General features: G+C 43.9%; 6 protein-coding genes across 6 annotated transcripts; all 6 read left to right on the forward strand.

Moving 5' to 3' along the window:
• The first annotated feature begins 385 nt into the window (after positions 1-385).
• LOC140465531 (interferon alpha-F-like) lies at positions 386-4686 on the forward strand. The gene is made up of 4 exons (XM_072561069.1): positions 386-535; positions 693-782; positions 4240-4479; positions 4588-4686. Exons 1-4 carry the CDS (start codon positions 404-406, stop codon positions 4684-4686), a joined length of 561 nt encoding a protein of 186 aa, XP_072417170.1. The 5' UTR covers positions 386-403.
• Positions 4687-14306: 9620 nt separating this feature from the next.
• Positions 14307-19687, forward strand: LOC140465590 (interferon alpha-F-like). The gene is made up of 4 exons (XM_072561130.1): positions 14307-14614; positions 14772-14861; positions 18818-19057; positions 19166-19687. The coding sequence occupies exons 1-4, from the start codon at positions 14483-14485 to the stop codon at positions 19262-19264; spliced, it is 561 nt and encodes a 186-aa protein (XP_072417231.1). The 5' UTR covers positions 14307-14482; the 3' UTR covers positions 19265-19687.
• Positions 19688-29216: 9529 nt separating this feature from the next.
• Positions 29217-33284, forward strand: LOC140465591 (interferon alpha-B-like). The gene is made up of 4 exons (XM_072561131.1): positions 29217-29386; positions 29544-29633; positions 32747-32986; positions 33095-33284. The coding sequence occupies exons 1-4, from the start codon at positions 29255-29257 to the stop codon at positions 33191-33193; spliced, it is 561 nt and encodes a 186-aa protein (XP_072417232.1). The 5' UTR covers positions 29217-29254; the 3' UTR covers positions 33194-33284.
• Positions 33285-42821: 9537 nt separating this feature from the next.
• LOC140465592 (interferon alpha-F-like) lies at positions 42822-49767 on the forward strand. Its single transcript, XM_072561132.1, has 4 exons — positions 42822-42960; positions 43118-43207; positions 49202-49441; positions 49550-49767. The coding sequence occupies exons 1-4, from the start codon at positions 42829-42831 to the stop codon at positions 49646-49648; spliced, it is 561 nt and encodes a 186-aa protein (XP_072417233.1). The 5' UTR covers positions 42822-42828; the 3' UTR covers positions 49649-49767.
• Positions 49768-54640: 4873 nt separating this feature from the next.
• LOC140465593 (interferon alpha-F-like) lies at positions 54641-63689 on the forward strand. Its single transcript, XM_072561133.1, has 4 exons — positions 54641-55607; positions 57644-57733; positions 62783-63022; positions 63133-63689. The coding sequence occupies exons 1-4, from the start codon at positions 55476-55478 to the stop codon at positions 63229-63231; spliced, it is 561 nt and encodes a 186-aa protein (XP_072417234.1). The 5' UTR covers positions 54641-55475; the 3' UTR covers positions 63232-63689.
• A 2952-nt stretch (positions 63690-66641) lies between these two features.
• On the forward strand, positions 66642-68540 carry LOC140465594 (interferon alpha-A-like). The gene is made up of 4 exons (XM_072561134.1): positions 66642-67423; positions 67560-67649; positions 68091-68330; positions 68442-68540. Exons 1-4 carry the CDS (start codon positions 67292-67294, stop codon positions 68538-68540), a joined length of 561 nt encoding a protein of 186 aa, XP_072417235.1. The 5' UTR covers positions 66642-67291.
• Positions 68541-70689: the final 2149 nt, after the last annotated feature.

The following is a 70689-nucleotide window of genomic DNA, read 5'->3' on the forward strand; positions in this document are numbered from 1 at the left end:
GCCTCGAGCTCTGGCTGTGATTTTCTGTCCGGGATCTTGCACTCGCTGCTTCAGGAATCTCCAACTTTCAGGTTCCTTCCCTCAGACAGGGAGCACACAGGCTGTTTCTTGCTCTCCTACAGCTCGTTCAAAACTCCCGCAACCAGATTTCACTTTCCGAATGTCATGGCCACACCTCGCCAGTCCCTCCGCCGATATACACCGGCAGCTCAGGCAGTGGGAGCTCACAGCACCGTCCAGCCTCTCTCACACATAGAGGACTCGACACTTAAGGAGATCGCTTCGGCTTCACAAGCAGCTGCATTGTGACTCCTGGAGGTTGACTCAGTCAGAAAGGAACCTGTTCAGGAGTTACTTGAGATCAATTCCTTCCGCTCAGGGTTTCCCTCTGGCTCGGTGCAGCATGGCTCTGGCGAGGATTTGGAGATTTTGGACGGTGCTGGTGTTGTTGTCCGGGACCCTGAGTCTGGGCTGTGAGAGGCTGCACTTACAGCAAGTTCTCAACACAGAGACTCTGAGCAAACTGCATGAAATGGTGAGTTTCAGCTGATCGGAATCTCACTGGGTCTGCTCCCGGCTCAGTGTCAGATCAGGGAGAAATAGCTTTTAATTTTGTGTCGTTCCCGCTCAGTGATTCTCCAGGATCTCAGTTTCTGGGAGTGAATGTAACCGGGACTGTTCTCTCCTCTCAGGGCGGTCCCTTTCCCGGACACTGTTTAAGGCAGAGGTTCTCCCTGAAAACCAAGCCCTTGGACCTGGTGAAACTTTCGGATGGAGTGGGGGTGAGTTAAAACTCGATTCATTTTATTCAGACTGTGATTTTACAGAAAGTATGTGTGAGATTAACGGCACGATCAGAGAGTTCACATCAGAAAATTGAACCGCAGCGATTTCTCCCACTGTGAAAATATTTACGTCACTCACAAACTGTATCCCTACAGGTTTCACACTTAAAATCTCCTAACGTCTACTTCACCCCTTGATTTTAGGTCAAACCCTCTACCGAGCTCATCCATCAAACCATTTCCCAGCTCATCCGAAAAACCATCCCTATCCACATTCCCATCAATCCATCTTGTTTTCTTCATCCCACACTTGACGCTTGCTGGTTTGATCTCCTTTTTCACAGGTTAGATCATAGAACAATACAGCACAGGAACGGGCCCTTCGGCCCAATATGTTGTGCTGAACATGAAGCCAACTTTGATCCCATCTGCACACCCTTGGTCCATAACCCTCCATTCCTTGCATATTAATGTGCTTATCTAAAAGTCTCTTAAACGCCCCTATTGTATCTGCCTTCACTACCTCACCTCACAGCATGTCCCAGACTCCTACCACTCCCTGTGTAAAAACTTACCCGCACGCCTCCTTTTGAAGTTTGAGCTTAAATGCAGCGTTTTAGGTTTAGATGTTTCAACTCTGGGAGAAAAAAGTGTGACTGTCAACTCTATTTATGCATCTCATTATTTTATAGACTTCTATCACGTCTCTCGTCAGCCTCCACCGCTCCAGAGAGAACAACCCGAGTTTTTCCAATCTCTCCTTTTTGCTAATTCAGGCAGAATCCTGGGAAACTTGTTCTGCACCCTCTCCAATGCCTCCACGTTCTTCCTGTAATGTGGCGACCAGAATTCAATGCAATAGTCTACCTGTGGCTTAACCAAAGCTGCAACTTGACATCCTGATTCTTCTACTCAATTCGTTGACCAATAAAGGCAAGCATGCCATACACCTTCTTTACCACCCCTCTACTTGCACGGCCACTTTCAGGGTGCAACAGACTTGAGCCCCAAGATTCTGCTGTACATCAATTCTGTTCAAGGTCCTGCCAATAACTGAGTACTTTTCCGTAACATTTGATCTCCCAAAGTGCAGCACCTCACACTAACGTGGATGAAAGTCCTTCTGCCATTTCCCTGCCCATATTTGTAACTGATGTATATTATGCTCTATCATTTGACAACTTTCTATCCACAACTCGATCAATCTTTGCATCATCTGCAAACTTACTACCCCAGGCATCTACATGTTCATCCAAGTCATTTACATATGTCACAAACCGCATAGGTCCCAGTATGGATCCTGGCAGAATACCATTAGTCACAGACCTCCAGCATGAAATACATGTTCCACACGACCCTCTGCTTTCTGTGGACAAGCCAATTCTGAATCCATGTGGCCAAGTCATCATGGATCCCATGCATCTTAATCTTCTGGAAGAGCCTACCATGAGGCCCCTTGTCTAAAGCCTTATTGAAATCCATGTAGACAACATCCACTGCTCTACCCTCATCCATCACATTGTCAACTTCTCATAAAATAAACCATGTTAGTAAGACATGTCCTGCCCTGTACAACGCCCCTACTTCAGCCACAGTTTCCCAAATGCCCGTTCGTCCTATCCCTAAGCAATCTCTCCAATATCTTCCCAACCACCGATGTGAGACTCGCCGATCTACAGATTCCTGGAATGTCCCTATTTTTCTTATTGAACACAGGAGCAACATTACCTACTCACTGGTCCACCAGACCCTCTCAAGTGGCTATCCCCCTGGTTATCCAAGGTACCCTTACCTTGCCATCCTTTCTCCTTACTGGAACACACTGGTGCTGAAATCTCATCAGCGGGTCTTTAAACAACTCCCACATGTCAAATGTGGACCTGCCTGCTGCCGCCTTACTCAACCAACACTCCCTAGCACCTGCCTAATCCTGACATAGTTTGCCCTCTCCCAGTTTTGTTCTTTGCTGCAAGGTCCAGATTTAAACCATATTCACAGCTATCTTAAAACTGTTGGTTTTTCAATTATTTTCAAAACAGTGACAGTTGGTGGCTGTTGGTAGGGGGTGAAGGTGTGAGGGAGGGAGGGTATGTTGCAGTAGAATAACCCTATCACAGTCATTGCACATATCTTATTTCTCATCTCTGCCTGTATTGTCTCTGTTTTTCACGCTCACATTCCACAGAGTTCTTGTAAGTTTCTCAAGTTATCTAAATCGAAGGCACTATAAAAATTTCACTTCCACTATCTTCTTACTCCCATTGTGATCATAAATGCAGGTGGTACAGCCCATCAGTGTGTCCAGTTCATGCCATATCTATACTCTATTTGAGTTTTCCTTGTTTGCTTTTCCCATTGTCATGACTTGTCCCATCCACTTAAATAATTTGACTTGTTTCCCCTTAAGTGCATCTACAATCTTCACCACAGCACTGGCCACTGAATTGTGAATTGGCACATAACCTTGAGCTGACGCAGAAGGACATTCAGCAGGGCTGTCACTGAGAGTCATTTTCGCCTCCTTAAAATTCAACTGTCGCACTCAACAAACAATCCCCTTCCTGCTACCTGAATCACTGCATCTGGGCTTCTGTTCCCAGGTGACACTACATATTTCTCACTGTCTCTGATCTTTCTATGTCATGTCCAAGTCCAAAATAACCAACATCCTTTGCCATCCTTGCCATGCCATGGCTTTTTTCTGGCTCATTGAAGTTCGATTTTTGCAGTATTTAATTTTATTCTTTGCAACAGCAACTTGAGATGAATTCAGTACAGAACAGTCAAAATTCATGTTCCATCTTCTGTGAATAAGTAAAAGACCACCTCCTTATCTGTGTATTCTCTTCTCAATTTTTCATCAACCTCCCTCTTTCACATGATGTTTGATACCTTTGTTTTCTAAATAATGTAAATGCAAATTAGTTTCATTCTTCAGCCATGCCCTCTATACTGCAGAGAAAATTATGCATTTTGCTTCTTAAACACCCAGTTTTCCTTGTACAAACAATTTTCAAAAATATCGTTGCCTTCCTTCTTGTGTTTTGTACCAATCAATCTCCAAACATTTTGCATACCCTCATTTATTTGCGAGTTCTCCCATCTGATTGAGCCTGTTTCCTTGTATGAAGAACTGAATGTTAATTCTTCAGAATCAATCCTGTTTAACTGTGATTTCTCCAATTCTAAGTTACTGAAACCTCCAACTCCTTTTCGACTGCCTCCCATGTCCTTGTGTCGAATCCATGGATTTAAAGACTCGCATTGCTTATTTTTCATTGATCTGATCAGGTTTGATTTGTATGTACTTTTCCTAGAGCCCTTTTAACATACTAAAACTAAGCATCAGTAATTTGACATTTAATTATTATTTGCTTATTGTAATATTTAATCTAACATGAGCCCAAATGAATGAGACTAAAGTCTTCATCCTAATCTTGTGTATTTTGCTCAGACTCTGGACAGGATTGAGATTATCCATCAAACCCTGCACCACATCAACAAGATCTACAGCATGAATCTGGGTTCAGTACCATGGGCCTGGGACAAGGTGGAAAACTTTCGTCTTCTCCTGGAGCAACAGCTGAGAGAGTTGCAAGACTGTCTGAGGAAACCTGGATCTGACCACAAGTTGAAGAAAAATGCTGCGATTCAACATTACTTCAGGAAACTGGAAAAGTTTCTCAAACACAAGGTATGACAATTCAGAACTAATTGTGTAATTCCTGGCAAGCAATACATTTTTCAACACTTAAGTTGACTTATTCCCTAATGCATTTACTTGAATATTTTACCTTTTCAGAAATTCAGTGAATGTTCCTGGGAAATCATCCGCGCTGAGACCAGAGCCCGTTTACAACAGTTAATTTTCATTATGGCACAAGTCAGCAAAAGATACTGAAAAGAACATTTACTGCACACCAGACCAATGCATATTTATTTCAATGACTTTCCATTGAAACTATTTATTTCTGCTTGGAAGAAATGTTGTGTCACAAACGTACAATGAGAATGTTAGTCGGACTATTTATTCTAATTCACTGTTATTTGTTGTTGTGATATTTTCTTTTGATGCAATGTTAAAGATTCACTGTGTGTGCGGTTTGTTTTGGAATGTCAGACTGTCAAAGATATGTACTTGCACTGCAGCGAAGTCTCAACCATATTGACCTTGGCACTTATGAATTCGTATTTGCTAATCTTGGAAACCATGTCAGTTATTTTCATTTGTGTACATTTATTGGAATGCTGTCTTAATTTATTGAAATGCTACTGTTTCATAGGAAGTGTTATTTAACTTAAAGATGTTAATTTAATACTATTTATTATACCTTGGGAAGTACTCTATTTTTTCAACTGTGAAAATTTATACTGAATAACAGTTTAATGATATAAATAAAATTGTTTTTATAATATGACACATTTCCATGAATTGGCATTTATTTTTGATTTCTGTCATTTAACCTTCTGACACTGAGTATAAATGCAGTGGGTATTTCTGTCTGAAGCCTGTTGCTCCTAGTCCTCCTCATCTCCAACATCAATTTTGCTATATCAAATTGTCCTTACTCCTCTGAGCCACAAATCCATTTTAAACTACACTATCCCATGGTCATCTGGAAGCCTCTATCCCTCCCTTTCCCTCAGACTCCATTCCCTCCCCAAAACCACCTCCCATTGCATATTGACTATTCCTCCTTACCTACCACTCTCTGATGCTGAACACACTGTACACAGCAATAGTCACAGTTTTATATCATTGTGTCCCCACCTTAATGAATTTCAAGCATTACATGCCGTTGAACTCTTCCCCTGTTGCCGTCATCTCCTTGGAGAAGAGTCCTCTCTCCATACCACAGATCCTTTAGCCCACCTCCAACACTGCCCCACTGCCTGGGCCTCTCTCTCAGGCCTTCTACCAGCAATCCATCTGTTCTTTGAGAAGTATTGACATGACATCAGTTGCGTCAGTTTCTCTGACCCCTCACCCATTCCAACCTATCTTCCCAGGAACATAGTACACTCCATGCTCACAAATCCAACCCTTGCACTAAATATTAAGGGTTGTGCTTTTGCATACTGACCTCGAATTTGCAGAGGCTGAAGACCAGCTCTGAGATGCTTCATTCTATCTCGTCCTGAAACATGATCCCACCATGCAACATCGGACCATTGTGTCAACTATGGTTAGCAATGTTATTTCAGCTGGCAATCTACTCCCCTGTCACTGCCTCCAAAAAACTGTTCATATCCCAACTCCACAAAGCCCACATCTACCTCCTTCCCAAATTTCACAAACAGATCCAGATTATGGGATCTTGCAGCTTCATTTTACCATGGACATGTGATCCCTTTACGTGTCCATCTGCCACCAGGATGGTCTCAGAACTCTCCACTTCTTTCTGGAAAAAAGCACTGAACTGTCCACCCTCGTCCACCTGGCCAAGCTTGTCCGCACTCTGAAGAACTTCTCTCTTCCACTCTTTCACTTTCTTCAGGTCAAAGGGATGGCCATGGAGACCCATATGGGCCCCAGTTATTCCGGCCTCTTTGTACAGCATGTGGAAAATTCCTTGTTCCAATCCTAATCTGGTCCCCACCCACGACTCTTTCTCCAGTATTTTGATGATATCATTAGTGCTACTTCCTTCTCTGGTCACGAATTGGAACAGTTTATTGATTTTGCTTCCAATTTCCGTGCCACTCTCACTTTCATCTGGTCCATTTCTTGACTCCTGTTTTCCCTTCCTTAACATCTCTGCTTCCACTTCTGGGAAAGGCTGGCCACCCATATCTACTACACTTCTGCTGACTATACGTCGTTGCACTTATGCTGACTATACATCCTCTGAAACCCTGCTTCCTGTAAAGAATCTATTCCACCCTTCCGTTTCCTCCATCGCTTTCACATCTATTCTCATGATGGTAACATTGACAAGGGAGCCCCCAAACCGTTCACCTTCTTCATCAATCAAGGATTCCCCAACAACGTTGTTGATAGGGCACTCAAACAGGTCTGACCCATCTCCCATACTTTGGTCCTCTCCCCCTCTCTTCCCTCCCACTACAGAATAGGATTGTCTTTAACCTTACCTACCATCCCACCAGCATCCAAATCCAGACGATCATTAGCCAACATTTCCAGCATACTCAGTAAGATGTCACCATCAGACACATATTTTCCCCTCTACTCCCTTGTCAGCCTACTGTGGCCTCCATTCCCTCAAGAACACCTCAAGCGCCTCTTTCTTCACTCCCAACACTGTGCCCTCCATAACCCCATGGTACCTACCCCTGCAACTGCAGAAGGTGTAACAACTGCCCATTTGACTCCTCCCTCCTCAGTATTCAAGGACCCAAGGATGCCTTCCAAGTAAAGCAGCACTTTAACTGCATTTCACACAATCTAGTCTACTGCATTCACTACTCACAATGTGCTCTACTCTACACAGGAGAAACAAAGTCTAGACTGGGTGACTGCTTCACAGAACATCTGTTTTCTGACTACAAAAAAGACCCTGAGCTTCCAGTTGCCTGCCATTTTCACACACCATCCTTTTCCCTGGCTAATTTGATAGTGGGCATGAAGTGGAAAATCTGGTGGCAGTCACGGTGAAATGGAATGTGTGACTGAGGTGAAGTGAGAATGGTGATGACAAGAGCAACAGCAACCCAGTATAGATAGGGAAAGCAGACAAATAGTGTCATAGAGATGTACAGCGCTGAAACAGACCCTTCACTCCAACTTATCCTTGCTGCACAGATATCCTAAATTAACCTCATCCCATTTGCAAGCCCTTGGCCCATATCCCTCAAAACCCTTACTACTCATGTACTCAATCAGTTGCCTTTTAATTGTACCAGCATCCATCACTTCCTTCGGCAGCTCATTTCATACATGCACCACGCTTTGCATGAAAAAGTCGCCCCTTTGGTCCCTTTTAAATCTTACCCGTCTCGCTCTAAACCTATGCCCGTTAGTTTTGCAATCCTTCGCTCTTGCTATTTCCCATATTCATGTCCCTCATGATTTCCTTAACTTCGGTGAGGTCATCCCCCTCAGCCTCCAATTTTCCAGGGAAAGTAGCCCCATCCTTTTCAGCTTCTTCCTGTAGCTCAAACCCTCCAATTAAGGTGACATCCTTGCAAGTCTTTTCTGAACCCTTTCAAGTTTCACAACATCCTTCTGATAGGAGGGAGACCAGAATTGAGCGCAATATTCCAAAAGTCGGTTAACCAATGTCCTGTACAACTGCAACATGACCTCCTGAATGCACTGACCAATAAAGGAAGGCATGCCAAAAATCTCCTCCACTATCCTATCTACCTGCGACTCCACTTTCAGGAACTATGAACCTGCATTCCTAGGTCACTTGGGTCAGCAACACTCCCCAGGACATTACCATTAAGTGTATAAATCCTGCCCTGATTTACCTTTCCAAAATGCAGCACCTCATATTTATCTAAATTAAAATCCATCTGCCACTCCTCAGCCCATTGTCCCATCTGATCATGATCCTGTTGTACTCTGAGGAAACATTCTCACTGTCGAGTACACCTCCAATTTTGGTGTCATCTGCAAACTTGCTCATTATACCTCATGTGTTCACATCCAAATGATATATAGCAGAATACCCAGCACCGATCCTTGTTGCACACTACTGGACACAGGTCTCTAATTCGAAAAGCAACATTCGACCACCTTCTGAATCCTTCCTTTGAGCCAGTTTTGTGTCCAAATGGCTAGTTCTTTCTATATTCCATGTGGTCTAACCTTGCTCACCAGTCTACCATGGGGAACCTTGTTCAACACCTTACTGAAGTCCATATAGATCATGTCCATTATTCTGCCCTCATCAATCCTCTCTGTTACTTCTTCAAAAAACTCAGTCAAGTTGGTGACAAATGATTTCCAATGCAGAAAGCCATGCTGACTATCTCTAATCAGTCCTTGCCTTCCCAAATATATGTAAATCCAATCCCTCAGGATTCCCTCCAACAACTTGCCAATCACCAATATCAACGCTCTGTAGTTCCCTGGCTTTTCCTTACCATCTTCCTGAAATAGTGGCACCACGTTAGCCAACCTCCAGTCTTCTGACATTTCACGTACGGCTATCAGTGATAGAAATATCGCAGCAAGGGGCCCAGAAATCATTTCTCTAGCTTCCCACAGAGGGTACACCTGATCGGGTCCTGAGAATTTATCCACCTTGGTGCATTTTAAGACATCCAACACTTCCTCCTTTGTAATCTGGACATTTTTCAAGATTTCACCATCTAATTCCCCATTTTCTATATCTTCCATGTCCTTCAAAGTGCACACTGCTGCCAAATAATCATTTAGTATCTCCCACATCTCCTATGGCTCCACACGTAGGCTGCCTTGCTGATCTTTGAGGGGTCCTATCCTTTTCCTAATTAACCATTTATCCTTAATGTATTTATAAAGTCCCTTTGGATTCTCATTAACAGTATGTGCCAAAGCGATCTCAGGTCCCCTTAATGCCCTCCTGAATTTCCTCTTATATATACTCCTACTGCCTTTATAGTCTTCTGAGGATTCACTTGCTCTCTGCTGTCTATACCTGACAGTTGATTTCTTCTTTTTCTTAACCAAAACTTCAATTTATCTGGGCACTCAGCATTCCCTACACCTACCAGCCTTGCCTTTCACCCTAACAGGAACATTCTGTTTCTGGACTCTTGTTGTCTCATTTCTGAAGGCTCCCAATTTTCCAGCTGTCCCTTTACCTGCAAACATCTGCCGCAATCAACCTTGAAAGGTTTTGCCTCTTAATGTCAAAATTGCCCTTCCTCCAGTTTGCAACTTCAACTTTTAGTTCCAGTCTATCCTTTTCCTTTACTATTTTAAATCTAATTGAATTATGGTTGCTGACCCTAAAGTGCTCACCCAGTGACTCCTCAGTCACTTGACCTGAGCTATTTCCCATGAGTAGGTCAAAATTTGCACCTTCTCTGTTCGATACAGAATATGGCAGTCTCAATGTATGTTTTGGAATGTTAAAATCATCGACCATTACCACCTTATTATTCTTACAAATTACTGAGAACAAAGACATCCGATTTGCTTGTAGATCAAAAATCTCTCCATCTTAGACTTGAATATATTCAATGCCACCACCATTGTATGGAGTAGAGATGTTTCGAGATTAACAATTCTCTGACCACAGAATAAATATCCTCATTTCCATCTTAGGTTGAGAATGTTCATCTTCAACAGTGCCCTTAGTTATCGTTACCACAAAGTCAAAAATATCTTCATCCCATTTGTACACTCAGGTATCCTCAGGTCTTTAATTGTTTCAGTAAGTTCACCAGCTTTTTCTGCAAAACTGCTATAACTGGAGGCCCAGCCTATGAAAGCTTTTCTCATCAGACAACATCTTCGTTTCGGGAATCAACCGACTGAAGCTGCCCTGAACTGTATCTGATGATGGCATATCTTATTTAAGTAATGAGCCCAAACATTATTTCATCAGCACACAGTGTCTGGTTGCACGAATATACTATGCAGTGGTCACAATTCATCCTTGTTTCTTCACCTTCCTCCTTGTAACAAGGCACGGGTGTGTCATTGGCTGGGCTTGCATTTGTGGCTTGTCCCTAGTTGCCATTGAGAAAGTGGTGGAGTGTTGTATTCTTGAACTGATGCAGTCCATGTGCTATAAGTTGACCCACAATGCTGTATTTAAGAGGAAACTCCACGATTTTGACCTAATGACACGAAACGAATGGTGATTCATTTCCAAGATAGGATGGCTTGTGGCTTGGTGAGGAACTTACTCCTGCCAGTATTCCCATATAGCTACTCTCGTCACTTTTGTTAATGACAGTGTTTTTGGGTTTAGAAAATGCTGTCTTGGGGGCTTTGTTGCATTTCTGCAATGAATCTTGTAGGTATTAGACATTGATTCCACAGACTGGCCGTGGTGAAGGGAGTTTTATTTTGTGGATGTGGTGACAATTCTTCTCAGCAATATGGACACCCTCGCATTTTCCCCATTATAATCCAATTACATAATTTTACCCACTGCCTGAACTGACTGATTGCTCTTTGGATGATTTGTATGTCCCACTCACAAATTGTTTTTTTCATCTTCCTTTTTGAAATCCGCAATTTGGTGAGCCCATTCAATCAAACCATTAACAGAGATGGTGAGTATGTAAGAGCCCACCAATGATCCTTTGACGTTCCACGAAGAGACCCACAATCAATGTCATAAATCCAGGTTTCCTTCTCTTTATTGTATTCCATTTGGTGGAAGCTTTCATCACAAATTGCTGAACAAATTTCCTGCATTTGAAGTATCCAGTTTTCAGTGGTTTGTTTTGGTTGGTACCCGATAAGTGCTTTGCTCTTGAACGGTGTTACCGTTAATAAAAGTAGATTTTTTAAAAAAAATTAAAAAACACAGCAATCTGATCGGACAGATAAAACTGTTCTACCTCAGGATTCAGGCATTGCCTTTACAAAAGTTTGGGGGCCTTCGAGGGTGAGACAGAAACTCGCCTTGAGAGTTTGGGTGTGAGGACAGCAACATGCATTTCTGAAAGTGTTTGTAAGGTCCTTTTGTAATTGTCAAAGTACAGTCGCTATGCTCCAACGCAACGTAAAATGGTCGAGTATATTTAAAAAGCGATGATGAACAACTTAAATCCATGAATGATTTTTTTCAGGTGAACTTATTTTCAGTTCCGATTACAAACAGCAACAGTTAATTATATAAATGAAAGTTTCAAAGCATTTAAAATATAACACCCGCTCTGAAAGTGCGGATGGAGTTCCAGCTAAAAGTGACTTGGAGGCATTTCCTGTCTCACCGGGATATCCCGGGATATCACTAACACTTTCCCAGATATTCCTCACCCTGCCCCCTCTCAGTCTGACCCGCTCTGTTTACAAACTCCCCTCCCTTCCGGAAATGACAAAACGCGTCACTTTCCCTGAGACACTTTCACTTTGGAGCAAATTGACACGAGGTTCATTTCCAGAGAGAATCAGACATGGACACTATCCCGGGAGAGAGAGCAGACAGAAACGATGAAAGGGAAGGGAACGGGATCACTTTCGGAGTCGGATTCGGACCAGATCCTGATGATTTCACTCCGACTCTGAAAATGGTTCCAGAATCCCAGCGGGAAATGAGAACCTTCCTCCAGTAAGGGAGCGGATTGTGATCCAGGTGAATGTGAGCGGAGACAGGGAGCAGCAGCCGGTGAGCCAGGCCTGTGAGCCGGGCTCCCTGTCATCTCCAACCCGGGATGTGGGAACGGGACAAGCGCGATGTGAACACACCGGGACACGGGGGATTCCCGCAGTCGGGGGTCTCTATAATCCGGATTAGGACATCCAGCCCCCAATACACAGCCTGACTCCCCCTGCCCCAAGTACAGACCCTCCCTCTACACCAGCTCAGTGCCCGATGATCTGAACACACTCAACATTCCGCTGCAAACCGAGCGCTGCTTGCGATTTTCCAGCCGGGATTTCCCAGCCGCTGCTTCCGGACTCTCCAGCTTTTCGATTCCTTACCTCAGAAAGAAACCGCACCAACTCTTGATCTCCCCGCAGCTCCTGCAAACTCCCTGGAAGCGGTTTTCACTTTTCGAATGTAATGTGCCCCATTCAAGCCGCCAGCTTGGCAGTGCCAGTGAGAGCAGCCAGCAGAGCCCAGGCTCACACTCACAGCACTCGGCAACACAGGCGCCCGCTCCCGGATCCCGATCCGCTCCGATTGCACATTGACCGCTTTCTCAGCTTCCACCTCGGTGCTACCTTCTGGCTCGGTGCAGCATGGCTCTGGGGAGGATTTGGAGATTTTGGACGGTGCTGGTGTTGTTGTCCGGGACCCTGAGTCTGGGCTGTGAGAGGCTGCACTTACAGCAAGTTCTCAACACAGAGACTCTGAGCAAACTGTATGAAATGGTGAGTTTCAGTTGATCCACATTGAGAGGCAAACGGTTTTGACTTGTCTCGTCAATGAATCATAAATTATTGACTTACAGAGGCAAACAATATAAGAATGCTGAAATAGTCGCTTCAATTGTGCAGGGATCTGGTGAGGCCACATCTGGAATAGTATGTACAGTTAGTCATCTGATTGGAGGAAGGTTGCAATGTATTTTAAGTAAACTGCCATGAGATATTACAAAGAGGATTTCCCAGAGTAATGCCTGAAATTGTTTCAGAAGGAAACGTTGGTCAAGGCTCGGCCTGTGTCTGCTGGAGCTTAGAAGGGGAGGAGGGGACTTGACTGAATTGAGTGAGGGGTTTGACTGTGTCCCGGGACAGGGGTGTACGTTCGGGCCGAGAACGGGAATGGGGTGTGAAGGTCGCTTTGTTCAGTTTGGGGATCTGGGGTCGGGAGTAGGACATTGGGGGCGACCCGGATGGACGCACGAGGAGCAGCACCAGAGCCGAGACCTCACTCCCTGTCTTTGGTCTTGACAGGTGAGAGGGGAAGATGATTTTTCATGGTTTCCCAGTGTCTGGCACAAGGGCTCCATGTTTAAATGTAAGATCAGGTGCATTCCAAACTGGTGAACGATTATGGTTTGGTTATGCATCAAAAGTTAATCTCGGGGTCAAATATAATCCCCAGAAACAAATGGTCAAGGGTTGGCATCACAGGTTGTCAATGAGAGGGGAAAGGGTGCGGTTCATTGGAGTGAGTGACAGGGAAACATTTTCCTGCGTCTGGGAACAAAAGGATTTGCTGCAGGCTTCTCCATGTGCAGTTAACAAAAATGTTGGTTGTGAGAGATGAATATGCAGAATGGTAACGTAGAGCTAATGGAGGTTTAAGGGAATCCTACTGAGCGAAAGTCGTGTGCCTTCACAATCCATGGAATCTGAGGCTGTATAATGTATGCTGTTCCCCTGGGGGCAGCATGTAGATGTGGAAGGGCCCATTGTCAGGCCATTAGGGACACCTGAGAGTGAGAGTGGGTGAGCAGGTTGGGGAGTAATAAGATATGATAAACAATATCCTCCGGCTGCATAGAGGGACACCAGAATGGGAACAAGGGATTGCACTCCCAGCAACTTGGTATGTAAAGCAGAGAGACCTTGAATGACGAAGTTGCCGTCCATTCTGTCAAATATTGCAGAGAAAGCGAGAAAGAGAACAAATGTTTCCTCATATTTCCACCAAGATTGAGTCTTGTTTGTGCTTTTATTTAAAGAATAACCTATTGCTCGAATCAAGAAACAATCCGTTTTCCAATATTATCAGTAACGTTTGGAGATAACGGCTGATCTTTGAGCGCGCCTCGAGTTCTGGCTGTGATTTTCTGTCCGGGATCTTCCTCTCGCTGCTTCAGGAATCTCCACCTTTCAGATTCCTTCCCTCAGACAGGGAGCACACAGGCTGTTTCTTGCTCTCCTACAGCTCGTTCAAAACTTCCGCAACCAGATTTCACTTTCCGAATGTCATGGCCACACCTCGCCAGTCCCTCCGCCGATATACACCGGCAGCTCAGGCAGTGGGAGCTCACAGCACCGTCCAGCCTCTCTCACACATAGAGGACTCGACACTTAAGGAGATCGCTTCGGCTTCACAAGCGGCTGCATTGTGACTCCTGGAGGTTGACTCAGTGAGAAAGGAACCCGGTTTAGGAGTTACTCGAGATCAATTCCTTCCGCTCAGGGTTTCCCTCTGGCTCGGTGCAGCATGGCTCTGGCGAGGATTTGGAGATTTTGGACGGTGCTGGTGTTGTTGTCCGGGACCCTGAGTCTGGGCTGTGAGAGGCTGCACTTACAGCAAGTTCTCAACACAGAGACTCTGAGCAAACTGCATGAAATGGTGAGTTTCAGCTGATCGGAATCTCACTGGGTCTGCTCCCGGCTCAGTGTCAGATCAGGGAGAAATAGCTTTTAATTTTGTGTCGTTCCCGCTCAGTGATTCTCCAGGATCTCAGTTTCTGGGAGTGAATGTAACCGGGACTGTTCTCTCCCCTCAGGGCGGTCCCTTTCCCGGACACTGTTTCAGGCAGAGGTTCTCCCTGAAAACCAAGCCCTTGGACCTGGTGAAACTTTCGGATGGAGTGGGGGTGAGTTAAAACTCGATTCATTTTATTCAGACTGTGATTTTACAGAAAGTATGTGTGAGATTAACGGCACGATCAGAGAGTTCACATCAGAAAATTGAACCGCAGCGATTTCTCCCACTGTGAAAATCTTTGCCTCACTCACAAACTGTATCCCTACAGGTTTCACACTTAAAATCTCCTGACGTCTACTTCACCCCTTGATTTTAGGTCAAACCCTCGACCGAGCTCATCCATCAAACCATTTCCCCAGCTCATCCGAAAAACCATCCCTATCCACATTCCCATCAAACCATCTTGTTGTCTTCATCCCACGCTTGCCGCTTATTGGCTTGATTTCCTTTTTCACAGGTTAGATCATCGAACAATACAGCACAGGAACGGCCCTTCGGCCCAACATGTTTTGCTGAACATGAAGCCAACTTTGATCCCATCTGCACACCCTTGGTCCATAACCCTCCATTCCTTGCATATTAATGTGCTTATCTAAAAGTCTTTTAAACGCCCCTATTGTATCTGCCTTCACTACCTCACCTCACAGCATGTCCCAGACTCCTACCACTCCCTGTGTAAAAACTTATCCGAACGCCTCCTTTTGAATTTTGAGCTTAAATGCAGCCTTTTGGGTTTAGATGTTTCAACTCTGGGAGAAAAAATGTGACTGTCAACCCTATTTATGCATCTCATTATTTTATAGACTTCTATCACGTCTCTCGTCAGCCTCCACCGCTCCAGAGACAACGACGCAAGTTTTATTTCCAATCTCTCCTTTTTGCTAATTCAGGCAGCATCATGAGAAACTTCTTCTGCACCCTCTCCACCTGCCTACACACTCTCCCCATAATGTGGCAACCAGAATTCAATGCAACAGTCTACCTTTGGCCTAACCAATACTGCAACTTGAGATTCTGACTCTTCTACACAGTTCGCTGACCAATAAAGGCAAGCATGCCATACACCTTCTTTACCACCCCATCTACTTGCACGGCCACTTTCAGGGTGCAACAGACTTGAGCCCCAAGATTCTGCTGTACATCAATTCTGTTCAAGGTCCTGCCAATAACTGAGTACTTTTCCTTAACGTTTGATCTCCCAAAGTGCAGCACCTCACACTAACGTGGATTAAAGACCTTCTGCCATTTCTCTGCCCATATTTGTAGCTGATGTATATTATGCTATATCATTTGATAACCTTCTATCCACAACACTATCAATCTTTGCATCGTCTGTAAACTGACTACCCCAGCCATCTATTTGTTCATCCAAGTCATTTACATATTTCACAAACAGCATAGGTCCCACTATGGATCCTGGCAGAATACCATTAGTCACAGACCTCCAGCATGAAATACATGTTCCACACGACCCTCTGTCTTCCATGGGCAAGCCAATTCTAAATCCATGTGGCCAAGTCATCATGGATCCCATGCATCTTAATCTTCTGGAAGAGCCTACCATGAGGCCCCTTGTCTAAAGCCTTATTGAAATCCATGTGAACAACATCCACTGCTCTACCCTCATCCATCACCTTGGTCATCTTCTCATAAAATAAACCAACTCAGTAAAACATGACCTGCCCTGTACTAAGCCGTGCTGACTGCTCCTACTTTAGCCACACTTTCCCAAATGCCCATTAATCCTATCCCTAAGCAATCTCTCCAATTTCTTCCCAACCACCAATGTGAGACTCGCCGATCTACAGATTCCTGGATTGTATCTATTTTCCTTCTTGAACACAGGAACAACATTACCTACTCACTGGTCCACCAGACCCTCTCAAGTGGCTAACAAGGATGCAAAGATCATGGTCAGTTCCCAGTAATCTCCTCTCTTAGATCTCTCAATAACCTGGCGTAGGTACTACCGGGTCCTGGGGATTTTCTCACTTTTATGCTCTCCCAACAACCCAATATCACTCCTTTGTTGATCTCAAAGTGCGATAGCATATTAGCATGGGCTCTACAAATCTAACTAACCTCCATATCCTTCTCCTGGGTGAATATGTATGCAAAGACCTCATTTAGGATCTCACCCACATCCTCCGCTACTGAGCCCAAGTTCCCTCCTTCATCCTTCAATGGTCCTCCCTTCTCACCATTAATCCTATTGTTTTCGATGTATTTGTAGAATGCTTCAGGATTTTCTTTAATCCTATTTGCCAAGGTCGTCTTATGGCTCCTGCTTGCTCTCCCAATTCACTGCTTGTGTTCATTTCCTCTTTCCCTTATATTCCTCATGGGCTCTGTTTGATTTTGGCTTCCTCAAACACATATATGGTTCTTTTCTTTGTTTGGATAAATTTACAATCTCCCTGGTTATCCAAGGTACCCTTACCTTGCCATCCTTCCTCCTTACTGGAACACACTGGTCCTGAAATCTCATCAGCGAGTCCTTAAACAGTTCACACATGTCAAATGTGGACTTGCCTGCTGCAGCCCTTCTCAACCAACACTCCCTAGCACCTGCCTAGTACTGACATAGTTCGCCCTCTCCCAATTTTGTACCTTACCCTAAGGTCCAGATTTAAACGATATTCACAGCTATCTTAAAACTGTTGGTTTTTCAACAATTTTCAAAACATTTGGTGGCTATTGGTAGGGGGTGAAGGTGTGAGGGAGGGAGATATGTTGCAGTAGTATAACCCTATCACAGTCATTGCAAATATCTTATTTCTCAGCTCTGCCACTATTGTCTCAGTTTTTCACTCTCACATTCCACGGAGTTCTTGTAAGTTTCTCAAGTTATCTAATTCGAACGCACTATAAAAATTTCACTTCCACGATCTTCTTACTCCCATTGCTATCATAAACGCAGCTGGTACAGCCCATCAGTGTGTCCAGTTCATGCCATGTCTATACTCTATTTGAGTTTTCCTTGTTTGCTTTTCGCATTGTCACTACTTGTCCCATCCACTGAAATAATTTGACTTGTTTCCCCTTAAGTGCATCTACAATCTTCACCACAGCACTGGCCACTGAATTGTGAATTGGCACATTACCAGTGAGCTGACGCAGAAGGACGTTCAGCAGGGCTGTTACTGAGATTCATTTTCACCTCCTTAAAATTCAACTCTCGCACTCAACAAACAATCCCCTTCCTGATACCTGAATCACTGCATCTGGGCTTCTGTTCCCAGGTCACACTACGTATTTCTCACTGTCTTTGATCTTTCTATGTCATGTCCAAGTCCAAAATAACCAACATCCTTTGTCATCCTGGAAATGGGATTCTTTACCATGCCATGGCTTTTTTCTGGCTCCTTGAAGTTCGATTTTGCACTATTTAATTTTATTCTTTAAACAGCAACTTGTGATAAATTCAGTACAGACCAGTCAAAATTCATTTTCCATCTTATGTGAATATCTGTTCATTCTCTTCTCAATTTTTCATCAACCTCCCTCTTTCACATGATGTTTGATACTTTTGTTTTCTAAATAATGTAAATGCAATTTACAATTTCATTCTTCAGCCATGCCCTCTATACTGCAGGGAAAATTATGCAATTTGCTTCTTTAACACCCAGTTTTCCTTGTACAAACAATTTTCAAAAATATCGTTCCCTTCCCTTCCAATCAATCTCCAAACATTTTGCGTATCCTCATTTATTTTGCTAGTTCTCCCATCTGATTGAGCCTGTTTCAATGTATGAAGAACTGAATGTTAATTCTTCAGAATCAATCCTGTTTAACTGTGATTTCTCCAATTCTAAGTTACTGAAACCTCCAACTCCTTTTCCTCTGCCTCCCATGTCCTTGTATCGAATCCATGGATTTAAAGAATCGCATTGCTTATTTTTCATTGATCTGATCATATTTGATTTGTATGTATTTTAACATACTAAAACTAAGCATCTGTAATTTAACATTTAATTATTATTTGCTTATTGTTATATTTAATCGAACATGAGCCCAAATGAACGGGACTAAAGTCTTCATCCTAATCTTGTGTATTTTGCTCAGACTCTGGACAGGATTGAGATTATCCATCAAACCCTGCACCACATCAACAAGATCTACAGCATGAATCTGGGTTCAGTACCATGGGCCTGGGACAAGGTGGAAAACTTTCGTCTTCTCCTGGAGCAACAGCTGAGAGAGTTGCAAGACTGTCTGAGGAAACCAGGATCTGACCACAAGTTGAAGAGAAATGCTGCCATTCAACATTACTTCAGGAAACTGAAAAAGTTTCTCAAACACAAGGTATGACAATTCAGAACTAATTGTGTAATTCCTGGCAGACAATACATTTTTCAACACTTAAGTTGACATATTCCCAAATGCATTTACTTGAATATTTTACCTTTTCAGAAATTCAGTGACTGTTCCTTGGAAATCGTCCGTGCTGAGACCAGAGCCCGTTTACAACAGTTACTTTTCATTATGGCACAAGTCAGCAAAATAAACTGAAAAGAACATATTTACTACACACCAGAACAATGAATATTTATTTCAATGACTTTCTATTGAAACTATTTAATTCTGCTTGGAAGAAATGTTGTGTCACAAACGTACAATGAGAATGTTAGTTGGACTATTTATTCTAATTCACTGTTATTTATTGTTGTGATATTTTCTTTTGATGCAATGTTAAAGATTCACTGTGTGCGCGGTCTGTTTTGGAATGTCAGACTGTCAAAGACATGTACTTGCACTGCACAGAAGCCTCAACCATATTGACCTTGGCACTTATGAATTCGTATTTGCCAATCTTGGAAACCATGTCAGTTATTTCCATTTGTGTACATTTATTGGCATGATGTCTTAATTTATTGAAATGCTACTGTTTCATAGGAAGTGTTATTTAACTTAAAGATGCTAATTTAATACTATTTATTATACATTGGGAAGCACACTATTTTTTCAACTGTGAAATTTTATACTGAATAACAGTTTAATGATATAAATAAAATTATTTTAATAATTTTACACATTTTCATGAATCGGCATTTATTTTTGATTTCCATGATTTAATCTTCTGACACTGAGTATAAATGCAGTGGGTATTTCTGTCTGAAGCCTGTTACTCCTAGTCCTCCTCATCTCCAACATCAATTTTGCTATATCAAATTGTCCTTCCTCCTCAGATTCACAAATCCATTTTAAACTACACTATCCCATGGTCATCTGGAAGCCTCTATCCCTCCCTTTCCCTCAGACTCCATTCCCTCCCCAAACCCACCTCCCATTGCATATTCACTATTCCTCCTTACCTACCACTCTCCGATGCTGAACACACTGTACTCAGCAATAGTCACAGTTTTATATCATTGTGTCCCCACCTTAATGAATTTCAAGCATTACATGCCATTGAACTCTTCCCCTGTCACCATCGTCTCTTTGGAGAAGAGTCCTCTCTCCATACCAGAGATCCTTTAGCCCACCTCCAACACTGCCCCTCTGCCTGGGCCTCTCTCTCAGGCCTTCTACCAGCAATCGATCTGTTCTTTGAGAAGTATTGACATGACATCAGTTGCCTTAGTTTCTCTGACCCCTCACCCATTCCACCCTATCTTCCCAGGCACATAGTACACTCCATGCTCACAAATCCAACCATGACACGAACTAATAAGGGGGGTGCTTTTGCAGATTGACCTCGAAGTTGCAGAGGCTGAAGACCACGTCTCAGATGCTTCATTCTATCTCATCCTGAACCATGATCCCACCATGCAACATCAGACCATTGTGTCAATTATGGTTAGCAATGTTATTTCAGCTGGCAATCTACTCCCATGTCACTGCCTCCAAAAAACGGATCATATCCCAACCCCACAAAGCCCACATCCACCTCCTTCCCAAATTTCACAAACAGATCTGGATTATGGGCTCTAGCAGCTTCATTTTACCATGGACATGTGATCCCTTTACGGGTCCATCTGCCACCAGGATGGTCTCAGAACTCTCCGCTTCTTTCTGGAAAAAAGCACTGAACTGTCCACCCTCGTCCACCTGGCCAAGCTTGTCCGCACTCTGAAGAACTTCTCTCTTCAACTCTTTCACTTTCTTCAGGTCAAAGGGATGGCCATGGAGACCCATATGGGCCCCAGTTATTCCTGCCTCTTTGTGCAGTAGGTGGAAAATTCCTTGTTCCAATCCTAATCTGGCCCCCACCCACAACTCTTTCTCCAGTATGTTGATGATATCATTAGTGCTACTTCCTTCTCTGGTCACGAATTGGAACAGTTTATTGATTTTGCTTCCAATTTCCGTGCCACTCTCACTTTCATCTAGTCCATTTCTGACTCCTCTTTTCCCTTCCTTCACATCTCTGCTTCCACTTCTGGGAAAGGCTGGCCACCCATATCTACTACACTTCTGCTGACGATATGTCGCTGCACTTATGCTGACTATACATCCTCTGAAACCCTGCTTCCTGTAAAGAATCTATTCCACCTTTCCGTTTCCTCCATCTCTATCACATCTATTCTCATGATGCTAACATTGACAAGGGAGCTCCCAAACCGTTCACCTTCTTCATCAATCAAGGATTCCCCAACAACGTTGTTGACAGGGCACTCAAACAGGTCTGATCCATCTCCCATACTTTGGTCCTTTCCCCCTCTCTTCCCTCCCACTACAGAATAGGATTGCCTTTAACCTTACCTACCATCCCACCAGCATCCAAATCCAGACGATCATTAGAAAACATTTCCAGCACACTCAGTAAGATGTCACCATCAGACACATATTTTCCCCTCTACTCCCTTGTCAGCCTACTGTGGCCTCCATTCCCTCAAGAACACCTCAAACGCCTCTTTCTTCACTCCCAACACTGTGCCCTCCATAACACCATGGTACCCACCCCTGCAACTGCAGAAGGTGTAGCAACTGCCCATTTGACTCCTCCCTCCTCAGTATTCAAGGAGACGAGGATGCCTTCTAAGTAAAGCAGCACTTTAACTGCATTTCACACAATCTAGTCTACTGCATTCACTACTCAAAATGTGCTCTACTCTACACAGGAGAAACAAAGTCTAGACTGGGTGACTGCTTCACAGAACATCTGTTTTCTGACTACAAAAAAGACCCTGAGCTTCCAGTTGCCTGCCATTTTCACACACCATCCTTTTCCCTGGCTAATTTGAGAGGGGCATGAAGTGGAAAATTTGGTGGCAGTCACGGTGAAATGAAATGTGTGACTGAGGTGAAGTGTGAATGGTGATGACAAGAGCAACAGCAACCCAGTATAGATAGGGAAAGCAGACAAATAGTGTCATAGAGATGTACAGCGCTGAAACAGACCCTTCACTCCAACTTATCCTTGCTGCACAGATATCCTAAATTAACCTCATCCCATTTGCTAGCCCTTGGCCCATATCCCTCAAAACCCTTACTACTCATGGACTGATGCAGTTGCGTTTTAATTGTACCAGCATCCATCACTTTCTTCGGCAGCTCATTTCATACATGCACCACGCTTTGCATGAAAAAGTCGCCCCTTAGGTCCCTTTTAAATCTTACCCATCTCGCTGTAAACCTATGCTCGTTAGTTTTGCAATTCTTCGCCCTTGCTATTTCCCATATTCATGTCCCTCATGATTTCCTTAACTTCTGTGAGGTCATCCCCCTCAGCCTCCAATTTTCTATGGAAAATAGCCCCATCCTTTTCAGCTTCTTCCTGTAGCTCTAACCCTCCAACCAAGGTGACATCCTTGCAAATCTTTCCTGAACCCTTTCAAGTTTCACAACATCCTTCTGATAGGAGGGAGACCAGAATTGCGCACAATATTCAAAAAGATGGTTAACTAATGTCCTGTACAACTGTAACATGACCTCCTGAATGCTCTGACCAATAAAGGAAGGCATGCCAAAAATCTCCTCCACTATCCTATCTACCTTCGACTCCACTTTCAGGAACTATGAATCTGCATTCCTAGGTCACTTTGGTCAGCTACACTCCCCAGGACATTACCATTAAGTGTAAAATCCTGCCCTGATTTACCTTTCCAAAATGCAGCACCTCATAATTATCTAAATTAAAATCCATCAGCCACTCCTCAGCCCATTGTCCTATCTGATCCTGATCCTGTTGTACTCTGAGGAAACATTCTCACTGTTGAGTACACCTCCAATTTTGGTGTCATCTGCAAACTTGCTCATTATACCTCATGCATTCACTTCCAAATGATATATAGCAGAATACCCAGCACCGATCCTTGTGGCACACCACTGGACACAGGTCTCTCATCCGAAAAGCAACATTCCACCACCCTCTGTCTCCTTCCTTTGAGCCAGTTTTGTGTCCAAATGGCTAGTTCTTTCTTTTTCCATGTGGTCTAACCTTGCTAACCAGTCTACCATGGGGAACCTTGTTCAACACCTTACTGAAGTCCATATAGATCATGTCCACTGCTCTGCCCTCATTAATCCTTCATCAATCAACGCGGCATGGTGGCAAAGCGGTTAGCACTGCTGCCTCACAGTGCCAGAGACCAGGGTTCATTCCCACCTCAGGCTACTGTCTGTGTGGAGTTTGCACATTCTCCCCGTGTCTGTGTGTTTTTCCTCCGGGTGCTCCGGTTTCCTCCCACCATCCAAAAATGTGCAGATTAGGTGAATTGGCTATGCTAAATTGCCCATAGTGTTAGGTGAAGGGGTAAATGTAGGAGAATGGGTCTGGGTGGGTTACACTTCGGTGGGTCGGTGTGGACTTGTTGGACCGAAGGGCCTGTTACCACACTGTAAGTAATCTAATCTAATCTAATCCGCTCTGTTATTTCTTCAAAAACACTCAGTCAAGTTGGTGAGACATGACTTCCCATGCAGAAAGCCATGTTGACTATCCCTAATCAGTCCTTGCCTTCCCAAATATATGTAAATCCAATCCCTCAGGATTCCCTCCAACAACTTGCCCATCACCAATGTCAATGCTCTGTAGTTCCTTGGCTTTTCCTTACCATCTTCCTGAAATAGTGGCACCGCGTTAGCCAACCTCTAGTCTTCTGACATTTCACGTATGGCTATCAGTGATAGAAATATCGCAGCAAGGGGCCCAGAAATTATTTCTCTAGCTTCCCACAGAGGGTACACCTGATCGGGTCCTGGGGATTTATCCACCTTGGTGTATTTTAAGACATCCAACACTTCCTCCTCTGCAATCTGGACATTTTTCAAGATTTCACCATCTATTTCCCCACATTCTATATCTTCCATGTCCTTCAAAGTGCACACTGCTGCCAAATAATCATTTAGTATCTCCCACATCTCCTATGGCACCACACGTAGGCTGCCTTGCTGATCTTTGAGGGGTCCTACCCTTTTCCTAGTTAACCATTTATCGTTAATGTATGCATAAAGTCCCTTTGGATTCTCATCAACAGTATGTGCCAAAGTGATCTCAGGTCCCCTTAATGCCCTCCTGAATTTCCTCTTATATATACTCCTATTGCCTTTACAGTCTTCTGAGGATTCACTTGCTCTCTGCTGTCTATACCTGACAGTTGATTTCTTCTTTTTCTTAACCAAAACTTCAATTTATCTGGGCCCTCAGCATTCCCTACACCTACCAGCCTTGCCTTTCACCCTAACAGGAACATTCTGTTTCTGGACTCTTGTTGTCTCATTTCTGAAGGCTTCCAATTTTCCAGCTGTCCCTTTACCTGCAAACATCTGCCGCAATCAACCTTGAAAGGTTTTGCCTCATAATGTCAAAATTGCCCTTCCTCCAGTTTACAACTTCAACTTTTAGGTCCAGTCTATCCTTTTCCTTTACTATTTTAAATCTAATTGAATTATGGTTGCTGACCCTAAAGTGCTCACCCAGTGACTCCTCAGTCACTTGTCCTGCCTTATTTCCCAAGAGTAGGTCAAATTTTGCACCTTCTCTGTTTGATACAGAATATGGCAGTCTCAATGTATGTTTGGAATGTTAAAATTGTCGACCATTACCACCTTATTATTCTTACAGATTACTGAGAACAAAGACATCTGATTTGCTTGTAGATCAAAAATCTCTCCATCTTAGGCTTGAATATATTCAATGCCACCACCATTGTATGGAGTAGAGATGTTTCGAGATTAACAACTCTCTGACCACAGAATAAATATCCTCATTTCCATCTTAGGTTGAGAATGCTCATCTTCAACAGTGCCCTTAGTTATCGTTACCACAAAGTCAAAAATATCTTCACCCCATTTATACACTCAGGTTTCCTCAGGTCGTTAAATGTTTCAGTAAGTTCAACAGCTTTTTCTGCAAAACTGCTATAACTGGAGGCCCCGGCTATGAAAGCTGTTCTCATCAGGCAACATCTTCGTTTCAGGAATCAACTGACTGAAGCTGCTCTGAACTGTATCTGATGATGGTATATCTTATTTAATAATGAGCCCAAACATTATTTCATCAGCACACAGAGTCTGGTTGCATGAATATACTGTGGTCACAATTCATCCTTACGTTTCTTCACCTTCCTCCTTGTAACAAGGCATGGGTGTGTCACTGGCTGGGCTTGCATTTGTGGCTTGTCCCTAGTTGCCATTGAGAAGGTGGTGGAGTGTTGTATTCTTGAACTGATGCAGTCCATAAGTTGACCCATAATGCTGTATTTCAGAGGAAACACCATGATTTTGACCAAATGACACTAAGTGAATGGTGATTCATTTCCAAGGTAGGATGGCTTGTGACTTGATGGGGAACATACTTCTGCCAGTGTTCCCATATATCTGCTCTCCTTACCTTTGTTGATGACAGTGGTTTTGGGTTTAGAAGATGGTGTCTTGGGGGCTTTGTTGCATTTCTGCAGTGAATCCTGTAGGTATTTAGACATTGATTCCAAAGACTGGCCGTGGTGGAGGGAGTTTTTTTTTGTACGGATGTGGTGACAATTCTTCTCAGCAATATGGACACCCTCGCATTTTCCCACATTATAATCCACTTGCATATGGTGAGTATTTAAGAGCCCACCAATGATCCTTTGACATTCCACGAAGAGACCCACAATCAATGTCATAAAACCAGGTTTCCTTCTCTTTATTGTATTCCATTTGGTGGAAGCTTTCATCACAAATTGCTGAACAACTTTCCTGCATTTGAAGTATCCAGTTTTCAGTGGTTTGTTTTGGTTGGCACCTGATAAGTGCTTTGCTCTTGAACGGTGTTACCGTAAATAAAAGTAGATTTTTTTAAAAAAAATAAAAAAACACAGCAATCTGGTCGGACAGATAAAACTGTTCTACCTCAGGGTTCAGGCATTGCCTTTACAAAAGTTTGGGGGCCTTCGAGGGTGAGACAGAAACTCGCCTTGAGAGTTTGGGTGTGAGGACAGCAACATGCATTTCTGAAAGTGTTTGTAAGGTCCTTTTGTAATTGTCAAAGTACAGTCGCTATGCTCCAACGCAACGTAAAATGGTCGAGTATATTTAAAAAGCGATGATGAACAACTTAAATCCAAGAATGATTTTTTTCAGGTGAACTTATTTTCAGTTCCGATTACAAACAGCAACAGTTAATTATACAAATGAATGTTTCAAAGCATTTAAAATATAACACCCGCTCTGAAAGTGCGGATGCAGTCCCAGCTAAAAGTGACTTGGAGGCATTTCCTGTCTCACCGGGATATCCCGGGATATCACTAACACTTTCCCAGATATTCCTCACCCTGCCCCCTCTCAGTCTGACCCGCTCTGTTTACAAACTCCCCTCCCTTTCGGAAATGACAAAACGCGTCACTTTCCCTGAGACGCTTTCACTTTGGAGCAAATTGACACGAGGTTCATTTCCAGAGAGAATCTGACATGGACACTATCCCGGGAGAGAGAGCAGACAGAAACGATGAAAGGGAAGGGAACGGGATCACTTTCGGAGTCGGATTCCGACCAGATCTTGATGATTTCCCTCCGACTCTGAAAATGGTTCCAGAATCCCAGCGGGAAATGAGAACCTTCCTCCAGTGAGGGAGCGGATTGTGATCCAGGTGAATGTGAGCGGACACAGGGAGCAGCAGCCGGTGAGCCAGGCCTGTGAGCCGGGCTCCCTGTCATCTCCAACCCGGGATGTGGGAACGGGACAAGCGCGATGTGAACACACCGGGACACGGGGGATTCCCGCAGTCGGGGGTCTCTATAATCCGGATTAGGACATCCAGCCCCCAATACACAGCCTGACTCCCCCTGCCCCAAGTACAGAGCCTCCCTCTACACCAGCTCAGTGCCCGATGATCTGAACACACTCAACATTCCGCTGCAAACCGAGCGCTGCTTGCGATTTTCCAGCCGGGATTTCCCAGCCGCTGCTTCCGGACTCTCCAGCTTTTCGATTCCTTACCTCAGAAAGAAACCGCACCAACTCTTGATCTCCCCGCAGCTCCTGCAAACTCCCTGGAAGCGGTTTTCACTTTTCGAATGTAATGTGCCCCATTCAAGCCGCCAGCTTGGCAGTGCCAGTGAGAGCAGCCAGCAGAGCACAGGGTCACACTCACAGCACTCGGCAACACAGGCGCCCGCTCCCGGATCCCAATCCGCTCCGATTGCACATTGACCGCTTTCTCAGCTTCCACCTCGGTGCTACCTTCTGGCTCGGTGCAGCATGGCTCTGGGGAGGATTTGGAGATTTTGGACGGTGCTGGTGTTGTTGTCCGGGACCCTGAGTCTGGGCTGTGAGAGGCTGCACTTACAGCAAGTTCTCAACACAGAGACTCTGAGCAAACTGCATGAAATGGTGAGTTTCAGTTGATCCACATTGAGAGGCAAACGGTTTTGACTTGTCTCGTCAATGAATCATAAATTATTGACTTACAGAGGCAAACAATACAAGAAAGCCGAAATAATCGCTTCAATTGTGCAGGATCCGGTGAGGCCACATCTGGAATAGTATGTACAGTTAGTCATCTGATTGGAGGAAGGTTGCAATGTATTTTAAGTAAACTGCCATGAGATATTACAGAGAGGATTTCCCAGAGTAATGCCTGAAATTGTTTCAGAAGGAAACGTTGGTGAAGGCTCGGCCTGTGTCGGTTCAGCTTAGAAGGGGAGGAGGGGACTTGACTGAATTGAGTGAGGGGTTTGACTGTGTCCCGGGACAGGGGTGTACGTTCGGGCCGTGAACGGGAATGGGGTGTGAAGGTCGCTTTGTTCAGTTTGGGGATCTGGGGTCGGGAGTAGAACATTGGGGGTCGACCCGGATGGACGCACGAGGAGCAGCACCAGAGCCGGGACCTCACACCCTGTCTTTGGTCTTGACAGGTGAGAGGGGAAGATGATTTTTCATGGTTTCCCGGTGTCTGGCACAAGGGCTCCATGTTTAAATGTAAGATCAGGTGCATTCCAAACTGGTGAACGATTATGGTTTGGTTATGCATCAAAAGTTAATCTCGGGGTCAAATATAATCCCCAGGAACAAATGGTCAAGGGTCGGGATCACAGGTTGTCAATGAGAGGGGAAAGGGTGCGGTTCATTGGAGTGAGTGACAGGGAAACATTTTCCTGCGTCTGGGAATAAAAGGATTTGCTGCAGGCTTCTCCATGTGCAGTTAACGAAATTGTTGGTTGTGAGAGATGAATATGCAGAATGGTAACATAGAGCTAATGGAGGGTTAAGGGAATCCTACTGAGGGAATGTCGTGTGCCTTCACAATCCATGGAATCTGAGGCTGTACAATGTATGCTGTTCCCCTGGGGGCAGCATGTAGATGTGGAAGGGCCCATTGTCAGGCCATTAGGGACACCTGAGAGTGAGAGTATGTGAGCAGGTTGGGGAGTCAAAAGATATGATAAACAATATCCTCCGGCTGCATAGAGGGACACCAGAATGGGAACAAGGGATTGCACTCCCAGCAACTTGGTATGTAAAGCAGAGAGACCTTGAATGACGAAGCTGCGGTCCATTCTGTCAAAGATTGCAGTGAAGGCGAGAAATAGAACAAATGTTTTCTCATATTTCCAACAAGATTGAGTCTTGTTTGTGCTTTTATTTAAAGAATAACCTATTGCTCGAATCAAGAAACAATCCGTTTTCCAATATTATCAGTAACGTTTGGAGATAACGGCTGATCTTTGAGCGCGCCTCGAGCTCTGGCTGTGATTTTCTGTCCGGGATCTTGCACTCGCTGCTTCAGGAATCTCCAGCTTTCAGATTCCTTCCCTCAGACAGGGAGCACACAGGCTGTTTCTTGCTCTCCTACAGCTCGTTCAAAACTCCCGCAACCAGATTTCACTTTCCGAATGTCATGGCCACACCTCGCCAGTCCCTCCGCCGATATACACCGGCAGCTCAGGCAGTGGGAGCTCACAGCACCGTCCAGCCTCTCTCACACACAGAGGACTCGACACTTAAGGAGATCGCTTCGGCTTCACAAGCGGCTGCATTGTGACTCCTGGAGGTTGACTCAGTCAGAAAGGAACCTGTTCAGGAGTTACTTGAGATCAATTCCTTCCGCTCAGGGTTTCCCTCTGGCTCGGTGCAGCATGGCTCTGGCGAGGATTTGGAGATTTTGGACGGTGCTGGTGTTGTTGTCCGGGACCCTGAGTCTGGGCTGTGAGAGGCTGCACTTACAGCAAGTTCTCAACACAGAGACTCTGAGCAAACTGCATGAAATGGTGAGTTTCAGCTGATCGGAATCTCACTGGGTCTGCTCCCGGCTCAGTGTCAGATCAGGGAGAAATAGCTTTTAATTTTGTGTCGTTCCCGCTCAGTGATTCTCCAGGATCTCAGTTTCTGGGAGTGAATGTAACCGGGACTGTTCTCTCCCCTCAGGGCGGTCCCTTTCCCGGACACTGTTTCAGGCAGAGGTTCTCCCTGAAAACCAAGCCCTTGGACCTGGTGAAACTTTCGGATGGAGTGGGGGTGAGTTAAAACTCGATTCATTTTATTCAGACTGTGATTTTACTGAAAGTATGTGTGAGATTAACGGCACGATCAGAGAGTTCACATCAGAAAATTGAACCGCAGCGATTTCTCCCACTGTGAAAATCTTTACCTCACTCACAAACTGTATCCCTACAGGTTTCAACACTTCAAATCTCCTGACGTCTACTTCACCCCTTGATTTTAGGTCAAACCCTCTACCGAGCTCATCCATCAAACCATTTCCCAGCTCATCACAAAAACTATCTCTATCCACATTCCTACTCAAACCATCTTGTTGTCTTCATCCCACGCTTGCCGCTTACTAGTTTGATCTCCTTTTTCACAGGTTAGATCATAGAACAATACAGCACAGGAACGGGCCCTTCGGCCCAATATATTGTGCTGAACATGAAGCCAATTTGATCCCATCTGCACACCCTTGGTCCATAACCCTCCATTCCTTGCATATTTATGTGCTTATCTAAAAGTCTCTTAAACGCCCCTATTGTATCTGCCTTCACTACCTCACCACACAGCATGTCCCAGACTCCTACCACTCCCTGTGTAAAAACCTACCCGCACGCCTCCTTTTGAAGTTTGAGCTTAAATGCAGCGTTTTAGGTTTAGATGTTTCAACTCTGGGAGAAAAAAGTGTGACTGTCAACTCTATTTATGCATCTCATTATTTTATAGACTTCTATCACGTCTCTCGTCAGCCTCACCGTTCCAGAGAGAACAACCCGAGTTTTTCCAATCTCTCCTTTTTGCGAATTCAGGCAGCATCCTGGGAAACGTGTTCTGCACCCTCTCCAATGCCTCCACGTTCTTCCTGTAATGTGGCGACCAGAATTCAATGCAATAGTCTACCTGTGGCTTAACCAAAGCTGCAACTTGACATCCTGACTCTTCTACTCAATTCGTTGACCAATAAAGGCAAGCATGCCATACACCTTCTTTACCACCCCTCTACTTGCGGCCACTTTCAGGGTGCAACAGACTTGAGCCCCAAGATTCTGCTGTACATCAATTCTGTTCAAGGTCCTGCCAATAACTGAGTACTTTTCCGTAACATTTGATCTCCCAAAGTGCAGCACCTCACACTAACGTGGATGAAAGTCCTTCTACCATTTCTCTGCCCATATTTGTAGCTGATGTATATTATGCTATATCATTTGATAACCTTCTATCCACAACTCGATCAATCTTTGCATCATCTGCAAACTTACTACCCCAGCCATCTACATGTTCATCCAAGTCATTAACATATGTCACAAACAGCATAGGTCCCAGTATGGATCCTGGCAGAATACCATTAGTCACAGACCTCCAGCATGAAATACATGTTCCACACGACCCTCTGCTTTCTGTGGACAAGCCAATTCTGAATCCATGTGGCCAAGTCATCATGGATCCCATGCATCTTAATCTTCTGGAAGAGCCTACCATGAAGCCCCTTGTCTAAAGCCTTATTGAAATCCATGTAGACAACATCCACTGCTCTACCCTCATCCATCACATTGTCAACTTCTCATAAAATAAACCATGTTAGTAAGATATGTCCTGCCCTGTACAACGCCCCTACTTCAGCCACAGTTTCCCAAATGCTCGTTCGTCCTATCCCTAAGCAATTTCTCCAATATCTTCCCAACCACCGATGTGAGACTCGCCGATCTACAGATTCCTGGAATGTCCCTATTTTTCTTATTGAACAGAGGAGCAACATTACCTACTCACTGGTCCACCAGACCCTCTCAAGTGGCTATCCCCCTGGTTATCCAAGGTACCCTTACCTTGCCATCCTTTCTCCTTACTGGAACACACTGGTGCTGAAATCTCATCAGCGGGTCTTTAAACAATTCCCACATGTCAAATGTGGACCTGCCTGCTGCCGCCTTACTCAACCAACACTCCCTAGCACCTGCCTAATCCTGACATAGTTTGCCCTCTCCCAGTTTTGTTCCTTGCTGCAAGGTCCAGATTTAAACCATATTCACAGCTATCTTAAAACTGTTGGTTTTCAAATTATTTTCAAAACGGTGACAGTTGGTGGCTGTTGGTAGGGGGTGAAGGTGTGAGGGAGGGAGGGTATGTTGCAGTAGAATAACCCTATCACAGTCATTGCACATATCTTATTTCTCATCTCTGCCTGTATTGTCTCTGTTTTTCACTCTCACATTCCACAGAGTTCTTGTAAGTTTCTCAAGTTATCTAAATCGAAGGCACTATAAAAATTTCACTTCCACTGTCTCCTTACTCCCATTGCGATCATAAATGCAGGTGGTACAGCCCATCAGTGTGTCCAGTTCATGCCATGTCTATACTCTATTTGAGTTTTCCTTGTTTGCTTTTCCCATTGTCATGACTTGTCCCATCCACTTAAATAATTTGACTTGTTTCCCCTTAAGTGCATCTACAATCTTCACCACAGCACTGGCCACTGAATTGTGAATTGGCACATAACCTTGAGCTGACGCAGAAGGACATTCAACAGGGCTGTCACTGAGAGTCATTTTCGCCTCCTTAAAATTCAACTGTCGCACTCAACAAACAATCCCCTTCCTGCTACCTGAATCACTGCATCTGGGCTTCTGTTCCCAGGTGACACTACATATTTCTCACTGTCTCTGATCTTTCTATGTCATGTCCAAGTCCAAAATAACCAACATCCTTTGCCATACTGGAAATGGGATTCCTTGCCATGCCATTGCTTTTTTCTGGCTCATTGAAGTTCGATTTTTGCACTATTTAATTTTATTCTTTGCAACAGCAACTTGAGATGAATTCAGTACAGAACAGTCAAAATTCATGTTCCATCTTCTGTGAATAAGTAAAAGACCACCTCCTTATCTGTGTATTCTCTAACTCCTTTTCGACTGCCTCCCATGTCCTTGTGTCGAATCCATGGATTTAAAGACTCGCATTGCTTATTTTTCATTGATCTGATCAAGTTTGATTTGTATGTACTTTTCCTAGAGCCCTTTTAACATACTAAAACTAAGCATCTGTAATTTGACATTTAATTATTATTTGCTTATTGTAATATTTAATCTAACATGAACCCAAATGAACGAGACTAAAGTCTTCATCATAATCTTGTGTATTTTGCTCAGACTCTGGACAGGATTGAGATTATCCATCAAACCCTGCACCACATCAACAAGATCTACAGCATGAATCTGGGTTCAGTACCATGGGCCTGGGACAAGGTGGAAAACTTTCATCTTCTCCTGGAGCAACAGCTGAGAGAGTTGCAAGACTGTCTGAGGAAACCTGGATCTGACCACAAGTTGAAGAAAAATGCTGCCATTCAACATTACTTCAGGAGACTGGAAAAGTTTCTCAAACACAAGGTATGACAATTCAGAACTAATTGTGTAATTCCTGGCAAGCAATACATTTTTCAACACTTAAGTTAACATATTCCCAAATGCATTTACTTGAATATTTTACCTTTTCAGAAATTCAGTGAATGTTCCTGGGAAATCATCCGTGCTGAGACCAGAGCCCGTTTACAACAGTTACTTTTCATTATGGCACATGTCAGCAAAAGAAACTGAAAAGAACATTTACTACACACCAGAACAATGAATATTTATTTCAATGACTTTCCATTGAAACTATTTATTTCTGCTTGGAAGAAATGTTGTGTCACAAACGTACAATGAGAATGTTAGTCGGACTATTTATTCTAATTCACTGTTATTTATTGTTGTGATATTTTCTTTTGATGCAATGTTAAAGATTCACTGTGTGTGCGGTCTGTTTTGGAATGTCAGACTGTCAAAGACATGCACTTGCACGACAGCGAAGTCTCAACCATATTGACCTTGGCACTTATGAATTCGTATTTGCTAATCTTGGAAACCATGTCAGTTATTTTCATTTGTGTACATTTATTGGAATGCTGTCTTAATTTATTGAAATGCTACTGTTTCATAGGAAGTGTTATTTAACTTAAAGATGTTAATTTAATACTATTTATTATACATTGGGAAGTACTCTATTTTTTCAACTGTGAAAGTTTATACTGAATAACAGTTTAATGATATAAATAAAATTGTTTTTATAATATTACACATTTCCATGAATTGGCATTTATTTTTGATTTCTGTCATTTAACCTTCTGACACTGAGTATAAATGCAGTGGGTATTTCTGTCTGAAGCCTGTTGCTCCTAGTCCTTCTCATCTCCAACATCAATTTTGCTCTATCAAATTGTCCTTACTCCTCTGAGCCACAAATCCATTTTAAACTACACTATCCCATGGTCATATGGAAGCCTCTATCCCTCCCTTTCCCTCAGACTCCATTCCCTCCCCAAACCCACCTCCCATTGCATATTCACTATTCCTCCTTACCTACCACTCTCTGATGCTGAACACACTGTACACAGCAATAGTCACAGTTTTATATCATTGTGTCCCCACCTTAATGAATTTCAAGCATTACATGCCGTTGAACTCTTCCCCTGTTGCCATCATCTCCTTGGAGAAGAGTCCTCTCTCCATACCACAGATCCTTTAGCCCACCTCCAACACTGCCCCACTGCCTGGGCCTCTCTCTCAGGCCTTCTACCAGCAATCCATCTGTTCTTTGAGAAGTATTGACATGACATCAGTTGCGTCAGTTTCTATGACCCCTCACCCATTCCAACCTATCTTCCCAGGAACATAGTACACTCCATGCTCACAAATCAAACCCTTACACTAATTAATAAGGGTGGTGCTTTTGCAGATTGACCTCGAAGTTGCAGAGGCTGAAGACCAGCTCTGAGATGCTTCATTCTATCTCGTCCTGAAACATGATCCCACCATTGCAACATCAGACCATTGTGTCAACTATGGTTAGCAATGTTATTTCAGCTGGCAATCTACTCCCCTGTCACTGCCTCCAAAAAACTGTTCATATCCCAACATCACAAAGCCCACATCTACCTCCTTCCCAAATTTCACAAATAGATCCAGATTATGGGATCTTGCAGCTTCATTTTACCATGGACATGTGATCCCTTTACGTGTCCATCTGCCACCAGGATGGTCTCAGAACTCTCCACTTTTTCTGGAAAAAAGCACTGAACTGTCCACCCTCGTCCACCTGGCCAAGCATGTCCGCCCTCTGAAGAACTTCTCTCTTCAACTCTTTCACTTTCTTCAGGTCAAAGGGATGGCCATGGAGACCCATATGGGCCCCAGTTATTCCTGCCTCTTTGTACAGCATGTGGAAAATTCCTTGTTCCAATCCTAATCTGGCCCCCACCCACAACTGTTTCTCCCGTATTTTGATGATATCATGAGTGCTACTTCCTTCTCTGGTCACGAATTGGAACAGTTTATTGATTTTGCTTCCAATTTCCGTGCCACTCACACTTTCATCTGGTCCATTTCTGACTCCTCTTTTCCCTTCCTTAACATATCTGCTTTCACTTCTGGGAAAGGCTGGCCACCCATATCTACTACACTTCTGCTGACTATACGTCGTTGCACTTATGCAGACTATACATCCTCTGAAACCCTGCTTCCTGTAAAGAATCTATTCCACCCTTCCGTTTCCTCCATCTCTTTCACATCTATTCTCATGATGCTAACATTGACAAGGGAGCCCCCAAACCGTTCACCTTCTTCATCAATCAAGGATTCCCCAACAACGTTGTTGATAGGGCACTCAAACAGGTCTGACCCATCTCCCATACTTTGGTCCTCTCCCCCTCTCTTCCCTCCCACTACAGAATAGGATTGCCTTTAACCTTACCTACCATCCCACCAGCATCCAAATCCAGACAATCATTAGCCAACATTTCCAGCATACTCAGTAAGATGTCACCATCAGACACATATTTTCCCCTCTACTCCCTTGTCAGCCTACTGTGGCCTCCATTCCCTCAAGAACACCTCAAACGCCTCTTACTTCACTCCCAACACTGTGCCCTCCATAACCCCATGGTACCTACCCCTGCAACTGCAGAAGGTGTAACAACTGCGCATTTGACTCTTCCCTCCTCAGTATTCAAGGACCCGAGAATGCCTTCCAAGTAAAGCAGCACTTTAACTGCATTTCACACAATCTAGTCTACTGCATTCACTACTCAAAATGTGCTCTACTCTACACAGGAGAAACAAAGTCTAGACTAGGTGACTGCTTCGCAGAACATCTGTTTTCTGACTACAAAAAAGACCCTGAGCTTCCAGTTGCCTGCCATTTTCACACACCATCCTTTTCCCTGGCTAATTTGATAGTGGGCATGAAGTGGAAAATCTGGTGGCAGTCACGGTGAAATGGAATGTGTGACTGAGGTGAAGTGAGAATGGTGATGACAAGAGCAACAGCAACCCAGTATAGATAGGGAAAGCAGACAAATAGTGTCATAGAGATGTACAGCGCTAAAACAGACCCTTCACTCCAACTTATCCTTGCTGCACAGATATCCTAAATTAACCTCATCCCATTTGCTAGCCCTTGGCCCATATCCCTCAAAACCCTTACTACTCATGTACTCATTCAGTTGCCTTTTAATTGTACCAGCATCCATCACTTCCTTCGGCAGCTCATTTCATACATGCACCACGCTTTGCATGAAAAAGTCGCCCCTTTGGTCCCTTTTAAATCTTACCCATCTCGCTCTAAACCTATGTCCGTTAGTTTTGCAATCCTTCGCTCTTGCTATTTCCCATATTCATGTCCCTCATGATTTCCTTAACTTCTGTGAGGTCATCCCCCTCAGCCTCCAATTTTCCAAAGAAAGTAGCCCCATCCTTTTCAGCTTCTTCCTGTAGCTCAAACCCTCCAATTAAGGTGACATCCTTGCAAATCTTTTCTGAACCCTTTCAAGTTTCACAACATCCTTCTGATAGGAGGGAGACCAGAATTGAGCGCAATATTCCAAAAGTCGGTTAACCAATGTCCTGTACAACTGCAACATGACCTCCTGAATGCTCTGACCAATAAAGGAAGGCATGCCAAAAATCTCCTCCACTATCCTATCTACCTGCGACTCCACTTTCAGGAACTATGAACCTGCATTCCGAGGTCACTTTGGTCAGCAACACTCCCCAGGACATTACCATTAAGTGTATAAATCCTGCCCTGATTAAACTTTCCAAAATGCAGCACCTCATATTTATCTAAATTAAAATCCATCTGCCACTCCTCAGCCCATTGTCCCATCTGATCATGATCCTGTTGTACTCTGAGGAAACATTCTCACTGTTGAGTACACCTCCAATTTTGGTGTCATCTGCAAACTTGCTCATTATACCTCATGTGTTCACATCCAAATGATATATAGCAGAATATCCAGCACCGATCCTTGTTGCACACCACTGGACACAGGTCTCTAATCCGAAAAGCAACATTCGACCACCTTCTGTCTCCTTCCTTTGAGCCAGTTTTGTGTCCAGTCAAGTTGGTGACAAATGATTTCCAATGCAGTAAGCCATGTTGACTATCTCTAATCAGTCCTTGCCTTCCCAAATATATGTAAATCCAATCCCTCAGGATTCCCTCCAACAACTTGCCAATCACCAATATCAACGCTCTGTAGTTCCCTGGCTTTTCCTTACCATCTTCCTGAAATAGTGGCACCACGTTAGCCAACCTCCAGTCTTCTGACATTTCACGTACGGCTATCAGTGATAGAAATATCGCAGCAAGGGGCCCAGAAATCATTTCTCTAGCTTCCCACAGAGGGTACACCTGATCGGGTCCTGAGAATTTATCCACCTTGGTGCATTTTAAGACATCCAACACTTCCTCCTTTGTAATCTGGACATTTTTCAAGATTTCACCATCTATTTCCCCACACTCTATATCTTCCATGTCCTTCAAAGTGCACACTGCTGCCAAATAATCATTTAGTATCTCCCACATCTCCTATGGCTCCACACGTAGGCTGCCTTGCTGATCTTTGAGGGGTCCTATCCTTTTCCTAGTTAACCATTTATCCTTAATGTATTTATAAAGTCCCTTTGGATTCTCATTAACAGTATGTGCCAAAGCGATCTCAGGTCCCCTTAATGCCCTCCTGAATTTCCTCTTATATATACTCCTACTGCCTTTATAGTCTTCTGAGGATTCACTTGCTCTCTGCTGTCTATACCTGACAGTTGATTTCTTCTTTTTCTTAACCAAAACTTCAATTTATCTGGGCCCTCAGCATTCCCTACACCTACCAGCCTTGCCTTTCACCCTAACAGGAACATTCTGTTTCTGGACTCTTGTTGTCTCATTTCTGAAGGCTCCCAATTTTCCAGCTGTCCCTTTACCTGCAAACATCTGCCGCAATCAACCTTGAAAGGTTTTGCCTCTTAATGTCAAAATTGCCCTTCCTCCAGTTTGCAACTTCAACTTTTAGTTCCAGTCTATCCTTTTCCTTTACTATTTTAAATCTAATTGAATTATGGTTGCTGACCCTAAAGTGCTCACCCAGTGACTCCTCAGTCACTTGACCTGAGCTATTTCCCATGAGTAGGTCAAAATTTGCACCTTCTCTGTTCGATACAGAATATGGCAGTCTCAATGTATGTTTGGAATGTTAAAATCATCGACCATTACCACCTTATTATTCTTACAGATTACTGAGAACAAAGACATCCGATTTGCTTGTAGATCAAAAATCTCTCCATCTTAGACTTGAATATATTCAATGCCACCACCATTGTATGGAGTAGAGATGTTTCGAGATTAACAATTCTCTGACCACAGAATAAATATCCTCATTTCCATCTTAGGTTGAGAATGTTCATCTTCAACAGTGCCCTTAGTTATCGTTACCACAAAGTCAAAAATATCTTCATCCCATTTGTACACTCAGGTATCCTCAGGTCCTTAATTGTTTCAGTAAGTTCACCAGCTTTTTCTGCAAAACTGCTATAACTAGAGGCCCAGCCTATGAAAGCTTTTCTCATCAGACAACATCTTCGTTTCAGGAATCAACTGACTGAAGCTGCCCTGAACTGTATCTGATGATGGTATACCTTATTTAAGTAATGAGCCCAAACATTATTTCATCAGCACACAGTGTCTGGTTGCACGAATATACTATGCAGTGGTCACAATTCATCCTTACGTTGCTTCACCTTCCTCCTTGTAACAAGGCACGGGTGTGTCACTGGCTGGGCTGGCATTTGTGGCTTGTCCCTAGTTGCCATTGAGAAAGTGGTGGAGTGTTGTATTCTTGAACTGATGCAGTCCATGTGCTATAAGTTGACCCACAATGCTGTATTTAAGAGGAAACTCCACGATTTTGACCTAATGACACGAAACGAATGGTGATTCATTTCCAAGATAGGATGGCTTGTGGCTTGGTGAGGAACTTACTCCTGCCAGTATTCCCATATATCTACTCTCGTCACTTTTGTTAATGACAGTGTTTTTGGGTTTAGAAAATGCTGTCTTGGGGGCTTTGTTGCATTTCTGCAATGAATCCTGTAGGTATTAGACATTGATTCCACAGACTGGCCGTGGTGAAGGGAGTTTTATTTTGTGGATGTGGTGACAATTCTTCTCAGCAATATGGACACCCTCGCATTTTCCCCATTATAATCCAATTACATAATTTTACCCACTGCCTGAACTGATTGATTGCTCTTTGGATGATTTGTATGTCCCACTCACAAATTGTTTTTTTCATCTTCCTTTTTGAAATCCGCAATTTGGTGAGCCCATTCAATCAAACCATTAACAGAGATGGTGAGTATTTAAGAGCCCACCAATGATCCTTTGACATTCCACTAAGAGACCCACAATCAATGTCATTAAACCAGGTTTCCTTCTCTTTATTGTATTCCATTTGGTGGAAGCTTTCATCACAAATTGCTGAACAACATTCCTGCATTTGAAGTGACCAGTTTTCTGTGTTTTTTTTTGGTTGGTACCTGATAAGTGCTTTGCTTTTGAACGGTGTTACCGTAAATAAAAGTAATTTTTTTTCAGAATAAAAAACACAGCAATTTTGTCGGACAGATAAAACTGGTCTGTATTATCTTTAGGTATTCAGGTAGTACCTTTACAAAAGTTTGGGGGCCTTCGAGGATGCGCCAGAAAGTCGCCTTGAGAGTTTGGGTGTGAGGACAGCAACATGCATTTCTGAAAGTGTTTGTACGATAGTTTTGTAATTGTCAAACTACAGCCGCTATGCTCCAATGCATGGTCGAGTATATTTAAAAAGCGATGGTGAACAACTTAAATCCAAGAAGGAAGTTTTTTTCAGGTGAACTTCGTTTCGCTTCCGATTGCAAACAGCAACAGTTAATTATACAAATGAATGTTTCAAAGCATTTAAAATATAACACCCGCTCTGAAAGTGCGGATGCAGTTCCAGCTAAAAGTGCCTTGGAGACATTTCCTGTCTCACCGGGATATCCCGGGATATCGCTCACACTTCCCCAGATATTCCTCACCTCTCAGTCTGACCCGCTCTGTTTACAAACTCCCCTCCCTTTCGGAAATGACAAAACGCGTCACTTTCCCTGAGACACTTTCACTTTGGAGCAAATTGACACGAGGTTCATTTCCAGAGAGAATCTGACATGGACACTATCCCGGGAGAGAGAGCAGACAGAAACGATGAAAGGGAAGGGAACGGGATCACTTTCGGAGTCGGATTCGGACCATATCCTGATGATTTCACTCCGACTCTGAAAATGGTTCCAGAATCTCAGCGGGAAATGAGAACCTTCCTCCAGTGAGGGAGCGGATTGTGATCCAGGTGAATGTGAGCGGAGACAGGGAGCAGCAGCCGGTGAGCCAGGCCTGTGAGCCGGGCTCCCTGTCATCTCCAACCCGGGATGTGGGAACGGGACAAGCGCGATGTGAACACACCGGGACACGGGGGATTCCCGCAGTCGGGGGTCTCTATAATCCGGATTAGGACATCCAGCCCCCAATACACAGCCTGACTCCCCCTGCCCCAAGTACAGAGCCTCCCTCTACACCAGCTCAGTGCCCGATGATCTGAACACACTCAACATTCCGCTGCAAACCGAGCGCTGCTTGCGATTTTCCAGCCGGGATTTCCCAGCCGCTGCTTCCGGACTCTCCAGCTTTTCGATTCCTTACCTCAGAAAGAAACCGCACCAACTCTTGATCTCCCCGCAGCTCTTGCAAACTCCCTGGAAGCGGTTTTCACTTTTCGAATGTAATGTGCCCCATTCAAGCCGCCAGCTTGGCAGTGCCAGCGAGAGCAGCCAGCAGAGCCCAGGCTCACACTCACAGCACTCGGCAACACAGGCGCCCGCTCCCGGATCCCAATCCGCTCCGATTGCACATTGACCGCTTTCTCAGCTTCCACCTCGGTGCTACCTTCTGGCTCGGTGCAGCATGGCTCTGGGGAGGATTTGGAGATTTTGGACGGTGCTGGTGTTGTTGTCCGGGACCCTGAGTCTGGGCTGTGAGAGGCTGCACTTACAGCAAGTTCTCAACACAGAGACTCTGAGCAAACTGCATGAAATGGTGAGTTTCAGTTGATCCACATTGAGAGGCAAACGGTTTTGACTTGTCTCGTCAATGAATCATAAATTATTGACTGACAGAGGCAAACAATATAAGAATGCCGAAATAGTCGCTTCAATTGTGCAGGGATCTGGTGAGGCCACATCTGGAATAGTATGTACAGTTAGTCATCTGATTGGAGGAAGGTTGCAATGTATTTTAAGTAAACTGCCATGAGATATTACAGAGAGGTTTTCCCCGAGTAATGCCTGAAATTGTTTCAGAAGGAAACGTTGGTCAAGGCTCGGCCTGTGTCTGCTGGAGCTTAGAAGGGGAGGAGGGGACTTGACTGAATTGAGTGAGGGGTTTGACTGTGTCCCGGGACAGGGGTGTACGTTCGGGCCGAGAACGGGAATGGGGTGTGAAGGTCGCTTTGTTCAGTTTGGGGATCTGGGGTCGGGAGTAGGACATTGGGGGTCGACACGGATGGACGCACGAGGAGCAGCACCAGAGCCGGGACCTCACTCCCTGTCTTTGGTCTTGACAGGTGAGAGGGAAAGATGATTTTTCATGGTTTCCCGGTGTCTGGCACAAGGGTTCCATGTTTAAATGTAGGATCAGGTGCATTCCAAAGTGGTGAACGATTATGGTTTGGTTATGCATCAAAAGTTAATCTCGGGGTCAAATATAATCCCCAGGAACAAATGGTCAAGGGTCGGGATCACAGGTTGTCAATGAGAGGGGAAAGGGTGCGGTTCATTGGAGTGAGTGACAGGGAAACATTTTCCTGCGTCTGGGAATAAAAGGATTTGCTGCAGGCTTCTCCATGTGCAGTTCACGAAATTGTTGGTTGTGAGAGATGAATATGCAGAATGGTAACGTAGAGCTAATGGAGGGTGAAGGGAATCCCACTGAGAGAATGTCGTGTGCCTTCACAATCCATGGAATCTGAGGCTGTATAATGTATGCTGTTCCCCTGGGGGCAGCATGTAGATTTGGAAGGGCCCATTGTCAGGCCATTAGGGACACCTGAGAGTGAGAGTAGGTGAGCAGGTTGGGGAGTCAAAAGATATGATAAACAATATCCTCCGGCTGCATAGAGGAACACCAGAATGGGAACAAGGGATTGCACTCCCAGCAACTTGGTATGTAAAGCAGAGAGACCTTGAATGACGAAGTTGCGGTCCATTCTGTCAAAGATTGCAGAGAAGGCGAGAAAGAGAACAAATGTTTTCTCATATTTCCAACAAGATTGAGTCTTGTTTGTGGTTTTATTTAAAGAATAACCTATTGCTCGAATCAAGAAACAATCCGTTTTCCAATAATATCAGTAACGTTTGGAGATAACGGCTGATCTTTGAGCGCGCCTCGAGTTCTGGCTGTGATTTTCTGTCCGGGATCTTCCTCTCGCTGCTTCAGGAATCTCCAGCTTTCAGATTCCTTCCCTCAGACAGGGAGCACACAGGCTGTTTCTTGCTCTCCTACAGCTCGTTCAAAACTCCCGCAACCAGATTTCACTTTCCGAATGTCATGGCCACACCTCGCCAGTCCCTCCGCCGATATACACCGGCAGCTCAGGCAGTGGGAGCTCACAGCACCGTCCAGCCTCTCTCACACACAGAGGACTCGGCACTTAAGGAGATCGCTTCGGCTTCACAAGCGGCTGCATTGTGACTCCTGGAGGTTGACTCAGTGAGAAAGGAACCGGTTTAGGAGTTACTCGAGATCAATTCCTTCCGCTCAGGGTTTCCCTCTGGCTCGGTGCAGCATGGCTCTGGGGAGGATTTGGAGATTTTGGACGGTGCTGGTGTTGTTGTCCGGGACCCTGAGTCTGGGCTGTGAGAGGCTGCACTTACAGCAAGTTCTCAACACAGAGACTCTGAGCAAACTGCATGAAATGGTGAGTTTCAGCTGATCGGAATCTCACTGGGTCTGCTCCCGGCTCAGTGTCAGATCAGGGAGAAATAGCTTTTAATTTTGTGTCGTTCCCGCTCAGTGATTCTCCAGGATCTCAGTTTCTGGGAGTGAATGTAACCGGGACTGTTCTCTCCTCTCAGGGCGGTCCCTTTCCCGGACACTGTTTAAGGCAGAGGTTCTCCCTGAAAACCAAGCCCTTGGACCTGGTGAAACTTTCGGATGGAGTGGGGGTGAGTTAAAACTCGATTCATTTTATTCAGACTGTGATTTTACTGAAAGTATGTGTGAGATTAACGACACGGCCAGAGAGTTTACATCAGAAAATTGAACCGCAGCGATTTCTCCCACTGTGAAAATCTTTACCTCACTCACAAACTGTATCCCTACAGGTTTCAACACTTCAAATCTCCTGACGTCTACTTCACCCTTGATATTAGGTCAAACCCTCTACCGAGCTCATCCATCAAACCATTTCCCAGCTCATCACAAAAACTATCTCTATCCACATTCCTACTCAAACCATCTTGTTGTCTTCATCCCACGCTTCCCTCTCACTGGCTTGATCTGGGTTTTCACAGCTTAGAACATCGAATAACACAGCACAGGAACGGGCCCTTCGGCCCACCATGTTGTGCTGAATATGACGCCAACCTTAACTGATTCCGTCTGCATACCGCTGGTCCATATCCCTCCATTTGATGTGCTTATCTAAAAGTCTCTTAAACGCCCTAATTGTATCTGCCTCCACTACCTCACTTCACTGTGTGTCCCAGACTCTTACCACTCCCTCTGTACAAATCTGCCCGCCACGTTTCCCTTGAACTGACCTGAAATGCATGCCTCTTCGTTTTGGACATTTCAACTCCGGGGAAAAAAAGTGTGACTGCCAACCCTACCTATGCATCTCATTATTATATACACTTCTATCAGGTCTCCCCTCAGCCTGCACCGCTCCAGAGAAAGCAACCCGAGTTTTTCCAATCTCTCCTTTTTGCTAATTCATGCAGCATCCTGGGAAACTTGTTCTGCACCCTCTCCAATGCCTCCGCGTTCGTCCTGTAACGTGGCGACCAGAATTCAATGCAATCGTCTACCTGTGGGCTAACCAAAGCTGCAACTTGACATCCTGACTCTTCTACTCAATTCGCTGACCAATAAAGGCAAGCATGCCATACACCTTCTTTACCACCCCTCTCCTTGCGGCCACTTTCAGGGTGCAACAGACTCTGCCCCAAATTCTGCTGTACATCAATTCTGTTCATGGTCCTGCCAATAACAGTATACATTTCCTTAAGATTTGATCTTCCAAAATGCAGCACCTCACACTAACATGGATTTAAGTCTTTCTGCCATTTCTCTGCCCATATTTGCAACTAATGACTTAATTATTAATGACTTAGATGAGGGAGTCGAAAGGTGGGTCAGTAAATTTGCAGATGATACAAAGATAGGTGGAGTTGTGGACAGTGAGGAGGGTTGTTGTCGGCTGCAGAGGGACTTAGATATGATGCAGAGCTGGGCTGAGGAGTGGCAGATGGAGTTCAACCCTGCCAAGTGTGAGGTTGTCCATTTTGGAAGAACAAATAAGAATGCGGAATACAGGGTTAATGGTAGGGTTCTTGGTCAGGTGGAGGAACAGAGGGATCTTGGGGTCTATGTACATAGATCTTTGAAGGTTGCCACTCAGGTGGATAGAGTTTGTAAGAAGGCCTATGGAGTATTATCGTTCATTAGCAGAGGGATTGAATTCAAGAGTCGTGAAGTGATGTTGCAGCTGTACAGGACTTTGGTTAGGCCACATTTGGAGTACTGTGTGCAGTTCTGGTCGCCTAACTTCAGGAAAGATGTGGAAGCTTTGGAGAGGGTGCAGAGAAGATTTACCAGGATGTTGCCTGGAATGGAGAGTAGGTCGTACGAGGATAGGTTGAGAGTTCTCGGCCTTTTCTCGTTGGAACGGCGAAGAATGAGGGGTGACTTGATAGAGGTTTATAAGATGATCAGAGGAATAGATAGAGTAGACAGTCAGAAACTTTTTCCCCGGGTACAACAGAGTGTTACAAGGGGACATAAATTTAAGGTGAAGGGTGGAAGGTATAGGGGAGATGTCAGGGGTGGGTTCTTTCCCCAGAGAGTGGTGGGGGCATGGAAATCGCTGCCCGTGGGAGTGGTAGAGTCAGATTCATTGGCGACCTTTAAGCGGCATTTGGATAGGTGCATGGATGGGTGCTTAATCTAGGATAGAAGTTCGGCACAACATCGTGGGCCGAAGGGCCTGTTCTGTGCTGTATTGTTCTATGTTCTATGTTCTAATGTATATTTTGTTATATCGTTTGACAAACTCCCACACTATCCACAACTCTATCAATCTTTGCATTGTCTGCAAACTTACTACCCCAGCCATCTACGTGTTCATTCAAGTCATTTATATATATCACAAACCGCATAGGTTCCAGTATGGATCACTGCAGAATACCATTAGTCACAGATCTCCAGCATGAAATATATGTTCCACACGACCCCTCTGCCTTCTGTGGGCAAGCCAATTCTGAATCCATGTGGCCAAGTCATCATGGGTCCCATGCATTTTAATCTTCTGGAAGAGCCTACCATGAGGCCCCTTGTCTAAAGCCTTATTGAAATCCATGTAGTCAACATCCACTGCTCTACCCTCATCCATCACCTTGGTCATCTTCTAGAAGAATTCAACCATGTTAGTAAGACATGACCTGCCCTGTATAAAGCCGTGCTGACTGCCCCTGCTTCAGCCACAGTTTCCCAAATGCCTGTTCGTCCTATCCCTAAGAAATCCCTCCAGTATCTTCCCAAACACTGATGTAAGACTCACCAATCTGTGGTTTCCTGGATTGTCCCTATTTCCCTTCATGAACAGAACAATAACATTACCTACTCACTGGTCCTCTAGACCCTCTAAAGTGGCTAACAAGGATACAGAGATTGTGCTCAGTTCCCAGTAATGTCCTCTCTTACCTCTCTCAATAACCTGGGGTAGATGGTGTTGGTCCTGGGGACCTATCCACTTTTATGCTCTCCCAGAGACCCAATACCACTCCTTTCTTGATCTCAAAATGCGAAGCATATTAGCATGCACCGTAGAAATCCAACTAACCTCCATATCCTTCTCCTGGGTGAATACTTTTGCAAATACCTCATTTAGGATCTCAACCACATCCTCTGCCACTGAGCCCAAGTTCCCTCCTTCATCCTTCAGTGATCCTCTCTTCTCCCTATTAATCCTCTTGTTTTGAATGCATGCACAGAATGCCATGGGATTTTCTTTCACCCAACTTACCAATGTCATCTTATGGTCCCTGCTTGATCTCTTAAGTCATTGCTTGTGTTCATTTCCTGCTTCCCTTATTTCATTTTAGATTAGATTACTTTACTTACTTCCAGTGTGGAAACAAACCCTTCAGCCCAACAAGTCCACACCGGCCCGCCAAAGCGCAACCCACCCAGACCCGACTTTTACCCCTTCATCTTACACTACGGGCAATTTAGTATGATCAATTGACCTAACCTGCACATTTTTGGACTGTGGGAGAAACCGGAACACCCGGAGGAAACCCACGCAGTCAGTCGCCTGAGGCAAGAATTGAACCCGGGTCTCTGGCGCTGTGAGGCAGCAGTGGTAACCACTGTGCCACCATGTCCATTAGCTTCCTAAACCTCAGATAGGCTTCATTTCTCTTTTGAAGAAATTTCCCTTACCTTGCCATCCTTCCTCCTTACTGGAACATGCCGGTCCCGAAATCTCATCAGCAGGCCTTGAAACAAGTCCTACATGTAGATTTGCCTGCTTCCCAATTAACACTCCCTAGCATCTACCTAATACTGACATAATTTGCGCTCTCCCAATTTAGTATCTTTCCACAATGTCTAGATTTAAACTTTATTCACAGATATCTTAAAACTCTAGGAGTTGTGATCATTGTTTCAAAAATGCTCTCCCACTGAAAGGTCAATCTCTTGACCAGGTTCTTTAGTCAGTATAAGATCTAGAATGGTCCTCCCCTGGTTAGACTACAACAGACTCTTTAAAAAAAAAACTTGATACATTTAATAAATTCATTGAAGAGTCCTGCTCTAAGGGAGTCCCAGTCAATATTGGAAAAGTTAAAGTGACCAGCTATGACATCTCTGCTCTTATAGCATCTTTCTATAATCTGCCAACATGTTTGTGCCTCAATGTCTCAGTGGCTGTTGAGGGGGTGGGTGGGCGGGTGTTGCAGTAATATAACCCAATCACAGTGATTGCACATTTCTTATTTTTCAACTCTACCCATATTGTCTCAGCTTCTCACACTCACATTCCACAGTTAATGAAAGTTTCTCAAGTTCTCTAAATCGAACACACTCAAAGAAATTATCTTCCACTAACCCCCTATTCCCATTGCTTTCATAAATGAGACTACAGCACATCAGTGTGTCCAATTCGTGCCATGTCTATACTCTATTTGAGTTTTTCTTGTTTGTTTTTATCATTGTCATTATCTGTCCTGTCCACTCAAATAAATTAACTTGTTTCCGGTCAAGTGCATCTACAATGTTCACTGCAGCACTGGCCACTGAATTGTGAGTTAGCACATTACCATTGAGCTGACGCAGAAGAATGTTCAGCAGGCCTGTCACGGAGAGTCATTTTGCCTCCTTAAAATCCAACTCTCGCACTCAACAAACAATCCCTCTCCTGCTATCTGAATCATTGCATCTGGGCTTCTGTTTCCAGGTCATGCTGGCTCTTTCACACTGTCTCTGATCTTTCTATGTCACGTCCAAGTCCACAATAACCAATATCCTTTGCCATACAGTAAATAGGATTTCTTACCATGCCATGGCTTTTCCTGCGCTTCTAAGCAAGACTTTGCAATATTTCATTTTGTTCTTTGTAACAGCAACTTGAGATGAATTCAGTACAGACCAGGCAAAAGTCATGTTCTATTCACAGAAGACGTAAAAGACCACCTCCTTGTCTGTTCATTCTCTTCTCGAATTTTCAGCAAGCTCCCTCTCTCTCGCGACGTTTGATACCTTTGTTTTCTAAATAAAGTAAATTCAAACTACAGTTTCAGTCTTCAGTCATTCCCTGGACACCACAGAGGAAATTATGCATTTCGCTTCTTTAACACCCTGTTTTCCTTGTACCAATCAATCTCCAAGCATTTTGTGTACCCTCATTTGTTTTGCTCGTTCTCCCACCTGATTGAGCCTGTTTCCTTGTATGAAGAACTGAATGTTAATTGTTCAGAATCAATCCAGTTTCATTGTGATTTCTACAATTTTAAGTTACGGAAACCTCCAACTCCTTTTCCTCTGCCTCCAATGTACTTGTATCGAATCCATGGATTTAAAGTCTCGCATCGCTTATTTTTCATTGGTCTGATCAAGTTTGATTTATATGTACTTTTGTTGTGGTTCTGTTCGCCGAGCTGGGAATTTGTGTTGCAGACATTTCGTCCCCTGTCTAGGTGACATCCTCAGTGCTTGGGAGCCTCCTGTGAAGCGCTTCTGTGCTGTTTCCTCTGGCATTTATAGTGGCTTGTCTCTGCCGCTTCCGGTTGTCAGTTCCAGCTCTCCGCTGTAGTGGCCAGTATATTGGGTCCAGGTCGATGTGATTGTTGATAGAGTCTGTGGATGAGTGCCATGCCTCTAGGAATTCCCTGGCTGTTCTCTGTTTGGCTTGCCCTGTAATAGTAGTGTTGTCCCAGTTGAATTCTTGTTGCTCGTCATCTGCGTGTGTGGCTACGAAGGATAGCTGGTCGTGTCGTTTCGTGGCTAGTTGGTGTTCATGGATGCGGATCGTTAGCTGTCTTCCTGTTTGTCCTATGTAGTGTTTTGTGCAGTCCTTGCATGGGATTTTGTACACTACATTGGTTTTGCTACAGGGAATTCCTAGAGGCATGGCACTCATCCACAGATTCTATCAACAAACACATCGACCTGGACCCAATATACCGACCACTGCAGCAGACATTTGCAACACAAATTCCCGGCTCGGCGAACAGAACCACAACAACGAGCACCCGAGCTAAAAATCTTCTCCCAAACTTTATATGTACTTTTGTGAGAACCCTTTCAACATACTGAAACTAAGCATGTGTAATTTGAACATTTAATTATGATTTGCTCATTGTTTTATTTAATCTAACATGACCCCAAATGAACAGCACTAATATCCCTGTCCTAATCTTGTGTGTGTTGCACAGACTCAGGGCAGGATTGAAATTATCCATCAAACCCTGCACCACATCAACAAGATCTACAGCATGAATCCGGGTTCAGTACCATGGGCCTGGGACAAGGTGGAAAACTTTCGTCTCCTCCTGGAGCAACAGCTGAGAGAGTTGCAAGACTGTCTGAGGAAACCAGGATCTGACCACAAGTTGAAGAGAAATGCTGCCATTCAACATTACTTCAGGAAACTGGAAAAGTTTCTCAAACACAAGGTATGACAATTCACAACTAATTGTGTAATTCCTGGCAAGCAATACATTTTTCAACACTTAATTTGACTCATTCTCAAATGCATTTACTTGAATATTTTACCTTTTCAGAAATTCAGTGACTGTTCCTGGGAAATCATCCGTGCTGAGACCAGAGCCCGTTTACAACAGTTACTTTTCATTATGGCACAAGTCAGCAAAAGAAACTGAAAAGAACATATTTACTACACACCAGACCAATGAATATTTATTTCAATGACTTTCCATTGAAACGATTTATTTCTGCTTGGAAGAAATGTTGTGTCACAAACGTACAATGAGAATGTTAGTCGGACTATTTATTCTAATTCACTGTTATTTATTGTTGTGATATTTTCTTTTGATGCAATGTGAAAGATTCACTGTGTGTGCGGTCTGTTTTGGAATGTCAGACTGTCAAAGACATGTACTTGCACCACAGCGAAGTCTCAACCACATTGGCCTTGGCACTTATGAATTAGTATTTGCCAATCTTGGAAACCATGTCAGTTATTTTCATTTGTGTACTTTTATTGACATGCTATCTTAATTTATTGAAATGGTACTGTTTTATAGAATGTGTTATTTAACTTAAAGATGTTAATTTAATACTATTTATTATACATTGGGAAGCACACTATTTTTTCAACTGTGAAAGTTTATACTGAGTAACGGCTCAATGATATAAATAAAATTGTTTTAACAATATTACACATTTTCATGAACTGGCATTTATTTTTGATTTCTGTCATTTAACCTTCTGACACTGAGTATAAATGCAGTGGGTATTTCTGTCTGAAGCCTGTTACTCCTAGTCCTCCTCATCACCAACATCAATTTTGCTCTTTCAAATTGTCCTTACTCCTCAGATTCACAAATCTATTTTAAACTACACTATCCCATGGTCATCTGGAAGCCTCTACCCCTCCCTTTCCCTCAGACTCCATTCCCTCCCCAAACCCACCTTATCCTTGCTGCAAAGATATCCTAAAATAATCTCATCCCATTTGCTAGCCCTTGGCCCATATCCCTCAAATCCCTTACGACTCATGTACTCATTCAGTTGCCTTTTAATTGTTGTAATTGTACCAGCATCCATCACTTCCTTCGGCAGCTCATTTCATACACGCACCACGTTTTGCATGAAAAAGTCGCCCCTTAGGTCCCTTTTAAATCTTTCCCCTCTCACTCCAAACCTATGCCTTGCTAGTTTTGCAATCCTTCACCCTTGCTATTTCCCATTTCCAAGTCCCTCATGATTTTCGTAACGACTGTGAGGTCACCCCCTCAGCCTCCAACTTTCTTGGGAAAATAGCCCCAGCCTTTTCAGCTTCTTCCTGTAGCTCAAACCCTCCAACCAAGGTGACGTCCTTGCAAATCTTTTCTGAACCCTTTCAAGTTTCACATCATCCTTCTGATAGGAGTGAGACCAGCATTGCTCACAATATTCCAAAAGTTGGTTGACTAATGTCCTGTACAGCTGCAACATGATCTCTGGAATGCTCTGACCAATAAAGGAAGGCATGCCAAAAATCTCCTCCACTATGCTATCTACCTGCAATTCCACGTTCAGGAATATTGGTCAGCAACACTCCCCAGGACATTACCATTAAGTGTATAAATCCTGCCGTGATTTACCTTTCCAAAATGCAGCACCTCATATTTATCTAAATTAAAATCCATCTGCCACTCCTCAGCCCATTGTCCCATCTGATCATGATCCTGTTGTACTCTGAGGAAACATTCTCACTGTCGAGTACACCTCCAATTTTGGTGTCATCTGCAAACACGCTCATTATACCTCATGTATTCACATCCAAATGATAAATAGCAGAATACCCAGCACTGATCCTTGTGGCACACCACTCGACACAGGTCTCTAATCCGAAAAGCAACATTCCACCACCCTCTCTCTCCTTCCTTTGAGCCAGTTTTGTGTCCAAATGGCTAGTTCTTTCTATATTCCATCTGGTCTAACCTTGCTAACCAGTCTACCATGGAGAACCTTATTCAACACCTTACTGGGGTCAATAAAGATCATGTCCACTGCTCTGCCCTCATTAATCTTCTCTGTTACTTCTTCAAAAGACTCAATCAATTTGGTGAGACATGATTTCCCATGCACAACGCCATGTTGAGTATCCCTAATCAGTCCTTGCCTTCCCAAATATATGTGAATCCAATCCCTCAGGATTCCCACCAACACCTTGCCCATCACCAATGTCACTGCTCTGTAGTTCCCTGGCTTTTCCTTACCATTTTACTGAAACAGTGGCACCGCGTTAGCCAACCTCCAGTCTTCTGACATTTCACGTACGGCTATCAGTGATAGAAATATTGCAACAAGGAGCCCAGAAATCATTTCTCTAGCTTCCCACAGAGGGTACACATGATTGGGTCCTGGGGATTTATCCACCTTGCTGCCTTTTAAGACATCCAACACTTCCTCCTCTGTAATCTGGACATTTTTCAAGATTTCACCATCTATTTCAACACATTCTAAATCTTCCATGTCCTTCAAAGTGCACACTGCTGCAAAATAATCATTTAGTATCTCCCACATCTCCTATGGCTCCACACGTAGGCTGCCTTGCTGATCTTTGAGGGGTCCTATCCTTTTCCTAGTTAACCATTTATCCTTAATGTATTTATAAAGTCCCTTTAGATTCTCATTAACAGTATGTGCCAAAGCGATCTCAGGTCCCCTTAATGCCCTCCTGAATTTCCTCTTACATATTCTCCTACTGCCTTTATAGTCTTCTAAGGATTCACTTGCTCTCTGCTGTCTGTACCTGACAGTTGATTTCTTCTTTTTCTGAACCAAAACTTCAATTTATCTGGGCCCTCAGCATTCCCTACACCTACCAGCCTTGCCTTTCACCCAGCAGGAACATTCTGTTTCTGGACTCTTGTTATCTCATTTCTGAAGGCTCCCAATTTTCCAGTTGTCCCTTTACCTGCAAACATCTGGCCCAATCTACCTTGAAAGCATTTGCCTCATAACGTCAAAATTGCCCTTCCTCCAGTTTACAGCTTCAACTTTTCGGTCCAGTCTCTCCTTTTCCTTTACTATTTTAAATCTACTCGAATTATGGTTACTGACCCCAAAGTGCTCGCCCAGTGACACCTCAGTCACTTGTCCTGCCTTATTTCCCAAGAGTAGGTCAAATTTTGCACCTTCTTTGGTAGATACAGAATATGGCAGTCTCAATGTATGTTTGGAATGTTAAAATCCTCGACCATTACCACCTTATTATTCTTACAGATGCCTGAGAACAAAGACATCCGATTTGCTTGTAGATCAAAAATCTCTCCATTTTAGGCTTGAATATATTCAATGCCACCACCATTGTATGGAGTAGAGATGTTTCGAGATTAACAATTCTCTGAACACGGAATAAATATCCTCATTTCCATCTTAAGTTGAGAATGTTCATATTGAACAGTGCCCTTACTTATTGTTACCACAAAGGCAAAAATATCTTCACCCCATTTCTACACTCAGGTTTCCTCAGGTCCTTCATTGTTTCAGTAAGTTCACCAGCTTTTTCTGCAAAACTGCTATAACTGGAGGCCCAGGCTATGAAAGCTGTTCTCATCAGGCAACATCTTCGTTTCAAGAATCAACTGACTGATGCTGCCCTGAACCGTATCTGATGATAGTATATCTTACATAAATAATGAGCCCAAACATTATTTCATCAGCACACAGTGCTTGGTTGCACGAACATACTGTGCAGTGGTCACAATTCATCCTTACGTTTCTTCACCTTCCTCCTTGTAACAAGGCACGGGTGTGTCACTGGCTGGGCTTGCAATTGTGGCTTGTCCCTAGTTGCCATTGAGAAGGTGGTGGGGTGTTGTATTCTTGAACTGATGCAGTCCATGTGCTATAAGTTGACCCACAATGTTGTATTTAAGAGGAAACTCCACGATTTTGACCAAATGACACCAAATGGTGATTTATTTCCAAGATAGGATGGCTTGTGGCTTGGTGGGGAACTTACTACTGCCAGTGTTCCCATATATCTGCTCTCCTTTCCTTTGTTGATGACAGTGTTTTTGGGTTTAGAAGATGGTGTCTTGGGGGCTTTGTTGCATTTCTGCAGTGAATCCTGTAGGTATTAGACATTGATTCCACAGACTGGCCGTGGTGGAGGGAGTTTTTCTTTGTATGGATGTGGTGACAATTCTTCTCAGCAATATGGACACTCTCGCATTTTCCCACATTATAATCCACTTGCATAATTTTACCCACTGCCTGAACTGATTGATTGCTCTTTGGATGATTTGTACGTCCCACTCACAAATTGTTTTTTTCATCTTCCTTTTTGAAATCCGCAATTTGGTGAGCCCATTCAATCAAACCATTAACAGAGATGGTGAGTATTTAAGAGCCCACCAATGATCCTTTGACATTCCACGAAGAGACCCACAATCAATGTCATAAAACCAGGTTTCCTTCTCTTTATTGTATTCCATTTGGTGGAAGCTTTCATCACAAATTGCTGAACAACTTTCCTGCATTTGAAGTATCCAGTTTTCAGTGGTTTGTTTTGGTTGGCACCTGATAAGTGCTTTGCTCTTGAACGGTGTTACCGTAAATAAAAGTAGATTTTTTAAAAAAAAAATAAAAAAACACAGCAATCTGGTCGGACAGATAAAACTGTTCTACCTCAGGATTCAGGCATTGCCTTTACAAAAGTTTGGGGGCCTTCGAGGGTGAGACAGAAACTCGCCTTGAGAGTTTGGGTGTGAGGACAGCAACATGCATTTCTGAAAGTGTTTGTAAGGTCCTTTTGTAATTGTCAAAGTACAGTCGCTATGCTCCAACGCAACGTAAAATGGTCGAGTATATTTAAAAAGCGATGATGAACAACTTAAATCCAAGAATGATTTTTTTTCAGGTGAACTTATTTTCAGTTCCGATTACAAACAGCAACAGTTAATTATACAAAGGAATGTTTCAAAGCATTTAAAATATAACACCCGCTCTGAAAGTGCGGATGGAGTTCCAGCTAAAAGTGACTTGGAGACATTTCCTGTCTCACCGGGATATCCCGGGATATCACTAACACTTTCCCAGATATTCCTCACCCTGCCCCCTCTCAGTCTGGCCCGCTCTGTTTACAAACTCCCTTCCGGAAATGACAAAACGCGTCACTTTCCCTGAGACACTTTCACTTTGGAGCAAATTGACACGAGGTTCATTTCCAGAGAGAATCTGACATGGACACTATCCCGGGAGAGAGAGCAGACAGAAACGATGAAAGGGAAGGGAACGGGATCACTTTCGGAGTCGGATTCGGACCAGATCCTGATGATTTCACTCCGACTCTGAAAATGGTTCCAGAATCCCAGCGGGAAATGAGAACCTTCCTCCAGTGAGGGAGAGGATTGTGATCCAGGTGAATGTGAGCGGAGACAGGGAGCAGCAGCCGGTGAGCCAGGCCTGTGAGCCGGGCTCCCTGTCATCTCCAACCCGGGATGTGGGAACGGGACAAGCGCGATGTGAACACACCGGCACACGGGGGATTCCCGCAGTCGGGGGTCTCTATAATCCGGATTAGGACATCCAGCCCCCAATACACAGCCTGACTCCCCCTGCCCCAAGTACAGAGCCTCCCTCTACACCAGCTCAGTGCCCGATGATCTGAACACACTCAACATTCCGCTGCAAACCGAGCGCTGCTTGCGATTTTCCAGCCGGGATTTCCCAGCCGCTGCTTCCGGACTCTCCAGCTTTTCGATTCCTTACCTCAGAAAGAAACCGCACCAACTCTTGATCTCCCCGCAGCTCCTGCAAACTCCCTGGAAGCGGTTTTCACTTTTCGAATGTAATGTGCCCCATTCAAGCCGCCAGCTTGGCAGTGCCACTGAGAGCAGCCAGCAGAGCCCAGGCTCACACTCACAGCACTCAGCAACACAGGCGCCCGCTCCCGGATCCCAATCCGCTCCGATTGCACATTGACCGCTTTCTCAGCTTCCACCTCGGTGCTACCTTCTGGCTCGGTGCAGCATGGCACTGGGGAGGATTTGGAGATTTTGGACGGTGCTGGTGTTGTTGTCCGGGACCCTGAGTCTGGGCTGTGAGAGGCTGCACTTACAGCAAGTTCTCAACACAGAGACTCTGAGCAAACTGCATGAAATGGTGAGTTTCAGTTGATCCACATTGAGAGGCAAACGGTTTTGACTTGTCTCGTCAATGAATCATAAATTATTGACTTACAGAGGCAAACAATATAAGAATGCTGAAATAGTCGCTTCAATTCAGCAGGATCTGGTGAGGCCACATCTGGAATAGTATGTACAGTTAGTCATCTGATTGGAGGAAGGTTGCAATGTATTTTAAGTAAACTGCCATGAGATATTACAGAGAGGATTTCCCAGAGTAATGCCTGAAATTGTTTCAGAAGGAAACGTTGGTCAAGGCTCGGCCTGTGTCTGCTGGAGCTTAGAAGGGGAGGAGGGGACTTGACTGAATTGAGTGAGGGGTTTGACTGTGTCCCGGGACAGGGGTGTACGTTCGGGCCGAGAACGGGAATGAGGTGTGAAGGTCGCTTTGTTCAGTTTGGGGATATGGGTTCGTGAGTAGGACATTGGGGGTCGACCCGGATGGACGCACGAGGAGCAGCACCAGAGCCGGGACCTCACCCCCTGTCTTTGGTCTTGACAGGTGAGAGGGGAAGATGATTTTTCATGGTTTCCCAGTGTCTGGCACAAGGGCTCCATGTTTAAATGCAAGATCAGGTGCATTCCAAAGTGGTGAACGATTATGGTTTGGTTATGCATCAAAAGTTAATCTCGGGGTCAAATATAATCCCCAGGAACAAATGGTCAAGGGTCGGGATCACAGGTTGTCAATGAGAGGGGAAAGGGTGCGGTTCATTGGAGTGAGTGACAGGGAAACATTTTCCTGTGTCTGGGAATAAAAGGATTTGCTCCAGGCTTCTCCATGTGCAGTTAACGAAAATGTTGGTTGTGAGAGATGAATATGCAGAAAGGTAACGTAGAGCTAATGGAGGGTGAAGGGAATCCCACTGAGGGAATGTCGTGTGCCTTCACAATCCATGGAATCTGAAGCTGTATAATGTATGCTGTTCCCCTGGAGGGCAGCATATAGATGTGGAAGGGCCCATTGTCAGGCCATTAGGGACACCTGAGAGTGAGAGTGGGTGGGCAGGTTGGGGAGTAATAAGATATGATAAACAATATCCTCCGGCTGCATAGAGGGACACCAGAATGGGAACAAGGGATTGCACTCCCAGTAACTTGGTATGTAAAGCAGAGAGACCTTGAATGACGAAGCTGCGGTCCATTCTGTCAAAGATTGCAGATGAGGCGAGAAAGAGAACAAATGTTTTCTCATATTTCCACCTAGATTGAGTCTTGTTTGTGCTTTTATTTAAAGAATAACCTATTGCTCGAATCAAGAAACAATCCGTTTTCCAATAATATCAGTAATGTTTGGAGATAACGGCTGATCTTTGAGCGCGCCTCGAGTTCTGGCTGTGATTTTCTGTCCGGGATCTTCCTCTCGCTGCTTCAGGAATCTCCAGCTTTCAGATTCCTTCCCTCAGACAGGGAGCACACAGGCTGTTTCTTGCTCTCCTACAGCTCGTTCAAAACTCCCGCAACCAGATTTCACTTTCCGAATGTCATGGCCACACCTCGCCAGTCCCTCCGCCGATATACACCGGCAGCTCAGGCAGTGGGAGCTCACAGCACCGTCCAGCCTCTCTCACACACAGAGGACTCGACACTTAAGGAGATCGCTTCGGCTTCACAAGCGGCTGCATTGTGACTCCTGGAGGTTGACTCAGTGAGAAAGGAACCGGTTTAGGAGTTACTCGAGATCAATTCCTTCCGCTCAGGGTTTCCCTCTGGCTCGGTGCAGCATGGCTCTGGGCAGGATTTGGAGATTTTGGACGGTGTTGGTGTTGTTGTCCGGGACCCTGAGTCTGGGCTGTGAGAGGCTGCACTTACAGCAAGTTCTCAACACAGAGATTCTGAGCAAACTGCATGAGATGGTGAGTTTCAGCTGATCGGAATCTCACTGGGTCTGCTCCCGGCTCAGTGTCAGATCAGGGAGAAATAGCTTTTAATTTTGTGTCGTTCCCGCTCAGTGATTCTCCAGGATCTCAGTTTCTGGGAGTGAATGTAACCGGGACTGTTCTCTCCTTTCAGGGCGGTCCCTTTCCCGGACACTGTTTAAGGCAGAGGTTCTCCCTGAAAACCAAGCCCTTGGACCTGGTGAAACTTTCGGATGGAGTGGGGGTGAGTTAAAACTCGATTCATTTTATTCAGATTGGGATTCTTGAGAAAGTCGGTGCGAGATTAACGACACGGTCAGAGAGTTCGCCGTCGTAGCAACACGTCTGAGTCCTTGTGTTTCGCTCATTCACGACCTGTATCCTTCTCTGTTCAAATACTTGAAATCTCCTTATGTCTGTCTCACCCCCTGAAATTATGTCAAGCCCTCTCCTCAGCTCAACCCAAACACCAACTCTACCCACCTCCCAGCTCAATCTATCTTGTTTCCTCAAACCACGCTTCCCGCTCACTAACTTGACCACTTTTTTCAGAATCTCACATTCACATTCATCAGAGGTCCCGAAATATTCCAGAAATATTAATATTTCTTAAAATCTCTTATTCCCTCCAATCCTGTATGGCACAATCTTGTACAGTGTATTTCCCTCTGAAGGTATTCCATCCGATCTATAGCGATTGGCTGCGAGATGTGAACTTCAGGGGCCAGTTCACTGCTGCAATCACAGCACCTTACTACACAGAAAGATCCAATGTGTGATAAATAGAGTGAATGAATTCAACAATAAATCCAGCTTACCTCCCCATAGTCTTCTCCAATGAGTCTTTATCCACGTCTGTATGGAAAATTATTTACGAATCTGCTTTCCCTACGAGGTCAGTACACACAGTCAGAAGATTAATATTCACAAGCTCCAACCGTGTAGCTGCATCGGCACTTTCTGTAACATAATGCCATTTTCTAGAGATGACTTTTAAGCATTTTTTGTGGCTATCCATTGATCCATATTTTTTCTACTTGACACTTCGTGAAAATTTATTATTAATCCGTTCATGGAATTTGATCATTGCTCTCTACAACGTGGACAGACCAAGATGCTTTCACATTTCAGAGCGCAGTAAAGAGCACGTGAGACTGGTACAGACCATTCAATGTGACCATTCCATGCTATGTCTATACTCCACTCGAGTTTTTTCCCCCTGCTTCGAGCACTGTCCCTTGCTGTCCTTTCTACTTCAAATTTTCTATTTCCCCTCAAATGTATCGATAATATCCATTGCACGACTGGTCGCTGAATTGTGAATTAGTACGTTACCACTGGACTACCGCAAGGATGCTCGCTCAGCGGGACTGTCACTGAGCGTCACATTCTTTGCTTAAAATTCAAGCCTTTCACTCACCAAAGAATCCCCTTCCTGCTATCTGAGTCAACGCTTCTGCTCACAGGTCTCACTGCCTGTTTCTCAACTGTCTCTCATCTGTCCATGTTATAGCCAAATCCAGAACAACTAACATCTTCACCACACTATAAATGGGATTTACCACAACGTTGCTGGCTTCTTTCAGCACGTATTATTTAATTGTAACAACAAACTCAGATGTAATTAATACGAACCGGGTGACTTTCACGTTCCATCTGCTGGCAATACTCGATGACTATTTCCTTATCTGTTTACTCCCTCCTCAAATTCTCATCAACTTCCCACCTTACTGTCACGTGTGATGTATTTGCTTTCTACTTACAGTGTATTCAACTTAATCATAGAGATGTACAGCATGGAAACAGACCCTTCGGTTCAACCCGTCCATGCTGAGCAGACATCCCAATCCAATCCAGTCCCACCTGCTAGCGACCGGCCCATATCCCTCCAAACCCTTCCTATTCATATACCCATCCAAATGCCTCTTAAATGTTGCAATTGTACCAGCCTCCACCACTTCCTCTGGCTGCTCATTCCATACACGTACCACCCTCTGTGTGAAAAGGTTGCCCCTTAGGTCTGTTTTATATCTTTCCCCTCTCACCCAAAACCTATGCCCTCTAGTTCTGGACTCCCTGACACCAGGGAAAAGACTTTGTCTATTTACCCTATCCATGCCCCTCATAATTTTGTAAACCTCTATAAGGTCACCCCTCAGTCTCTGACACTCCAGGGAAAACAGCCCCAGCCTGTTCAGCCCCTCCCTATAGCTCAAATCCTCCAACCCTGGCAACATCCTTGTAAATCTTTTCTGAACGCTTTCAAGTTTCACAACATCCTTCTGATAGGAAGGAGACCAGAATTGCATACAATATTCCAACAGTGGCCTAACCAATGTCCTGTACAGCTGTAACATGACCTCCCCATTCCTGCACTCAATACTCTGACCAATAAAAGAAGGCATACCAAACGCCTTCTTCACTATCCTATCTACCTGCGACTCCACTTTCAAGGAGCTATGAACCTGCACTCTAAGGTCTCTTTGTTCAGAAACACATCTGAGGGCCTCACCATTAAGTGTATAAGTCCTGCTAAGATTTGCTTTCCCAAAATGCAGCACCTTGCGTTTATCTGAATTAAACTCCATCTGCCACTTCTCAGCTCATTGGCCCATCTGGTCAAGATCTTGCTCTAATCTGAGGTAACCCTCTTCGCTGTCCATTACACCTCCAAATTTGGTGTCATCTGCAAACTTACTAACTGTACCTCTTATGTCGCATCCGAATCATTTATGTAAATGACAAAACGTAGAGGACCCAGCACCGATCCTTGTGACATTCCACTGGTCACAGGCCTCCAGTCTGAAAAACAACCCTCCACCACCACCCTCTGTCTTCTACCTTTGAGCCAGTTCTGTATCCAAATAGCTAGTTCTCCCTGTATTCTGTGAGATCTAACCTTACTCACCAGTCTCCCATGGGGAACCTTGTCGAATGCCTTACTGAAGTCCATATAGATCACATCTACTGCTCAGGCCTCATCAGTCCTCTTTGTTACTTCCTCAAAAACTCAGTCAAGTTTGTGAGACATGATTTCCCATGCACAAAGCCATGTTGACTATCTCTAATCTTTCCTTACCTTTCCAAATACATGTACATCCTGTTGCTCAGGATTCCCTACAGCAACTTGCCCACCACTAATGTCAGGCTCACTGGTCTATAGTTTGTCCTTACCACCCTTCTTAAACAGTGGTACCATGTTAGCCAACCTCCAGACTTCTGGCACCTCACCTGTGACTATCGATGATACAAATATCTCAGCAAGAGGCCCAGCAATCACTTCTCTAGCTTCCCACAGCGTTCTAGGGTACACCTGATCATGTCCTGGGGATTTATCCACTTTTATGCATTTCGAGGCATCCAACACTTCCTCCTCTGTAATATGGACATTTTGCAAGATGTCACCATCTATTTCCCTATAGTCTATATCTTCCATATCCTTTTCCACAGTAAATACTGATACTAAATACTCAGTTAGTATCTCCTCCATTTTCTGCAGCACCTTGAGGGGCTCTATTCCCTCCATAATTACCCTTTTGTCCTTTATGTGTTTGTAAAAACCCTTTGGATTGTCTTTAATTCTATTTGCCAAAGCTACCTCATGTCCCCTTTTTGCCCTCCTGATTCCCCTCTTAAGTATACTTCTACTTCCTTTATACCCTTCTAATGATTCACTCGATCTATCCTGTCTACACCTTACATATGCTTCCTTCTTTTTCTTAACCAAACCCTCAATTTCTTTAGTCATCCAGCATTCTCTATACCTACCAGCTTTCCCTTTCGCCCTAAAAGGAATATACTTTCTCTGGATTCTCGTTATCTCACTTCTGAAGGCTTCCCATTTTCCAGCCGTACCTTTACCTGCGAACATCTGCCCCCAATCAGCTTTTGAAAGTTCTTGCCTAATTCTGTCAAAATTGGCCTTTCTCCAATTAAGAACTTCAACATTTAGATCCGGTCTATCCTTTTCCATCATTATTTTAAATCTCATCGAATTATGGTCGCTGGCCCCAAAGTGCTCACCCACTGACTCCTCAGTCACCTGCCCTGCCTTATTTCCTAAGAGTAGGTCAAGTTTTGCACCTTCTCTAGTAGGTACATCCACATACTGAATCAGAAAATTGTCTTGTACGCACTTAACAAATTCCTCTCCATCTAAACCCTTAACACTATGGCAGTCCCAGTCTATGTTTGGAAAGTTAAATTCCCCTACCATAACTACCCGATTATTCTTACAGATAGCTGAGATCTCTTTGCAAGTTTGTTTCTCAATTTCCCTCTGACTATTAGGGGGTCTATAATACAATCCCAATAAGGTCATCATCCCTTTCTTATTTCTCAGTTCCACCCAAATAACTTCCCTAGATATATTTCTGTGAATATCCTCCCTCAGCACAGCTGTAATGCTATCCCTTATCAAAAATGACACCACTCCCCCCCCACCACATTCCGCCCCACCACCTCCCATCTGCCCTCCTCCCCCCCCCCCCCCCCCCCCACCCCAGGCCCCCTCCTCTCTTGCCTCCCTCCTCTCTTGCCTCCCTTTGCATCCTTTATGGAACATTTGTATCCTGGAACATTAAGCTGCCAGTCCTGCAGATCCCTTAGCCATGTTTCTGTAATTGCTATGATATCCCAGTCCCATGTTCCTAACCATGCCCTGAGTTCATCTGCCTTCCCTGTTAGGCCCCTTGCATTTAAGTAAATGCAGATTAATTTATTAGTCCTACATTGTCCCTGCCTGCCTTACTGTTTTATTCTTCAGTCATGTCATCCCCAACACAGAAGAGATTGTATATTTTGCTCCCTCATCATCCTGGTTGTCTTGCATTTGCACTTTTCAATAACATATTTAGCTTCCTTTCTGTGATTTGCACTAATCAAGCACCATACATTCCGGTTACCCTCATTTTTTGCTGAGTTGTCCTCCTTGATTGAGGCTGGTTCCTTATTGTGTGCAGAACGGAATATAAATCGTGCACAATATTTTCTGTTTCATTCTAACCTCTATAATTTTCAACAACAGAAGCACCAACCAGTGATGTCTTTTCCCACTGCCTCTCACTCTCTCTGGACATGTCTCCAAAAGCTTCGATTTAAAGATTTGCATTCCTCATTTTCCATTGATCTGATAACTTTTGAATCTTATATACATTGAACTTAACATTCTATAACTAAACATCTGCAGTTTGAACATTTGATTATTATTTGCTGCTTGCTTTACTTAATCTAACATGAACCCAAGAAGAACTGGAATAAAGTCCTCTCTCTTAACCTTGCGTGTTTTGCTCAGACTCAGGAAAGGATTGAGATTATCCATCAAACCCTGCACGATATCAACAAGATCTTCAGCATGAACCTGGGTTCTGTCACATGGACCTGGGACAAGGTGGAAAACTTCCTTCTCCTTCTGGACCTACAGCTGAGAGAGTTGCAAGACTGTCTGAGAAAACCGGGATTGGACCACAAAATGAAGAGAAATGCTGCCATTCAACATTACTTCAGGAAACTGGAAAAATTCCTCAAACACAAGGTATGACAATTGAGAACTAACTGTGTAATTCCTGCCAAAGCAATACGTGTCTCAACATTTAACTCTATTCATTCTCAAATGCATTTACTTGAATATTTTGATCTTTTCAGAAATTCAGTGAATGTTCCTGGGAAATCATCCGTGCTGAGACCAGAGCCCGTTTACAACAGTTACTTTTCATTATGGCACAAGTCAGCAAAAGGAACTGAAAAGAACACACTGCAGACCAGAACAATGAATATTTATTTCAATGACTTTGCATTGCACCTATCCATTTGTGCTTATAAGAAATGTTATGTACTTTTGTAACAATACGAACAATGAGAGTGTTGGTAGAGCTATTTATTTGAATTCACAGATATTTATTGTTGTGTTATTTTCACTTGTTGCAATGTTACAGTTTCACTGTGTATGAAGTCTGTTTAGGAATATCAGACATTCAAAGACATGGGCTTGCACTTCAGTGATGTTTGAACCACATTTTCCTTGTCAATAATGAACTCTTATTTGCGAATCTTGAAACCCATCAGTTATTCTAACTTATTCGTATTATTGACATGATGTCTTAACTTATTGGAATGCAATAATTTTGTGGAATGTGTTATGTAACTTAAAGATGTTAATTTATTGCTATTTATTATACATTGGGGAGTACACTATTTTTCAAACTGGGAATTTTTATACTGAATAATAATTCATTGATATAAATAAATTTGTTTTAATAATATTGCACATTTACAGAAGTGATATTTATTTTTGATTTCTGTCATTTAACTTTCTGACACTGAGTATAAATGCATTTAGTATTTTTGTCTTCAGCCTGGTAATCTTAGTCCTCCACATCTCCAGTTTCCATTTGCACTGTTGAATTGTGCTGCCTCCTCAGACCCACAAATCCATTTTAAACTCCACTGGCCCATTGCCCTCTGAAACCATCCTCCCCTCCTCTTCCCTCTGACTCCATCCCCTCCCAAAACCTACTCTTATTATTTATTCACTATCCCTCATCACCTTCCGCTCTCCAATGCTGTATGCACTGGACTCAGCAAAGGTCTCAGTTTTATCCCTCTGCCTCCCCATCTTAATTATTTTCAAGAATGACATATCACCTTCACCTCTGTGCCCATTTCTTTGGACATGAGTTCCTCTCTACATCCCACATGTCCTCTACATCCCACCTCCTACACTCTCCCATCCCTTAGAGACCTCCCTCTGGCCTTCTACCTGCACTCAACTTGTTCATTGAGAACTGTCAATGTGACATTGATTGTATCAATTTCTCTGATCCCCTCACCCATTCCAACCTATCCTCCCAGGAACTGACTGCTATCCATGCTCTCAGATCCAACCCTGACTTGGAAATTAATCCTGCCAATGAGGGTGGTGCTTTTGTAGTGTGGCAGACTATTTTCTACATTGCAGAGGCTGAGCACCAGCTCTCAGATGCATCCTTGTATCTCCCCCTGAGTCATGACCCCACCAGTTTGTGGGCTCCAGCTGTCTCCTTTTACCATGTGTTATCAACTAGGCCACACCCTACCATGATCCCACCATAGGACATCTGGTCATTGTGCCAACTATGGTCACAAACCTCATTTCATCTGACGATCTTTCCACTTCTACCTCCTTCCCAAATTTCACAAACAGGTCTGGCCGGGCAGATCCATTGTTTCTGCCTGCTCCTGACTCACAAATCTCATCTCTTCCTGCCTTAGCTCTGTCTTTTCTCCCCTGGTTCAGTCCCTGCCCAGTTATATTTGGATTCCACTGTTGCTTTATACCAGTTTTGGAATTTCCAGTTTGTGGGCTCCGGCTGCCTCCTTTTACCATGTGTAATGGACTAGGCCAGACTCAGACTAATTTAAGAAGGTAGCCCAGACTCTTTAACTTTTTCTTATTTAAAAGGCAGATGTGAAGTGGATGTTGCAGGTGTGATGCAACTGGTCAAACCACTCAGCTTTAAGCAAAACAGAAAAGTTATTTAAACACCACAGTTGAAACACAGACAAAAGAAAACAGAATTCAGAGTAACTTCATAATCTGAAAACTCAGCTGACTCAGCCTAAGGTATATTTAAACACAGGTACTTCTAGGCAGGAGAGATTTCAGTGAGAAAAGTCAGCCAAGAATCATCTGCTGAAGCATGAAACCTTTTGTCTGCAGCAGCTTCTGTGCCTGCTGCCAGCAGCTGCTCTACTACAACTAAAACCAAACTGGAATTAAAACAGATCTGGGTGAATTGGCCAGTCCTCTGCCATTGTTAAACTAGGCTCTTTTGGAAACATTTCAGCACTTCAGCCTTCGTGGTCTCTTTAAAGAAAAATCCAAGGACAAAATAACCTTGCTAAAGTGACAGCATCCTCACACATGGACATGCAATCCCCCTGTTGAATTGCTGTGCCGCATCTTGTTGGCAGTACACATTGCTTCCACTGACTGACAGTAGTGGAGGAGTTAATTTTTGTGGACGTGGTGATAATTCTTCTCAGCAATATGGACACTCTCGTATTTTCCCACATTATAATGCACCTGCATAATTTGGCCCACTGACTTAACTTGTTGCTTGTTCTTTATATGATGTTTGTGTCCTTCTCACAATATGTTTTTTCATCTTCCATGATGAAATCCGCAATATAGTGTGCGGCTTCAATCAAATTATTAACAGAGATGGTGAGAATTGAAGAGCCCACCAATGATCCCTCTGACATGCCACTAAATGACCCCAATCAGTATCATAAAACCACGTTTAATTCTCTTCATTGCAATCCGTTTGGTAGGCGCTTTCAGCACAAATTACTGAACAACTTTCCTGCATTTGAAGTGTCTACTTTTCATTTTTTGTTGGGTGGACCTTGATGGTTATTTGGTCATTATTATAAATGCAATTTTCTTTAAAAACAAATGTCTGTGATCTGATCGCACATACAAAACTGGTTTACCTGAGGATGCAGGTATTATTGCCAAAGGTTGCAGGCTTTCGAGGACTCGCCAAAATCTAACCGGGAGAGTTTGGGTGTTAGGACAGCAACATGCACGTTTGAAAGCGCTTACAATGGTGTTTTGTAATTGTTAAATTATAACCGCTATGCCCCAACGTAAAATGGGTCAATTTTATTAGAAAAGTTGTAGTCAACAATTTCTTTTTCAGTTAAAGATACTTTCGGCTTCGATTACACACAGAAATATTCAAATTATATAAAAAAATAATATGTCAATAGATTTAAAATACACACCTGCTCTGAAAGTGTGGGTGGAAGTTCCAGCTAAAGGTTAGTTAGAGACAATTCTTGTTTTTGCGGAATATCCCGGGATATCGCTCACACTTTTCCAGATATTCCTCACCCTGCCCCCTCTCAGTCTGACCCGCTCTGTTTACAAACTCCCCTCCCTTTCGGAAATGACAAAACGCGTCACTTTCCCTGAGACACTTTCACTTTGGAGCAAATTGACACGAGGTTCATTTCCAGAGGGAAACTGACATGGACACTATCCCGGGAGAGAGAGCAGACAGAAACGATGAAAGGGAAGGGAACGGGATCACTTTCGGAGTCGGAATCGGACCAGATCCTGATGATTTCACTCCGACTCTGAAAATGGTTCCAGAATCTCAGCGGGAAATGAGAACCTTCCTCCAGTGAGGGAGCGGATTGTGATCCAGGTGAATGTGAGCGGAGACAGGGAGCAGCAGCCGGTGAGCCAGGCCTGTGAGCCGGGCTCCCTGTCATCTCCAACCCGGGATGTGGGAACGGGACAAGCGCGATGTGAACACACCGGGACACGGGGGATTCCCGCTGTCGGGGGTCACTATAATCCGGATTAGGACATCCAGCCCCCAATACACAGCCTGACTCCCCCTGCCCCAAGTACAGAGCCTCCCTCTACACCAGCTCAGTGCCCGATGATCTGAACACACTCAACATTCCGCTGCAAACCGAGCGCTGCTTGCGATTTTCCAGCCGGGATTTTCCAGCCGCTGCTTCCGGACTCTCCAGCTTTTCGATTCCTTACCTCAGAAAGAAACCGCACCAACTCTTGATCTCCCCGCAGCTCCTGCAAAATCCCTGGAAGCGGTTTTCACTTTTCGAATGTAATGTGCCCCATTAAAGCCGCCAGCTTGGCAGTGCCAGTGAGAGCAGCCAGCAGAGCCCAGGCTCACACTCACAGCACTCGGCAACACAGGCGCCCGCTCCCGGATCCCAATCCGCTCCGATTGCACATTGACCGCTTTCTCAGCTTCCACCTCGGTGCTACCTTCTGGCTCGGTGCAGCATGGCTCTGGGGAGGATTTGGAGATTTTGGACGGCGCTGGTGTTGTTGTCCGGGACCCTGAGTCTGGGCTGTGAGAGGCTGCACTTACAGCAAGTTCTCAACACAGAGACTCTGAGCAAACTGCATGAAATGGTGAGTTTCAGCTGATCGGAATCTCACTGGGTCTGTTCGCTTCAAAATAGTTTTTAGTTTTGTTCCGTTAATAGTCAGCGATTCTCCAGTATTTTTGTTCCTGATCTTGTCTGAATAAATGAATGTCTTCTCGCAGGGCGGTCGCCTTCCCTGGCAATGTGTAAGAGTGAGATCCGCGCTCAAAACCAAGCCCTTCAACATAGTGAAGCTTTCAGAGGGTTTGCAGGTGAGTGGACACTGGACTGGATTTTATTTTTAATTTTTCTGATAGGTGTTTTCTGGAAAGCGTTTAAGATCAACAGCTTAGAACTGAAATATCAGAACGCCCACCGACTCAGTAAAGGGTCAAGTGCTGTTTTCGATTAGGTTTGACTGAAATAAAAGATGGACAGTAAGACACCAATCAGTGCATTGTGTCTGTGGTTGGTGGATATACCCGTTCGAATCCAATTTCCAGCCGTAGCCTTACGGATACAGAGCTTCTGATGCAGATCCAGGTTCATTTTGAATGAGTTGAAGTTTTCTCAATCGCCAAGAAGGGCAGAGAATTCCAGACACTCCATCATACTCTCGGTGACAATATCCTTCCTGCTGTTCCCTCTCATCCTTCTAGCAGTTGGGGTTAAGTGAAAAGTTCCTCTCTAAGTTCCCTGTGTGTTTTGTTCAGGCCCAGGGCAGGATCCAGATACTTCATCAAATCTTGCGTCACATCAACAAGATCTACAGCATGAACCTGGGGTCAGTCACTTGGGCCCGGGGCAAGGTGGAAAATGTCCGGCTTCTCCTGGATCGGCAGCTCAGGGAGTTGGAGGAATGTGTGATGAGGTCGGGAACAGAGGGCAGACGGAGCAGAAATGCCACCATTCAGAAATACTTCAGGAAACTGCGGAAGTTCCTCAAACAGAAGGTGAGACAGTTGACCATTGACTGTGTCATCACTAGCATTCAGTTCATTTCATTCCCTTTAAATCTCTTCATTCTCTAATATCACTTTTCCCTCACTGTTTCCATTTTTCAGAATTTTAGTCACTGTTCCTGGGAAATAATTCGCGCCGAGACTAGAGCCCGTTTACAACAATTGTTTGTCATAATGGCACAAGTCAGCAGAGGAAATTAAAAGAAAGTCCAAAGGCTGGAACAATGTGTTTGACATAACTCGCTACATATGGAATTAATGATATCTTGACTGTTTTGTGATGATAATTTGCTGCATGTTTACTGATGGAGAGCAAATACTACCTTGCTGATATTTTTTACTTGATTTTTTTAACCAAATTTATGGCTGAGGTATTTTCCTGTATTAACTATTTCACGAGGGGAATATCATTTTTGATGCTTTCTTTATTGACTGACAGCCTCTACAGTTCAAAGTCTCAACTGAACTTTGCTCTTTTGGCTAACCAATCTTTAAACCATGCTAATATGATAATGCTGACCCCATCTGTTCTTTTGTGGGGGAGCATTTTTGATGAGGCGGTGTTATCAAATGCCTTTTGGAAATCCAATTACACTGCATCTACCTCTTTCCCTTTATCCACCTCCAGAGTCCACCTTTGGAACTGGCCTAACCAGCTGACTCCACCCGTGCTCTCCATCTTAACTGAACAGTGTTAAATTGATTGGTCGGATATTGTCGTGCAATAACCCTTACAATTTTTATATGAGATGTAAAATCAAAAAGGAGAAAACGACCTGAAGATTTTTCTTTGACATATTACTCTCTTTTTCTTTGACGAACTATTTTACGTAATTGTAAAGAATTATTAATTCTACAATGATGATCGAGCGATGGATCAGTGGTGACACGCTAAGTCAGAATATTCTGGGTTCAAACCCTACCTCAAAGGTAACTTGTTACTTCCCATTGAGCTTTTTGAAGCTCTTCATTCCAGTTGCTGAATTGTCAGTAACAATTCTGCGGCGATAATGCTCTGCCTAAAATAGAGCTCTCATTTACAAAGTATTATTTGGCCAAAGTCACAGACCAATGACACCTGATCCTGACATTGGTTCACACTGATCTTTATATTCCGGTTCTAAAAAAAGGTCAATACTATTTCAAGTTGTTGTAATTTATTAATATTTATCATTTTGATCACCTCATGTAATGAAGTGCTGCTGTTTTGCACTGTATGAGAACTAAGTTCCCAAAGAAATAATTTATTATTATTTATTAAGATTTAAGAAATAAAAAATAATATAAAACTGGAAACTTCTACACTGAATGAAGGCACGTTTGAGAAAATAAATTATTTTTAATATGATACATTTATTAGAGTGATTTTTTTTGTCTGTGCCCATCAGTCTTCCATACTCACTGTAGTTTCTTGGGATTGCTTTACTTGCTGTCTGTTACTGATATGCCTTCTCTAGTTCATCTTCCTTTCTACAATGTCTGATGTTCTCTCACCACGCAAAATATGTGAATCCTTTTGTACCCAATAAGCCTCATTTTATATCTAATAGTGTGACTTCTACAGTTTTGTAGAAATACATCTGTATTTCTGCTCTGGATGAGAAGTTCCAACTCAAGGGGATGACAAAAAGCAATGGGAGGGTAAAAATGGAATGGGACCTTTATCACATAAGCACATGTTCTTTATGGCTTCACACTGATCAGTTCAATTCAGACAATTTTTGTCTAACTGTTCAACCCATAAGTTCAAACACATTGGAAGTAAGACTAGACATTGTAAAATGTCATCTCATCCTGAGATCTGTTAGTGCTATACCTAAGATTACTTAACCTGTAGTTTATTTCTTTTCTCTCTTTCCTTAGTCCACTTATGATGTTTGATTTGAAAACCATTGGAACCAACTGTATTTTCTACTTGCAGCCTCATTCATAAAAATAATCCACTCTTTCTCTCTGCTCCATTTCTATTCTGAACTTTAACTTTATTTCTTTATTTACAACTTTATACTGAGAAGAACTGTAATGTTGAACTTTTAACTTATTTCTTTATTTTTCTGCTTTTCACCTGCAATTTTGTACCCAGGTATCTTGAATGGCTGTGAATGGCAACATTGTAAACTTTCCACTGTACTCCTGTATCTGTACTTGAGTACATGTGACAATAAAACCTAAACCTAATTCTAATTCTAATTGTAATTCACTGTAACTTTTCTTTTATTGTTCCATTTTATATCTTCCATGGTTTCACCTTTCATCTTGCTGTGTAATATCATGGTATGATACGGACCATTGGCATTTAATCAGATTCAAGTAATTTTGTCTTCATTCAATTACATATGATCCTAGCATT

This window comes from Chiloscyllium punctatum, chromosome 42 (assembly GCF_047496795.1).
Source record: "Chiloscyllium punctatum isolate Juve2018m chromosome 42, sChiPun1.3, whole genome shotgun sequence".
In the NCBI taxonomy this organism is placed as follows: domain Eukaryota; kingdom Metazoa; phylum Chordata; class Chondrichthyes; order Orectolobiformes; family Hemiscylliidae; genus Chiloscyllium; species Chiloscyllium punctatum.

Excerpts from the sequence above, each read along its gene's own strand:
- LOC140465594 (XM_072561134.1), top strand. The coding sequence starts at position 67,292 with ATGGCTCTGGGGAGGATTTGGAGATTTTGGACGGCGCTGGTGTTGTTG. Across the intron at positions 67,424-67,559 it reads TGAGCAAACTGCATGAAATG|GGCGGTCGCCTTCCCTGGCA; the intron begins GTGAGTTTCAGC and ends GTCTTCTCGCAG. Across the intron at positions 67,650-68,090 it reads AGCTTTCAGAGGGTTTGCAG|GCCCAGGGCAGGATCCAGAT; the intron begins GTGAGTGGACAC and ends TGTTTTGTTCAG.
- LOC140465531 (XM_072561069.1), top strand. The coding sequence starts at position 404 with ATGGCTCTGGCGAGGATTTGGAGATTTTGGACGGTGCTGGTGTTGTTG. Across the intron at positions 536-692 it reads TGAGCAAACTGCATGAAATG|GGCGGTCCCTTTCCCGGACA; the intron begins GTGAGTTTCAGC and ends CTCTCCTCTCAG. Across the intron at positions 4,480-4,587 it reads AAAAGTTTCTCAAACACAAG|AAATTCAGTGAATGTTCCTG; the intron begins GTATGACAATTC and ends TTACCTTTTCAG.
- LOC140465592 (XM_072561132.1), top strand. The coding sequence starts at position 42,829 with ATGGCTCTGGGGAGGATTTGGAGATTTTGGACGGTGCTGGTGTTGTTG. Across the intron at positions 42,961-43,117 it reads TGAGCAAACTGCATGAAATG|GGCGGTCCCTTTCCCGGACA; the intron begins GTGAGTTTCAGC and ends CTCTCCTCTCAG. Across the intron at positions 43,208-49,201 it reads AACTTTCGGATGGAGTGGGG|ACTCAGGGCAGGATTGAAAT; the intron begins GTGAGTTAAAAC and ends TGTGTTGCACAG.
- LOC140465590 (XM_072561130.1), top strand. The coding sequence starts at position 14,483 with ATGGCTCTGGCGAGGATTTGGAGATTTTGGACGGTGCTGGTGTTGTTG. Across the intron at positions 14,615-14,771 it reads TGAGCAAACTGCATGAAATG|GGCGGTCCCTTTCCCGGACA; the intron begins GTGAGTTTCAGC and ends CTCTCCCCTCAG. Across the intron at positions 14,862-18,817 it reads AACTTTCGGATGGAGTGGGG|ACTCTGGACAGGATTGAGAT; the intron begins GTGAGTTAAAAC and ends TATTTTGCTCAG.
- LOC140465591 (XM_072561131.1), top strand. The coding sequence starts at position 29,255 with ATGGCTCTGGCGAGGATTTGGAGATTTTGGACGGTGCTGGTGTTGTTG. Across the intron at positions 29,387-29,543 it reads TGAGCAAACTGCATGAAATG|GGCGGTCCCTTTCCCGGACA; the intron begins GTGAGTTTCAGC and ends CTCTCCCCTCAG. Across the intron at positions 32,987-33,094 it reads AAAAGTTTCTCAAACACAAG|AAATTCAGTGAATGTTCCTG; the intron begins GTATGACAATTC and ends TTACCTTTTCAG.
- LOC140465593 (XM_072561133.1), top strand. The coding sequence starts at position 55,476 with ATGGCACTGGGGAGGATTTGGAGATTTTGGACGGTGCTGGTGTTGTTG. Across the intron at positions 55,608-57,643 it reads TGAGCAAACTGCATGAAATG|GGCGGTCCCTTTCCCGGACA; the intron begins GTGAGTTTCAGT and ends CTCTCCTTTCAG. Across the intron at positions 57,734-62,782 it reads AACTTTCGGATGGAGTGGGG|ACTCAGGAAAGGATTGAGAT; the intron begins GTGAGTTAAAAC and ends TGTTTTGCTCAG.